General features: G+C 36.2%; 1 protein-coding gene across 1 annotated transcript; it reads right to left on the bottom strand.

Moving 5' to 3' along the window:
• Positions 1-19,559: 19,559 nt before the first annotated feature.
• Positions 19,560-43,253, bottom strand: LOC129880612 (probable protein S-acyltransferase 19). Its single transcript, XM_055954707.1, has 9 exons — positions 42,504-43,253; positions 41,324-41,437; positions 40,450-40,860; positions 39,126-39,194; positions 38,949-39,020; positions 38,745-38,873; positions 38,561-38,641; positions 38,131-38,331; positions 19,560-20,971 (listed from the first exon to the last, which is right to left on the bottom strand). Exons 1-9 carry the CDS (start codon positions 42,546-42,548, stop codon positions 19,931-19,933), a joined length of 2,163 nt encoding a protein of 720 aa, XP_055810682.1. The 5' UTR covers positions 42,549-43,253; the 3' UTR covers positions 19,560-19,930.
• Positions 43,254-72,089: the final 28,836 nt, after the last annotated feature.

Here is a 72,089-nt window from a genome sequence, read left to right as displayed (position 1 = left end):
CTACTTTTTTCACGTAGGCGCATCGTCTCTTTATTTTCCTTTCGTGGATTCGTAATCTCGTCTCACTTCAAGAGCCTATATATTCCTTGCTACTTAAGCTCTACGTGTACTCGAGTAGCTTAAGTACATAAGACATCCAAGTTGGTAGCTTACGTAAGTAAGTCGAGTCCGATGACTTGTTATTTTGCTCTCCCCCAACTCGTTTCAAATCTTTATTACCCTATTTCCAATCTTCTCTCTTATGGAGTATCTCCTTCTCCTTTTCTTAGGATTATTTGATAGCGTTATAGATTATTCGACACACATGACGACTTCTAAGAAATTTAAGAGCCTTCTTAGAAACTTAAGAAGCTTAAGAAGCATTCCAAGGTATAAAAGTACGGGGTGTAACATTCTTCCACCTACTTAGTGGCACCCACGATGGAATGGAAGGAAGCCTGCTCTTAAGAAGCTCGAAACTCCAATGTACGGATAGAATAAGCAGTTCTCACACAAATCTGCAAACTCGCTCTGTCTCATCAGGAAGGACGGCCATAACATGTCTCAACAACTCATAGAAATGGGTCTTATACACCGCAACTATGAGGCTATCCTACCTCAAATTCTCAAACCGTAATCGACTCTCCTCCCTCACACTCCAAGGGACAAATCAGTCATAGAAAGCACTAGAAAACTCATCCCAAGTAAAATGTTTTGACCCCACAGTCCTGGCACTCAAATACACCCTCCAGCACTCTCGAGCTGACCCACACAGCTGAAGTGTAGCATAGCTAACCCCATGTGTCTCATCTAATCCCATTGTCTCTAATAACTCCCTCCACGTAGTCAGAAACTTGTGTGCATCCTTAGTCTTCCCACCTTAAAACTGTGGTGGATCCATCTTCCGAAACCTCTCATATCGTTGTTGCTCGTTGTCTGTCATCATAACTACAGGTGCATCATGAGCTCTCTCTCGTTGTACTCCTTTCTTAACAACCGTAGGACCCTCGGGTGGCTGATCCACCGGACCCTGAACCATCAGAGCCTGATGCTGCTCCAGACTCTGTGGTCCATCTCTGGTTTGTGAACCCTGTGGCATACCTGCAACACCCTGAGTAAGGCCCTCTAGTACTCCCAATATCCTCAACAAAGTATCCTAAAATAATGGCGCTGCAACCTCGGGAAGGACCTGGTCCCTACCAATCTCAACATGTGGCTCTGGAGAAGCCTCTCTAGCCTGACCTTGGGCTGGTACCACTCCACGGGCAAGGCCTGTACCTGCAACCTATCCATTCCCACGCCCGCCCTTAGCTCGGCCTCTACCTCTACCCCTAGATGGGGTCCCGATGTTAACCTCAGGGACTGCCTTCCTTCTACCAACAACTATAGATCTAGTCCTCGACATCTGCCAAAACAATATATGACACTCAGTACTACGATAACAACCTCGCACGATAAGAAGAATAAATAACAGAAGTTTACTAACATTCTTCACAACCTCTCAAAAATAAGTACAAACGTCTCCTTACCGATCCTCGAGACTGTACTTGGATGTGGCTTGTACACATGAGACCTATAAACTTAGAATTTGATATTATTTGTCACGACCCGAAATTCGGATATGATGAAACTTATTCTTTTTCACCGAATAAGTCATCCTAACCCACTAAATGCGAAAGTCAAAACGGAAACAGTTTGAAAATAAGAAATTTAAATGACAAAAGTGAAAAATCTTAATCATTACAAAATCTCCCATGGACTAGTTGTCATATGTACAAGCCTTCTAATACAAGATACCAAAATAAATAAAAGTCTCAATCCTTGTATCTCGAATAGAACAAAGTAAAAGATAAAGAGCAAAAGGAAAGATGGCCGGCATCAACAGTTACCTCTCAAATCACCTCAGAAGCCTTAGATGGAAGATGAGAGATCTGGTCACTGTTCGGACTCAGAACCTACACAAGTGTAGATAGAAAGGGTGAGTACCACCGATATGGTACCCAATAAGCGAACGACTAAGACTAATCTAAGCTAATAAGATACACAAACTCCTGTCATACTATCCAACCCCCAGACTACAACCTGCATAGAAACCAGTCCAGTCTAACAGTTCTAACAACACAGTACAAATATACATATGAGTCTCCACAACAGTACAACTCAAGTAACAATAGGATCTCCTCTGTCAATAATACAGATTAAGAGAATATCAAGGGCAAAACAGTCCAAAATGACAAAAGAAGTATGATGCATGTCTATCCTAAATGATACACATCCGCTGACTAGCAGGATGGAACCCATGGGTCCACACATGGACAATGTATCCGTCGGAACCATTTTCCTTCGGCATTGCCGGAATCATATCCTTTCGGCATAAATCATCTCTCACCAGAACCATTTTCCTTTGGCATAATCCTCGAATCAAATCTCATCTTAAAGTATCTGAACTAATGCAAATAGGCAATGTCCATGTAAAATACAATGATGGAATGATAATATCAACAATTCACAACTCATATCACAACAACATATTCAATTATTCACAATAAGCCAAAGATCAACTCATATCAAACACTACATGTCAAATTATTTCATTTGCCATCTATTACCCCTTTATTTATTATCAAGTCCGATTGAACATCGATTAATCCCCAAAATCACTTCATATTACTTCCAAACACGTAAAACACGAATACATGATTCTACAAGCTTAATCAAAGGTTTATAAATTCACTTGCCTCGATTTCAATCTCGAACTACTCTAGAATCTGAGCTAACCCTTACGCCGACGTTCCGAATCAAGATAATCTATTCAAATAAGTAATTCCAATAAGAACACGAGTCTAATGATGCCCAATCAATACTTTTGAACACCGGCCCCAAATCTTACCCAAACAACCTGAAATACCCAATTTTGAAAAATGAACAGAAATTCGGAAATTTTTACTTGAAAAAGATCCTTGAAGTATTTAGAAACTAATTTTGAAAGCCAATTTGGATTTGAAAATAGCCCTCAAGCACTAATTTTACAAAATCAAACGTTCTTGGTGAAACCCCCACTTTTTGAAGCTTTAAAACCATGAATTCGAAGTGAAAATCACATCAAAATTACTCGGTAATGAAAGATTGAAGTCAACAACACTTACCCAGAGCAAAATTCTTGAAAAGCCCCTTCAAAATCGTCTAAGCCAAACTTCTAGGGTTCAACAATGGTGAAAATGGGATAAATCCCGATTTTTGGGAAATTTCAGGTCTGCCCAGTCATTACACTTTGTGATCGTGGCACCCCTCATCGTGATCGTGAAGAGTAAAAATGGTCAACTCATTAAAGCTGACGATCTCCATCGTGATGCCTAACCAAATAACACTTCGTGATCACGGCTAGGCCTACGCGATCCCAAAGAATAAAAATACCTGAATTAGATATCAGATGACACAGCAGTTTCAATAAGTCTCAAATTTCTGAATCAACCCTCGGGATTCGCTTGGAATCCCAAGCACGCAAATTTTATATGCTACCATACTAATTTCAATGTTCTAGACTCAATGAAATTATCGGAATGTGAATTTGAGGTCTCCTTGACCCGAAACTCAAACAGTCGCAACTAAACTAACTTAGACCTCCAAAATACCAAAACAAATTCGGAATCTCTAAAAACTCAACCAACACTTCTTCTAGACCAAAACCAACCCCTCGAATCCAACGTAGTCATCAAAATTCCATTCCGAGCATCAGAACTTCGAAAGCTGACCAAAGTAAAACCTTGACCTAAAATTCCTCAAATTCTCAACTCAAGACCTCAAATCTTCGTTACAACTCCAAAACTGATCTCGTAAACTCTTCTAGACTAATTTCTATATTTCAGAGCTGCTAGAATAGACGAAATTTCATTCGGAGATACATAGCTTCGGTTGGCACCGAATACCACTTTTGAACACTTAAAGCTATGAAAACTCAAAATTTCCAAAACCTAACCTTTTCATAGAATTTTCTCAAAACCATCACTCGGTACTAATCAGAAATAACTCAGGGCAACTAAAGGAAGGGGTAAAATGGTCATTTTAGAAAAATTCCAAAAATGACCTTCTGGGTCATTACACTTTTGCAAGATACATTCTTGTTGAATTATGTCAATATTTTTTCAATATTTTTTTTCAAAGTGTGATGACAATTCATTTAAAGATTGGCATGATCTAGTTAAAGAGCTTAATTTGATTCTATTTTCTAATTATGATTTTTTATTGGTATTTTAGGGGATGCTTATAGTGATTCTTGATATTAGGAAATTTAAGTTTGTTTTTTTATCCCGATGATGTTCCTTGTATCAGTATTACTTTGAGGAACTATGATAATTTTTGTCTAATTGTTATTTTCTCCTTTATTTTTTATTGAATTCGAGGACGAATTCTTTTCAAGAATGGAAGAATGATGGGATATGAATTAGTCATTATGAATATGAAGAGCGTTAAGTACATTCAAATATTTTGAAGACCTTAGAATATTAATTAAAGAAGCGTGAAAGGTCTACAATATACTAAGGAAATTTAATCAAGAGATAAATTTTAAATAATTAATAGGGTAGACAAATATTTTCATTGTTTTCCTTGTTTTTAGCTCAAGGTACTACTTTAACCAGCTTACATTAGTTTATATACTACTATAAATAGTAAAAAAAAATGGGTTTATTTTATAAGTTAGTTTTTGACAGAATATTTGATGTTTAGGCTCCTTTGTGAGTTTGAGGGAGACCTTCGTATTTCTGTAACTGAACCCTCTTGGTTACTTGGGTATTTCTTTCCTTATATGAGTTCAATTTTTATATCACCCTTGGAATTTTTTCGAGTAATTACATATCTTTTAGTTGTTGAACATATTAAAATTCTCACCCACACATTGACACAAGTTCTAGACATTAATCACCACTACAACAAAAACAACTTTTAGCGGTAATAAATATGCACATTAACAAAGAGTGCTAAAACATTTAGCGTCATTAGTTAATTGTCATTAGATCCAATGACGCTATAGGCTTTAGCGACATTTAAAAAGAATATTAATTGCCTCTAAAAAGACATTTTTAGTGACAATTAAGCTATTGTCATTAATTAATTGTCGCTAAAGATCATTTTTGGTGTAATGCGCATGCATCGAACATATCAAAATTCTCACCCACACATTAGTACAATATTCACTCGGGACATGATTTTCTAAATCTCTCCTCCAAAATAAAGTGAGACAATACAATTATTTCTACCACATATACGCAAGTTAAACATGAACCTATGCATCATAAACAAGGCACTTATTGTTCTCAAGGCATTAAATAATCAGGAAGCCTGTCACTAGACTCCTAAAACATATAAACTACACTCCGTTAAAACAAATCAATCTTCAGAAAAGAACCGCGGGCACAAAAATCCAAGTGCTTATTACCTAAACAAATTAGAACTCATATTAATATAAAAGGTCAAATCCATTGGTGATCCCCTAAAATTGACACCAACTTTCACTTAAACACCTTAATTAGAAATTTTTCATTCTAGACACCTCATGTCGGATCCACTGTGTTATTTTGACACTTTTTTTTACAATCAACAAAAATATATGATGTGTTTATGTTACACTGGCAAATGACGTGTAAGGTGACAAATTAAACGACGAAATTTGTCATTTGTATCAAAAAGAATTCTTAAATAATGAATTTTGAGTAAAAAAATGACCAATGAATCAATGACACATGCTATTTTTGAAGAAAAAAAAGATTTAAACCATTAAAAAGTTGCACAACCCCCACCCCCTTTTATTGTCTTCTCCACATACCCCTACCCCTTTGCAGAAACATCTACGCACACCCCCACACCCCACACCCCGATCTTCTGATTTTCTTCTCCAAATACCCCTATTCCTTTTTGCGGAAACATCTGCACACACATATATCATTACCTTTTGATTAATGTTTTCTTCAAATATCCTGTTTTGTTGAAATAACCCCTACCCTTTTGTCTTTTCCATCAAATACCAAGCTCTTAGTAGCTCTAGAATTCAACAAAAATATTTCATTCTTCTATAAATAATTCTTTTAATAAAGAATTTCATTAATATTTAATATTTAAATTTTGAAATGGGTCTATTCTTAAATTTTAAAAATATTTCCCATTAATTTTCACCATTTTGTTGTAACTACTTTCATTCACCATTGATGAAATTTAAGTTAGCAAAAATGATGGATGAAAATGGGGAAGAAGAAGCAAAAAACAATTAAAGATGAACTAAATCAGGTCTTTGATGTGCGGTCAATGAGTGTATCATACTCACTATGTCATGTAAGCAAAAAGTGTCAAAATGACACAACGAGATCCAACATGAGGTGTCTAAAATGAACAAAGTCTAGTTGAAGTGTCTAAGTGAAAGTTGATGCCAACTTTAGGAGGTCATCGATGGGTTTGGCTTAATACAAAATTAAAACTAATTAGCTACATATTCATTCCCTACCCACACTTAAATTTGTGTCATGTCTCCATGATACACAAATAAAATAAGAGGTAAGGAAAACTCCCTGAAGCTTTAACCCTAGTCGCAGATATCATCAGATAGTTCCGAACCACTTTACTCCACGTCAATATCGCAGAATGAGTACGCAGTTGACTCTTCCTTGGAGTCTCTCACCATTCTTTGTTATCTGGAATACCACTTTTTCATCTCTAACTCTAAGTGTGATTCGCGCTTCATAAACATCCAATATCACTCTAGAAGTGCATAGCAAAAGTCTCCCTAGTATTAGAGTTATCTTCTTATTTTCCTCCATATCCACCACAATGAAATCCGCAAAGAATATGATTTTTTTCCACTCTAACCTTCACATCCTCTACAATACCTTTAGGTATCAGCTATAATAGTGGTCTGATCAGCTAACTACAACAAGACAAATATGAACTTTAGTATTCCTAATTCGTTTTCCAACTTCTTGAGCATAGATAACGACATGAGATTGATGGAATCCCCTAAATCACATAAAATTTTATCAAAAATTGCACTTCCCACAAAATAAGGCACAATAAAAATTCTCAATTCTTTACATTTTTTGGGCATCTTATTTTGCAGTATGGCATTGCACTGGATATTTAACTTGAAGTCTCCTTGAAATTTCTTTTTTAGAAAAGATCTTCTTTAGAAATTTGCCATATAGGGATATTTGAGCGAGTACCTTCATTAAAGGTATAATTATGTACAATTCTCTAGCATCTCAAGGAAGAGGCTGAAACACATGTCTAATTACTCTCTTTTGACCTTCTAAGGGAATGGTAAGGGGGAAATGTGTTTGATCTCTTCACTTCTCGATTCTACCTTCTACATTCCTTTTCTCCTTGGTGATCCTTTGCATATTTCTTAGTCCCTTACTCCTCTCTCAGTTCAACTTGCTCTAGGACTACTCCATACATGGAATTTTTGCTTTGTTGAGGCAACAGCTTTCCACTTAGTGATATTGCATTGTAGTGTTCTTTGTAGTCTATTCAGAGCCACCTACGGGAGTTTTCTGAGCCCTCTCAGATAGTATAGTAGCAATATGACCTACTTGCTTCTCCAAGTTCCTTATAGTTACATCCTGATTAGCAAATTTCTTATCTACCTTGGTGATGACATCCTGATTAGCAAATTTCTCATCTTCCTTGGTGATGAAAGCCTTCAAATGCTCTACACTTAATTGATTCGGTTGCGTAGGCTAGTATGGTTGTATTTGCTAATGTTAGAATAACAATGATGCTTATTTATGTTGCCAAGAATTAGCACTACCGTATTGATGGATCCACAAAAAAATAGGGTGCCTCTATCCCATAGAATTGAAATTATCTACAACATTTACCTCTTTTGTTGTGACTAAACCCTATTGACACTCATGGGTTGGGTAACTCTATCCCCAAAAATCACACCTTGAAGAATGTGTTGCTAATGCCTGAGCTAGAGTTAGTTGTTTCACATCTTTGATGATTGACACTATTTGAGCCTGCAAATTATTATATGCCTCCGCCTGATGTACCCCAATTACCTTCCTTTTTCAGCATTGTCCCTTAAACATTGATTTGCATCCTCTGAAAGCTCATTCAGAGTGTTAATTACTTTTTTTGTTGTCTTATTCATGATAAATCCTCCAACTACATTATTTAGTAGCCTCTGTGATGCCAATGAAAAACCTTCCTAGAAATTTGTCAACTGCATCCACGGTTGTATCCCATTGTGAGGGTATCTTCTCAACAATTCATTGAACCTTTTCCAAGCTTCAAATAGTATTGTTGCTTCAAGTTGCCCAAAATTGTTAATGTCCTTTCTCATTCTGGTTGTTTTAGTGGGAGATAAGTATTTGTCTAGAAACTTTATTGTCATCTCCTCTCATGTGCGGATTGAACCTGATGACAGACTTCTCAACCAATTCTTTGCATCGTTCTTCATGGAAAAGGGGAATGCCCTTAAAAATATGGCATCATCAGACGCTCCGTTGTATTGAAATATGTTCATGAACTTTGTTGTCATCTCCTCTCATGTGCGGATTGAACCTGATGATAAAATTAAAAGAAATAATGATTCAAAGCCAACAAACTAGTGCAGAGATAGTCGCTAATTTATTCCTCTTCCGATTAAACAAACTAATTAACAAGTATGCAATTCAATTTAAACTCCATAAACTAATTCAGGCATAAAAATAAGAATCAAAATCCATAATGAATTATCAATACAACATATTTATCAAAAATCCGAATAAAAACTACTCTATGATAGAAGAAAAACACAGAAGAATATGAATTAGAACACATTACAATTGACGATTGATTCAAACTTTCGTATTGAATCTAATTGTGATGGAAAGTAGTGAATTCTGTTGATTGTTCTTCAAGATTTTGACCGCTCATAACCTAGATACTCTTATTTGGGATCAGTTTCAACCTTATATAACACAGGGTTATTATTGGTTGTTTTTAAAAGATGGGACACCACTCATCCTTAGCTTTAGTTACTGCATTTTAAAAATATTTCCTCCTCAATTTCTGCTTTAGTGGTTGCTAATTCTTTTGATTGTTTTTGAACTTGCAAAATTTCTTCTTCTTTCTTTTTCTTTTGGTTTTGTGCATAAAAACCACCATCAATGATCTTCTCTTGTTTGAAAGTACTTTCATTTGGAAATTGATAGGATTTGCAGAGAGTTGTTGTGATGATTTTTCTTCCATCGCAATATCACATAAAACATAAGTTTCAAAATACAATTTCATTTTCACTAACCTATTCTAATAGTTTTTGTTAGTGAAAATTTGTGGGCCATTGAAAGAGAGATTGTTGCTTGCCATTTTTTCAAGTTAAAAACTGGGTGAAAATTGCATGTGCATTGAAAAAAGCACGAGTTAAAAATATCCTTGATGGTTTAAAATGGATAGCCCTAATGGGGTTAAAAGGATAGCCCCTTACGGGTTGAAAAGGTAGCCCTTATGGGTTTAAAATGGTATGGTAGTTATTTAAAAAACTCACAGATCCCGTAAGATCAATAATGCTCTTGATACCGTTGGTTTTGTTGGAAAAAAATATGCATAGCAGAAGCATACTAGAATCATACTGCTGATATGAATAATAGACAACATATACGTTTATGCTAGAACACATACGATCATGCTAGAACACATAAACTTGTTGTAATTTAATTCGATAAATACATCTTGAAGCGTGAGCAGATATCTTCAAGCGAATCTACAAGTTAAACTGCAGTTCTGCGGTCTTCTACAGTGATCCCAAGTTCACAGCCGAACTCTCTCAATACTTGGGTGGGCAAGTATCTATAGAAAACCCTACTCCTCTTCTAGGTTAGGAAACCCCCTACTTATAGGGATTTCTTTCCAGTCCAAAAAGGAGAAGAAAACCATGCGTTATTCTTCCTTTACTAGAAAATAGAATTCTGAGTTCTAGTTAAATATGACACTGTAGGGACCACATAATTAATTACTGAGGCTCCTTATTATGGAAATAATTCAAAATTATTAATTTGAATTATTCTTACCATAATAAATTACAAATCATTCCACTAGAAATTCATAATTGTACTCCTTTATTTATATTTTGAAATTTCCCATTAAACACTTATGTAATTCTCCATGTTAAGATTACCGATACTAATCAATAAATTAAATTACTGACAAATTTAACTTAAAGATTAATTTCCTTTAGAACACTACTTAACTTATTTCATGTGTCGAATTCATAAATCCACTTGCAAGGTTTGACACGATGAAAGGTAATTAATCTTTCACCAATATAGTTGTCAGATTCCATCAACTAACTTATTATTTCACCAATATATATTATTATCATCCAATCTACTAGGCAAATTGACCCATCTTAGAATCTCACCTTTTGATAAATTAAAATGATAATTAATATATACAGATCATAATAGTTATATCAATATTAAGAATATAAGTACATTTAGCAGTTTAGAGAATATGTTTTTGTCTGTCAGTCTAAAACAACTATCTCTACTCGATCCCTATCAATACATACAAAATGCACTAGCACAAGAAGTTAAAACTACACCGCTCCCATAATTACGATAAATTATATATAATCTTGTGCTATAATCATACAGATAATTTTTTCAATTTTCATCTTAGATTGTCAACAAAAATATTTTATACTTATAAGAACCGATGATTTAATCCTCTGTGTATAAGCTAAAACTCTATACACTAAACCATCTATTATATAGGTAAATGGACACATAAACGAATATATGATCTATTAAAATTGAATAAACAATTATTCTATAATAAATACTATATACAAACTTATGGTTAATAGTATATATTCCATGGTTAATAGTGTATATCCCAACAATCTCCCACTTAGACTTTAAATCATCACAATTGTTATAATATACAATATCTAAATGCATGGTTAATAGTATATACCTTAACAATCTCTCACTAAGATGTTTAATCTTGAAAATTGTTAGAATACTATGTCTAAACCCATGATTAATAGAATATATCCTAACAATCTCCCACTTAGACTTTTAACTATGCATTTAGAACTTTCACGGGCATTCCTTTTATATGACTTATCAAAAGGATCTTACCAAGGTATTTTCTTATGCAACTTTATCTAGTAGTGCTTAGTCGTAACTAATCGATTTTGAACTAGATCTTCGGAGACTCTATCATGAAACTTTGTAAGAGTGTACTTTTTTTAGGAGTTCTATCATGAAAGTTCTTTCAAAAATACAGAACAAACCATTTTTCGTTACGATTCTTCACTACGACTAAGTACTACTACTATATTCACACTTTCATGTTCTTAAATCTTAATATTTTCCTCAAAACCTTTCGGCATTGAAATATTAACAACTTATTCATGTAATGTTCTTTAATTTACTCAACATCACTCCCACTACTTGAGAAAGTAATTTTTCTTATGTCAAGTAACGTTTCTCCCACTATATAAATGCAATGGAACGTCAAATCTGACATACCGATTAGATGTTCTTGAGCGTCTGAATTTACAACTGACTCGTTTATTATTTCTGTGTTCAGCTCTTGTAAAACTAATTTACTTCTAGGAACATGGTTTGTTAAATGGTCCTTTTCTAGAAATCTGACAATTTTGTTAACAATTGCCTTATTTTCTTTAGGACAATAAAATAAACCTTCTTTCATTCTCTTTGGATATCCAACTAACACACAAATTCATTCTTAATTCCAACTTGTTTGGTCACCCTTTCAGCACATATGCTAGACAATCTTATATCTGAACATGTCACAAATTAGACTTACGTCAAATCCACACTAATTCTATAGTTGTCAAAGGTACTGACATAAAAAGGAATTAAATTCAGAATGGGATATGCAGTACTTAGGACATATTCCAAAAGAAGCAAAACAACTTCGAATAAGTCAACCATTAATCTTATCATCTCTATAAGAGTCTATTTCTTTTCTCTTTTACACCAATCTATTATAGAGTGTCGAGTGTAGACAATTGAAATGCAATTACTCTATCAGATAAGCGATGAGTGAACTCTGGAGAGAGGTATACGTCACTACAATCAAATCGCAGAGACTTTATATATTTTTCGTGATGCTATTTTTGTTTTTGTCTTAAATATCTTGAGTTTATCAAGACATTTATAAATAATCAAAAAAAAAATATTCATATCATGAGTAATCTTCTGTGAATATTCCAGAATACTCAAAGTCACCTCCTGTCTGAATGTTCATTTACCACACAAATCATAACAGATTAATTCTAACTTATCACTACCTCCATTTTTTAAGAGGAAGGTCTCTTAGTCATTTTTTCATCTAAACAGGAATCACACGTTGGTAGTGACTCCACTTTCAATGAACAATTATGTTCATCCCTTAACCAACCTCAAAGTTCTATTCAGAATAAATAATTTAGACGCTAGTGTGAAGATAAGTTTCATTCAAATTGAAAATATTCTCTTTTATGTGACAGATTAATATTATTCAATTCATGAGATATAGTACTAATAGAAAAATCATGCACCAATATATTACAAGAGATAAAATATTTATCAAACTCAATAATAGAAGAGTTACAAGAAAAATATATTATGTATCCATCTCTGATCTAGTTAGAAACTAAAAATAAACTCCTTCTAACACAAGGTACATGTACAATGCATTCTTTGAATTAATATTTTATCTCTTCCAAAAAAATTCTTGAGTAGTACTAAGTGGGTGTGTGAAGTCTATAGAGAATTTGAGATATAAACATATCATAATATGTCGAATAATTTTGAATAGTAAAATTCAGGACTCATTTATACATATATATCCATGCATCTCGAATAGCCAATCAATGGAATTGGAGAACTACTCATGCAATACACATGTACAATGACCGATTATTCATTCCATAAACTTATACAAACCTAACTCAGATGGAGAGTCTACTGTTAGCTTAAGTCAAGTTAAAATCACCCTAGTTACATTGATCCAATCATATATTACTCAGTTATGGAGAGTTAATACAAATTATCAAAACTAGTGATTAAACACATAGTGACTTGTATTAATTTCATCTGATAGGGAGGAAGGTCTACAGCCAGCATATAAAATTAGTACTTCACTACTATTTAATCTTGGTAATTATGGAAATGACCCCTATCACCAAATATGACCAAAAACTCATATAACGATCTAAACAGTAAAATATATATTTCTTACTAGATCGTTCTAATGAATCTATCGAATTTCAGATCAACCAGAGTCCTCTTTTTTTTTTTGAATTCCAAAACTATGATCAATTAGGTTGGAAACGTTGTTTGGCCAAAATAGAATTTTAAAATTTTCCGTTCAGCAATTCTTATCACATACCATCATTTGCGTAATAGATACACGAATCAAGAACAAAGAATAAAATTTTAAAAAACTATTTACATTATCTGATACTATTTTTCAAAAATTGGTATGTTTATATATTCATTGAATATTAAAATTCAAAACACACCTCATAGATATTCATGCATCTTAAACGATAAATTTTGATGAAAAAATCTCTACTCATGCAATATATATATATATATGTGGTGTCAGATATTCACTCCAATAAATTTTGAACAAGAACTAACTCAGATGGAGAGTATACTGTTAATTTAAGCCAAGTGAATATCATTATCCCTAGATCCATTGATCCAATCATGTATTACTCAGCTAGGGAGAGTCAATATTGATTATCAAAACTAGAGATTAGATCTAGTGACTTGTATTAATTTCATCCGATATGAAGGAAGGCCTAAAGAAAACACATGAACTTAACACTTCACTAAAATTTAGACATGAAGACCACAGAGAACAATCTCTATTGCCACTGCATCATAGTCGAGTTATTTTCCATAAAATTAATTCTTAAGATACAAAATAAATCCTGAAAAATCATCTAAACGACCTCAAATTACCAAATCACTGCATATCAATGAGTTTTTAATTTGATCGTCTCTGATGAATCTATCGAATTTCAGATTAATCAGAGTTCAAAAATAATATTTATCTCTAAAGTTATGATCAATTCAACTTCAAACGATTTAAGAAAAAAATAACCAGATCTATATCCTTATCATATATCAATTAATGTTAAATCATCACGTGTAATCATGTACCAAATTTAACATAAATAAACCTGATAAATGATTATTTTCATACTAAATCACATTTTAATCCAAAAGAACAACTTAAAATCATCTTAATGACCTCAAGAACCATAACCGCATAGCAGTGAATATTTCTTGCTAGTCCATTTCAATGAACTTACCAAATTTTAGGTCAATTGGAGTTTATAAAAGATCTTTATTTTTAGAGCTTCGACCAAATTTCAATTCAAGTGATTTAAAGCATCTTTAGGAATTAAAAAAATATGACCTACATTCTTATCACATATCAATTCATGTTAAATCACCATGTGTAATCATGTTCCAAATTTAACATAAATATAACTGACATAAAGAGTGATCTTATCATATTTAAATCAAATTTTAATCCGACAAACTATCAAAAATACATCACTTATCGGGTCGTTTTCGATGGATCCATCAAATTTCAGGTTAATCAGAGGTCATAAAATCCATAACCTCCAAACTATGACCAAATTCGAAAATTAACCGTTTTAGGCATAGTTAAAGATTAAAATAACACGATTCAAATTTTCATTCTCTTTTTATAATTATTTCATGAGCATAAGACATACGTTGTGTCTTGTCTTTTGGCTAAGACACAACACATTCTTATAACTAATTGTCCTTCGATTAATGTATCTGAGAATTCTAGATATTACATTTCTCCCTTTTAGACTGATGAAATATTTTAATATCTCTTCTCATTAACTAATTAAGTGTTACTAGTATCTAAAAATAAATCTCCTTTCGAATAAATAAACCTTTACCAGTATATATACTTTTATGTAGGATAATTTATACATGATACATTGAGCATATTTTAATAACTCAAATAAATAAATCACGTCAGTGAATCCTATTTATTAATCATAATTCTCAATTTTATTCATGTATCTTAATCTCACATATACAAGTTTATATACTCATGTGAGAGAGAAAGACTATGCCCATATAAGTAAAGGTGGGACCAATCAAACTTGCCTTTTGTAATTAAAAGAATAGACCAAGAAATATAGCATAGCTGCTAAACCTAAAAGAGCCGCCATTGTCCAAAAACATAAAAAAAAAAAACTTTTAATTTAATTCCTTCTCGATCAAACTATTTACTAAACAAAAAAAAAATTATGACCTATCCGCCAACCACCAAAGGGAATTATACACTGCCGCCACTTTAATTCAATACTTGAATTAATCCAGAGGTACAAGCATTACATTATTCAAGGCAAGGCCATTTTGTTTACCGGAACAATGCAACTATATTCAAGTCATCAAACACAAATCAAGACCTCCCTCGGTGGAAAGAGTGATTACCACCCTAATTGAGGACATAAATCATATTAAACATGTTTTCCTTTCATACGTTAAAACGAAAGAAAAAAAACAAAGTCATATGCATAATCACACATGTATAACTAGACTAGGTTATCTATTTAGATGCAAGCGTGGCTCTTGATGTCAATTGCTGGAAAACTATATGCTAGGCGGAAGCATACTAGAGTTATACTGCTTACTAGACAACATATACATTTATGTTAGAACACATACGATCATGCAAGAACACATAAACTTGCTGAAATTTAATTCGATAAATACATCTTGAAGCATGAGCAGATATCTTCAAGTAAATCAACAAGTTAAATTGCAGTTCTGTGGTCTTCTATAGTGATCCCAAGTTCATAGCCGAACTCTCTCAATACTTGAGTGAGCAGGTATGTATAAAAAATCCTACTCCTCTTCTAAGTTAGGAAAACCCCCTACTTATAGAAATTTCTTCCCCGTCCAAAAAGACGAAGAAAATCATGTGTTATTCTTCCTTTTTTCTAGAAAATAGGATTCTGAGTTCTAGTTAAATATGACACTGTAGGGACAACGGAATTAATTACTGAGGCTCCTTTTTATGAAAATAATTTAAAATAATTAATTTGAATTATTCTTACCATAAGAAATTACAAATCATTCCACTAGAAATTCATAATTGCACTCCTTCATTTATATTTCGAAATTCCCCATTAAACACTTATGTAATTCTCCATGTTAAGATTACAGATACTAATCAATAAATTAAATCACTGACGAATTTAACTTAAAGATTAATTTTCTTTAGAGCACTGCTTAACTTATTTCATGTGTCGGCTTCATAAATCCACTTGCAAGGTTTGACACGATGAAAACTTATAAGCTTCTCAAAAAGGAATATCATCAATCTCTATATTGAGACATGAATTCCATCAACTAACTTATTATTTCACCAATATATATTATTATCATCCAATCTACTAGGCATATTGACCCATCTCAGAATCTCACCTTTTAATAAATCAAAACGATAATTAATATATACAGATCATAATAGTTATATCAAGATTGAGAATATAAGTACATTTAACAGTTTAGAGAATATGTATTTATCAATCAGTCTAAAACAACTATCTCTACTCGATCCCGTTCAATACATACAAAATGCATTAGCACACGAAGTTGGAACTACACCGCTCCCATAATCAAGATAAATTATATATAATCTTGTGCTACAATCATATAGATGACTTGTCCAATTTCCATCTTAGATTGTGAACAAAAATACTTTATACTTATAAGAACCGATAATTTAATCCTCTGTGTATAAGCTAAAACTCTATACACTAAATCGTCTACTATATAAGTAAATGGACACATAAACGAATGTAGGATCTATTAAAATTGAATATAAAATTGTTCTATAATAAATACTATATCCAAACTCATGGTTAATATTCCATGGTTAATAGTGTATATCCAATAGGGGAAAGTGTCTCTCAATATTTTTGAAACATAGAAAGGCTTTAAATAGCCAACTTAAAAATAAAAAATTGCATAATTTGAAATTTAAAACTAACTAAAATATCTCAACAAACTAATTTATCTAATAGAAATTTAAAATTCAAATTATCCTAAACTTAAGCAACTTATTAGAGTAAAAATTACAACAGTAACTAAAAGTAAATTTCAACAGTTATGTTCAATGAAATTTCAAAATTGACCTCAACTTAAATTTGTCTCGTAAACGCGTTGCACTGTCGCACAACTGATGCTCTAAACGTGCTACGATTGCACAACGACTTCAACTACTTCCCAGCTCAATGTGTCCCTCCATAATTGGCATTCCAGGTGCGCGGACACACTGTTGCTCACTTCTCCAAATTCATAGCTCATCACTTCGTTGCACTTTTTGAGGTACGTTTCTTTATTTCTCAACAATTGTTCGGTTGAGTCTTGTATTTAAATAGGGGGTACATGGGTCATAATTTGTCCTCCACACTTTTTTCCTTTTTTTTTCCATCTGGTTTTAATTCATTTTTGCGCTTAATTTCTTCATTTTCGCACCACTTTGTTTATGTCCAGTTGATCTTTGAACCCCGACTCGATCTTGATTACCTTTCTTGGACTTCTACAAGATCATACTTTGAATCTCAAGTCACTTTATTATGACTCCAAACTCATTCGTTATATCGGGAACACGTCCTACACAATAAAACACGCATAATGAGTATAATTCATCATATATTACCTCAAACTCAATTAACGTGTATTAAATAATAGGCAAAGAGTAGCTAAAAATCCGTATTTATAGTCTACCATCTGCTCGCTTTACAATGAAGTCTGAGTTCGTATCTATAGACAAAGTCGGTGATGAAGCTTAATGGCTCTAAAATTTCTTAGAAGACATTTCGTTTGGCTGAAACTATTGGCTCATATATGCATACATTATGATAACCAAGCGACAATAGGAAGGCAAAAGTAATTATTTCTTGTAAATAACCCATTACGGTACTTAGGGTTGGTTGATAACCCACAACGGAAGGCGGGCTGGAGAGTATGTATAACAAAAAGTCTTTTCACATATGACGAAGATATAATGTCGTTAGACAACTACTCTCTAGTGAAATTATCACAATTGACTATTAAAGTCAAGATATTATGTGTCAAATCCACTTACAAAAGGCCTAGCTAGAGAGGTGGTTAAAAGATCATCGAAGAAAATGAGACTATGGTAGAGGACAAGTCATCGTGGTGAAACTCTACCTCGAACACTAGAAATTTCAAGATATAGGTTCTAGGAGATCAAACAAAGGTATTGATGACAGTTCAATATTGTCAAATAACTATATTTTTGTCCATTATTGTGATGAGACAATGCTTAGTAACAAGAATTAAGTGTTTTAAAACTTTCTAATGGTCTCAAAATTTGATATGGGGTATATTGAACAGTACATTTAGAAAAGAAGGTGTATAGGCATCGAGAAAAGAACATGTTTGCAAAATCCAGGAGAACACATTTAAGAATCACTTATGTAAGAGAAAAGCGTAAGTCACTTCACAAAAAAATTTGTAAGGCTAATTTAATACGCACTTATGAACCAAACAATATCCATGGCTAAAACGAACAAAACAGTGAGAACCAAAGACGCTTAAAGAATAATTCTGTGGGTTATGTTGTCTAGGTATACACCAAAGTTCGATGCTTCAAAGATTTTCAATCTACCGATTGATTGAGTATATCCGATATACGTTCCCTACAAATAATTCAAACGAAAACCTACTTTATCCATATGCAATTAATTTTTACTTATGAATCACATAACTTTTTATGCATGTTTTCATCACATTCCCTATTCTAGTGGAAGATTGTTGGGTTTTAAGAGGCGTGAATAAAAAATGAAGTGTTTTCCCGATTAGACATTAGGAGAAAGGATGCAATTTGAGTAACATCTTTTCACATTAAATGAGTTGTGACTTTTCCGATTAGCCACAATAGTACATGCTCATGCTACTTTCATTGACTATAAATTCATAAGACTAGCCTTAGTGCCCGTTTGGATTGACGTATTTTAGGTGCTTTTACGCCAAATTAGCTTTTAAGCGGTTTTGAAGTATTCAGGTAAAATTTAAAAGTTCTTATAAGAACTTATTTTTAGCTAAAACAACAAAAATACGCCAAAAGTCATATTTAAAAATCCTAACTTATGACTTTTTGCTTATAAGTCATAAGTCAATCCAAATAGGTCCTTAGTTTTCTACATCGAATTTCTGAACTTCTTTTGCATGTTATCGTCTTTGAGGTCGATGAGGCTGTTGGCAATTGAGGTACCACTACTCCAACAACACATATTCATTTTCTCCTATGATGAGGTTATTCAAAACCTCGGACACAATGAGGAAATTAAATTATTAAATTCCTTAAGGACCTGAATTTTGCAGCTGTGGATTCATTTTAAAAGGTTTCTGTTTTCTGCTCAGTTTTTATCGAAAAAATCTTTTTTACTGTTTCTATTTTCTGTTTTCAATTTATTTCGAAAAAATCTTGTTTACTGATTTTGAACACAGACAAATATGTCACTTGCATTACCTTAGAAGGAGACTATTTTTGCAAGATAGTCTTAAAACGGGGACGGCCCTGCACAATTTTTTCTAAAAAATAAGAAACAAAATGCACCCATGCATGTAGGTAATTCTCATTGCAAAATTGCTAGACAAACCCACCCTACTGTTCAAGCTTCAATTGTACAGAAAAAAAGGTTCAAAGAGGGATTCAAGGAATGTATCTACTCCACTACATTCATTTTCTGCCGTATTAAGTTAGACAATCCGTCACGAAGAAACCACTGGAACCTCGGAGTGTATGTAACAGACTGCAAGGTTCCTGGAAGACCAAAACTAGTTATAGCTCGAGGGGTTTCTTCTGTTGAAGCCTTGCTATGCAGGGGCAAATGATAAATGAACATTCATTGCTAGTCCTGTAAGCTTTACTTATTTGACTCGAAATCACCAGGAACAAACACGGGAAGTTGATGGGAGGCAGCATCCCTTCTGAACCTGGATTCGCGAGGCAAATTAAATGGCAGCCTTTCTTGGCTCTCTCTGGAACCAGAGCCTCTCTCATTTCTCAGTCCATCCTTAATTGGACCACGCAAAAGTGGACCACCAAAGAATATGGACTCTCCAGTATACATTAGCTTTTCTGACTGCTCGACTGGAGGCTTTGCCGGAGGCTGTGAAGGTTCTCGAGGGACAGGGGCTGGCCTCTTGTCATTGCTAGAAGATGCAGTATTTGGATTTGATGATCCTCCTTGCATAGGCGGCCTTGTACGAGCATCTGAAGCTGATACTGGAACAGACACATACCTTCCAGCTTCTTGGTCCCAAACAACAGATGTTCGTTTAACGTCTCTGAGCAGAGAAGCTGCAGGGGCAGCAGCTGAAAGCAATAACGGATCGGTGGTACTATTCCTCTGCATGATTTTCTCATCAAATTCTGAAGAATGTAAGAGGTGATGGTTATTATTAGGGGGTGCAGCCCGAACATTTCGGGCCCTCTCTGGGGCAATGCCGCCATTGAGATGACCTAAACTGTGAGCCTGTGGGAGAGGGCTTAGAGTAACTGACTCATGCACATGGCTGGGACTGCTAAAGCTACTGACACTGTGAGTTCCAGTTTCATATTCATCTCGGCTACCTTGACTTGGAGCAAGTGAATTCCTTAATTCATTTCTCATATCTCTATTTCCTCCGGTATCAGCACTGATACTGCTTCTGACACTCATATTCTCACTGGAACTTAATTCAGGATCAAAACGACGGTTATCAACAGGACGTAGAACAGATGAGGATGCTCTAGCTTTTGCTGCAGCTCTCATTGCTTCACTGGAATCCAATTTTGCAAGTTTCCATGCACTGATCTTAACAGGCCGCTTAGGTCCCTTGTTTCCCTTTTCAACAAACCCAGCTGCATCTGGATCAACAGTTGATGGGATCATTCCAGGCTCTAATTGAGGTGCAACTTCTTCCTGGTCATCAATTCAAATGCAGGGTGACAATTCAGAGCATCAGAGTTTAATTGGAGATTACAGTTAAATATTTAAATGACTGGCAGCTGCAGAAACAAGGGAAAATTTTCTAGATTAGAACAACACAAACATGGAGTAATTGCGAGCAGTTTGTCCAATGAGGTACTTATCCAACTCTGCTAAAAAAAAAATCAACTTCAAACTAGAAACAGAATCTGAGTTATAGCATAGTCATATGATAATGATTAGCAGCTCTGAGAAATACATGACTCAAGGTGAACACATTTCTTCATTGTTGTCTCTCTCTCTCTCTCTCTCTCTCTCTCTCTCTCGCATTGCACTTAGCACCTTGATCAAACTGGAATCAACTATATTTTTCTAAGTTTTCTTGGTCCACCAGCACATTCTAAGGTTCGACTCTTTTGCTTTACTACCTCATGCATCGACGTCTCCCTTTGGTCATATGCACTTTAGTTTTGACTACCGCTTCTGATTGTTTTGACTTTTCCATAATTTTCCAATATGTTTATACGTATGATGTTTCTATTACCCAGAATAAATTTGGTTTCTTTTCATGAGGATATCAAATTTGAGAAGCATAAACCCTGAGCATTGGGGCTTCCAAGTACCATCTTGACTCAAGATTGAAGAGCTTCACAGCACTCAATTCATTAGATGATGTGAGGAATAAGAGCATCATTCGGAGAATGCACAAGACAAATATCTTGTGACTACATCATTTCACAAGCACCCTTTACAATGTATATATCAATATTTACCCGATGTGGGGACACCAAACTGCATTACATCAGGTATAACTATATAGGCTTAACCATTTAACTTAGATATCTATCATATGCATTAGCAGTATACTTTGAATAACCAACAACACATGTTCTTTTTTCTTCCTGGATAAGGTTAACGATACGTCTTCTTTTTTTTTTGAGAAGCTAACAATTTGTATTATAAACCAATACTTAGGTAGTACTGAGAACCCCTTTACAAAAAAGTATGAAAATGTAAGAACAAAAACAGCAAGCCTAGCATGATTCTAATACTTCTAGGATTGCTTTAGCATCTATAGGGGAGCTCTGTGTACACCAAAAACATAATAACAGAATACAATCTGTTTTTATCATTTATAGGGATCTGCTTCTACCCTCAAAGCTTCTAGCATTCCTTTCTCTCCAAATGGTCCACCAGATGCATGCTGGAATGGTCCTGCAATAACTTCTGTTCTTTGCTCCAATTCCTGCTTCCTCCCAACTTGAGAGGGTGTCAACAATCTGCCTAGGCATTGTCCATCGAATGTCTCTGAGATTGATGAAAATCTTTCACAGTTGATCAGCGATTTTACAATGTAAGAACAGATGTCCAACTGTCTCAGTTGGTTCCCCACATAAACAACAGTGTGTCACCAGAATGTTGTCTCTTTTCCTTAGATTCTCATGTGTTAGTACTGCCTCCTTTGCTAGAAGCCAAGTGAAACATACCACCTTGAGTGGAACTGTCTTTCCAATTTTGTCTCCAGGGCCAGTTGAGGGTTAGTGGAGCCGTGTTAATGACCTTGTAACCTGAATTCAGTTTATATCTTCCTTTGTTGTGCTCTGTCCACCATAGGCAATCCTCCCCTTCCTTCAAGCCTTGAAATGAATCCAACATTTTAAAGAACTCAGCTAATCTACAGACTTCCCAGTCATTTAAATTCCTTCTGAGATAGATCCCATCCTTGAGGAGACCACATTTCAGCCACTGTCCTGTCTTTATGTAGTGCTAAGTCAAAGATGTCTGGGGAGATCTCTAACAAACTACTATTACCAAGCCATCTATCTTTCCGGAAACCTGTCCTGATACCATTGTGTATGTACTCTTATAGTAGTAATGATTCCTTAGGATAAGCTACCAGTTCCTAATTGATCTCCAAACGGTAACACCATAGGAGTTGGTTGCTTCCTTGGTGACCCATGAATCCATCTCTCCATACGTCACTTTAATCACCCTGCTCCACATTGAGTCTGGTTCATGAGCATATCTCCACAAACATTTCAGCTTTAGAGCCTTGCTTTGGTTCTTCAAGTTTTTGATGCCTAATCCTCCTCGTTTTTTTCCTGTGATCAAAACTTTTCATTCCATTTTACCAGATGGTATCCCTTTCTTTTCTTGTTTCCTTGCCAAAAAATCCCTTCTTAGTTTATCCAATCTCTGTACTACTCCTACAGGTATAGGGAACAAAGTTAGCATGGAAGTAGGAAGGGCATCCAGGACTGCATTGATCAAAGTGAGACTGCCCCCAATTGATAAATATTGGGTTTTCAATCTGATCAACTTCTTCTCACATTTCTCCAAGACAGAATTTCAAATTTTCTTTTGACTTTGATTTTGCCCCCAGTGGCATCCCAGGTAGACAGCAGCGTGCTCCCACCTCACCTCCTAGCACGGAGGCCAGAAGCTCCATATTAGAGACCAAGTTTATGGGATATAAATGACTCTTTCCCTCGTTGATGTGAAAACCTGACCTGACTTCAAAAAGCACCAGAATGACCCTAAGGCACCTTAGTTGTTCCTCATCTGGATCACAAAAAATCAAAGTGTCATTTGCATATTGGAGATGTGTTACCTCCAGAATCCTCCCATTGTTTGTAGACACCTCAAATCCTGTGATCGACCTATTTGTTTTAGTTGTCTTGATCAGGTTGTTAAGTCCCTCCATGGCAAGAATAAAGAGGAATGGAGATAAGGGATCCCCTTGTTTGATTCCTCTTTGAGCTTCAAAAAAACCTTCAGGAGCACCATAAATGAGAACAGAAAACTTTACCGTTGAAATGCAAAACCAGATCCATCTAATCCACTTTTCTCCAAATCCCACTTTCCTGAGTATATTGAGAAGGAACCCCTAGTTAACACGATCATAGGTTTTCTAAATGTCCAGTTTGCATGGGATGCTTGGTTTCTTTTGACCCTGTCTAGAGTCTATTGCTTCATTTGATATTAACACCACATCTATGATTTGTCTTCCTTTAATGAAAGCCATATGTTGGGAGTCTACCAGCTTGTACATCACCCTTTTAATTCTTTCAATTAAAACTTTAGACAACAACTTATAGAAACTGCCTATCAAGCTTATTGTCTAAAGTCTTTTAAGTTTCTTTGCTCCTTTCTTTTTTGGGAACATGGCAATATAAGTGGCATTGAATCTCTTCTAAAACATTTCCTGCTCATAGAAATTATGGAAGGCCTCCATGATGTTCTGTTTCAGAATTTTCCAACATTTGAAAACCCATAGTGTAACCATCAGGTCCCGGGGCCTTGTCAATGGCACACAACTTCAAGCATTTATAAACTTCATGCTCATCAAATCTGGCCTGTAGTGGTGTCCTTTCTTCCTTTGATATTGAAAGACAATTCACTAAATTTCCACCAGATCTCCATCGTTCTGTTTCAGAATCTCATGAAACTGTATGCTTTCCTACCTTACTCTGTCTGGTTCCTTGATAATCTTTCCCTGTACTTCCAACTAGTCAATATGATTGCTTCTTTTATGGAGTATCAGCAGAATTATGGAAGAACTTTGTATTGTTGTCTCCTTCCTTCAACCACAAGATTCTAGACCTTTGTCTCCAAGCACATTCCTCATTTTTGATCAGTTCTTCATACTCCATAAAGATCTCTGCCTGCAAAGTAGCCTCTCCCTCTATCAATGCTCTGTTGTTCAGCAAAGAATCCAAATCTGCCATTTTTTTAATCAAGTTGGACCTCTGAGTCTGTAGATTCCCTTTTTCAATTTTACTCCACTCCTTGAACTTTTCTTTCAATGCTTTCATTTTACAAGCTAGGATGTAGTCTGGCGTCCCATGGAAGGAGAATGAGTTCCACCCGTTACTGATTTTTTCAATAAAACCTCCTGTGTTCAACCACTAGGTCTCAAACTTGAAATACGATTTACTATGTTCCCAAGGTCCAAAAAAAAAAGCTATTGGGACATGTTCTTAGTAACATATTTTGAAACAAGTCGTGAAAAAGTCTCGACGTCAAGAGTAATAACTAATAAGTAACACATATTTGTTAAATGTATGGCACGCAGAAAGTCTAATAGGATTGATTTTCAGATTGTTACAGAATCACTACATATATGTCTATGATTGTGTATATGACAGCATAGCTGATTTATAGGAATTTGACTATCTAGTTACTATAGTTAGCTTAGTCTCCTTTTGTATTTATATCATCGTATTCTTTGAGTAAAAAGACAAGTTATTCTTCATTCCTTATGAGTTACATGATAGGTAATCCTAATTTTTTTTCTAGCTTTTGATCACACAAAATACAATCTCCCGTTGCTATAGCTAATGGATCAACCTCTAACAATGTTGGATATGGGACTATTAAACCAACCTCCTTTATTAACCTGTCATCTATGCTAAGTCTACCAATGTTGGCTTTTAGTTTGATTTCTGTAAGCAAAGTTACTAGAGATCTTAGTTGTTAGATTTAGTTCTTTTCCTACCATTGTTTGTTTCGTGATATTAAGACAAATCAGGTTATTGGTAAAGGACATGAATCTGACAAACTCTAAATCCTTGATGAATGGGAGCCTTGATTTGTTGCCTACTCTAGTGTTGTGTCTCCATTTGAAGCACATTGTTGATTGGGATATCTTTCTCTCCTCAGTTCCATAATATTTCATTGGAATGCGAGTCATGTCTATTTGAAAAACATCATTGCAGCTCATTAAGTCCAAGGGTTTATAAGCGGGTTGAGTCAGCCATTGAGTTAGTGCATTCTGATGTTTGGGGACTGTGTTTGTCGTTTCCAAAACTGGGCATAAGTATTTTCTCAATTTTGTGGATGATTTCTCACAAATGACTTGAATTTATTTTATGAAGAGTCGCTATGAAGTGTTTACTCACTTTTGTGCCTTCTATATTGAAGTTAAGACTCAGTTCAATGCTTCAATATGCATTCTAAGAAGTGACAATGCTAAAGAATATATGTCAGAATTGTTTCAGACATACATGAGACAACACGGTATTCTCCACCAGTCTTCATGTGTTGATACATCCTCTAAAAATGGAGTAGCTGCGAGGAAGCATAGGCATCTACTTGAGACAACTTGAGCACTTTTGTTCCAAATGAAGGATCCTAAACAATTTTGGGTAGATGCGGTCTCCCTGACTTGTTTTTTGATAAATCGCATGCCATCTACTCTGCTTGTTGGTAATATTCCTTAAAATGTTCTTTTTCCAAACAAGTAACTATTCCGGTGAAACCTAAGGTATTTGGAAGCACATGCTATCTTCGAGATGTTCGATCATTTGTTACCAAGTTAGATCCTAAGGCATTGAAGTGCATTTTTCTAGGCTATTCTCGCCTTCAACAAGAGTATCGATGTTATTCTACTAAACTTGGAAAATATCTTGTGTCAAGTTTTGTGGTATTTTCAGAAACTACACCATTTTTCTATGCACCTCCCATTTCTACAAGTCAGGGGAGGAAGAAGAGTGGTTAGTCTATCAAGTCACCCGTGTTTTGACAGACAATCAGATTTTGTTCCTCCAACTCTCAATTCTTCCATTGATCATAACTCGACTGTTGTACGTTTAAGTGCCTGCCCCATTTGCACTAGCAAGATCACCAATTGTTCGAGTTTACTCTAGGAGGCAAGAGACCAATGATTCTTTTCATGCACCAGTTTTGTCTTCATTCAATCCTCCTTCGTCTGATCCTACAGAAAACCTTGATCTCTCTATTGCTCTTCGAAAAGGTACACTTACCTTCAAATCCACATATTCCATTGATAATTTTGTTTCCTATGATTGCTTATCCATATCCCTACGTCTAGATCTTTGATTGCTTTTAGACTCTGTCTTTGTACCCAAAACAGTGAAGGAGGCTATGAATTATCACGGATGGTCTGATGCAATGCTTGATGAACTACATGCGTTATAAGAGAACCGCACGTGGGATTTGGTGGATTTACCCAAAGGAAAGAAACTTGTGGGATGTGAGTAAGTCTTCACAGTTAAAGTTAAGCAGATGGTTCCATAGCAAGACTTAAGGCTAGACTTGTGGCTAAAGGGTATGCTCAGACATATGGGGTAGATTATTCACACATTCTCCCCAATTGCCAAACTCAGTTCTGTTCAGTTGTTCATTTCTCTAGCTGCTTCTGAGAATTGGTCTTTGCATCAGTTGGATATCAGGAATGCGTTTCTACATGGTGATCCTCAAGAGGAAGTGTAAATGGAGCAATCACCCAATTTTGTTGCTCAAGGGGAGCATGAAAAAGTCTGTCATTTGAAGAAGTCTTTGTATGGCTTGAAGCTACGTCCCCGGGCTTAGTTAGGCAAGTTCAGTGAGGTTGTTCAGGATTTTGGGTTGAAAATGAGCAAATGTGATCACTCTGTGTTCTACTAGCAATTAACAACTGACACTATTCTCGTTATTGTATATGTTGGTGATATTATCATCAGATGAAGTTATTATGTAGGGATTTCTTCCCTCAAGCCTTTCGTGCATACTAGGTTTCATCAGTGTTGTGAAAAAACGCAGAAGCGCTCGCTTTAAGCGTGAAGCGAAGCGAGGCGAGGCACTAGCTCTTCAACATCGTGAAGCGAAGAGATTTCAGAAAAGCGTGCGTTTCATGGGAGAAGCGAGAAGTACGCTTCATCTAGAAGCGAGAAAAAAGCTCGCTTTTTTGGAAAAAGCGACACTAGGGTTTTTTTTTAAAAAAAATTGTAAAACTTACCATTAATTGTTCCAAGCTGCTGTGACTTCTTCTTCAACTTCGACAGTTCAACGTCAACCAGGTTAGTTTTTCTTCTTCTCTTCTTCTCTTCTTCTCTTTCTATTTCTATTTTTATTTCCATTCAACAGTGTTGCGGTCTGCTCTCAACTACTGCGATGTTCTTCTCTTCTTCTTTTTCCATTTCTGCGCAACTACTGTCTGCCAAGAATTATTTTTTTTCAAGTTTTATTCAGCAGTTTGGCCAATTTTGTTTTTGAAGATAAAGCATATGCTCTGGGTTTTTTTTCACAGTCTGGCTGCTTTATTATTTTTTTTTTTAATTTTGATGCAGCTGCTCTGTTATTGTTTTGACAATTTGACTTGTGTGACTGAATTATTATTCTATTTTTTCTTTGTAGTAAGTTGTATTTTCTTAATAGCACAAAAAAGGGATCCAGCTTGGGCATATAGAATTGCCATAGGAAGTAACACAAAAATCAAATGTGTTTTTTGTGATATGACATATAATGGCAGAATATTTCGTCACAAGAAGCATCTTATTGGTGTTTATAAGGATGTTAAAGTGTGTCCAAAGGTCCCGAATAGTGTGAAGGAAGAAATAAAAGAGTATTTTACGAAAAAAATGAATTTAAAACTCAAATGAATCCTGAAGCATCCATGGTTAATCTTGTTGATGATGATGAAATAAATGATGAAGTTGAAGTAAATATGCCAATGAGGCCTCCCTCAAAAACAAAAAAGAAACCTTCAACTAGTGAAAGTGGGTCATCCACCGCTAGCAATGTCAAAGGTCCTCTTAATCTCTATTTCTCGCAAAAACCAAATGAAAAGAGAAAAGGTGGACCTATTGATCTAGAGGTTTCTAGTAAGATTTTACGGGATCGTGCTGTATCTGCTTTTGCTAGGTGGATGTATGATGCAGGATTGCCTTTCAATTATGTTAACTACACCGAAAGTTTTGGAGAATTCATTGAGGCAGTAGGCCAATACGGCCCTGGAATGAAGCCCCCCACCTATCATGAGGTAAGAGTTCCTTGTTTAAAAAAAGAGGTGGAAAAGACGAACAAAATTGTAGAAGATCATAAGGTTTAATGGAAAACGTATGGTTGTTCCATTATGATGGATAAATGGACAGCAAGAAATGGGAAAATGATCATCAATATTTTGGTGAATTCTCCAAAAGGGAGTGTGTTCCTTGAATCTCATAATGCTAGTGACTCTTCTACTGACTCTAATAAGATGTTTAACTTGTTTGAGAAGACTATCTTGAAAATAGGCAAGGAAAATGTGGTACAAGTTGTAACTGATAATGCAAGTGAGAACAAAAAAGCGGGTGACATGTTGAAGGGAGTGTTCCCGCATATTTTCTGGACTCTTTGTGCTGCTCACTGTATCAACTTGATGTTTGGTGACATTTTCAAAGAGGCCCCGTATTTTACATGTGAACTTGAGTCTTGATATTTAATATTCTTTTTTAATCTTCATGTTAGTTTTCTTACTTATTAACTATTAAATTTTTTTGAATAGTTTTTGGTAAGGCTGTTAAGATACATTCTTATATTAGTCAAAGGGCACTGTTGTTGAATATGATGAGGAGATACACAAAGCAAAGAAACTTGGTAAAACCTGCTAAGACAAGATTCGCAACAGCTTTTTTGACATTGCATAGTTTTTATATGCAAAAGAAAAATCTGAGAACCTTGTTTTTGTCCACTGAATGGAATGAAAGTGTTTATGCAAAGGAAACTCTTGGGAAAGAAGTTGCGAGACACGTCATTAGTCCATATTTTTGGAATGACACTGTTCAAGCACTTAAAGTTGGTGGTCCTTTAGTTAATGTACTTCGTATGGTGGATGGGGAGAAAAAACCACTAATGGGCTACATTTATGAAGCCATGGATAGGGAAAAAGAAAGTATTGAAAAGGCATTCAATTATGATGAAAGGAAATATATGAATGTTTCAAAATCATTGATGCAAGGTGGATGGATCAACTTCATCAACCTTCGGGGCTCTATTATAAAAATAATGAGATGAAGACTTTAATTGAAGAAGTGTGGTTGGGATACATGCATGTGTTGAGAGGATGATCCTAGATAAAACTTTGCAAGACAAAATAGGGGATGAGCTTGGTGTGTACATGAAAGTTGATGGGCTACTTAGAATTGAGTCGGCCATTAAAGCTAGAACCTTAAGGTCACCAGGTGAGCATTTCAACATTTAACTGTTAGAGCTTTAACTTTTAAGTTATTACGCATTTCCACAGCGCATCTTACGCAGAGGCACCCTTAACCTCTTCGACCATAATACTCCTGCAACACCAAAAATCGTGACGCCTCGCTGTACGTTCCAAATCTCCCAACACAATCTCTCTATCACCTTGTTCATTCAAGAGTTTATGGAAGTATGTCTGTCATCTTTGTTTAATGAGAGTCTCATCTACCAAGACTTTTCCATGTTCGTCCTTAATGCACTTCACTTGATCCACATCGCGTGCCCTCCTCTCCCGCGCCCTGGCTAGCCTGAACAATTTCCTATCCCCACCTTTCTCTTCTAGTTCAGCGTAAAGGCGTTCAAAAGTTGCCGTTTTTGCAGTCGAAACCGTTGACTTCGCCTCCTTCCTCGCTATCTTATAAAGTTCGTTATTCGTCCACTTCTCCACCTTATCCGTGCTTTCTATCAATTTCGTGTACGCTATTTTCTTTGCTTCCACCTTCCCTTGCACTTCTCCATTCCACCACCAGTCCCCTCGATGCCGACTACGACTACCTGTCGATACTCCCAACACTTCCCTTGTTACAACCCTAATACAACTAACCGTCCTATCCCACATACTGGTCGCATCCCCACTACTATCCCAGGCCCCCATGTCCTTCAATTTCTCTCCTATCTCCAGGGCACTAACCGTGGTCAAACTTCCTCATCTGATCCTAGGTCGATCATCCTCTACCCTCTTCTTCTTCGTCATCCTGATCCCTAAATCCATCACCAAGAGCTTATGTCGGGTTGTAAGGTTGTCTATCGGAAAGACCTTACAGTCTTTGCACAGACCTTTATCATCCTTCCTAAGGAATAAAAAGTCTATCTGAGTCTTAGCCACCGAACTACGGAAGGTTACCAAGTGGTCCTCTTTCTTTGGGAAACTCGAGTTGGCTATCACCAACCCAAAAGCTCTTGCGAATTCCAAAAGTGAAACTCCTCCTCTATTTCTGTCCCCGAAGCCAAATCCTCTATGCACATCATCATACCCCCCCGAGATAGACCCGATGTGCCCATTGAAATCCCCTCCCACGAACAGCTTCTCAGTAGGCGGTATGCTCACCAACTAACTCATCCAAATCCTCCCAAAAGCGTCTCTTCTCCTACTCGCCTAAGCCCGCTTACGGCGCATAAGCACTAATAGTTCAAAGTCATCTCTTTAATGACCATATTTATCGACATCATCCTATCAGTGATTCTCCTAACCTCCACCACCTGGTCCCGTAAATCACTGTCTACTAAAATGCCTACCCCATTCTTATACTTCGATCTACCGGCGAACCAAAGCTTATACCCGTCCACCTCCTTAGCTTTAGAACCTACCCATTTGGTCTTTTGGACACAAGCTATATTAATATTTCTCTTCTTAAGAATCTTAACTAGCTCTATGGACTTTCCCGTTAGCGTGCCAATGTTCCACGAACCTACTCTCAATCTAGACGTTCCTTTAATCTACTTACCCCTCCTTACCCTCGTCTCCGTCCCCGAGCGAGAACATGACCCTAGTCTACCATCCCTATCCAAAGCCACGAAAACACGTACGGATTAATAATCTATTCAGAGGTCTAAAGTTCTAAAGTTAGCAAAAATGCAGCAACAAGTGTATGAACAAAGAATGTATGGAAACCGGAGGTACCAACTCCAGTCGAAATGAACCTGGTTGCCGTCGAAAAACACTGTTCACACTGGAGAGTACTGTTCACGCCGGAAAACAATAGTCACGCCGAAAAACAATAGATCTAGGCCAGATCTAGGGGAGATACACGATTTGTATCTCGAATTTGCTGATTTTACTCCAAAAGAATGGAGAGAGGCGACAGTGACCGTCGACAAAGTGACCGTTGACAAACGCGTAGAAGACAAACCAAGCAAAAACTGAAAGCTCTGTTTTTTGAGTGTATCATAAAAGAACTAAATATTTGAGGTTGCCTGTCATTTTATTCGTGAGAAGATTCAGAAAAATCTTGTTTTCATTGGCTACGTGAGGACATGAGAGCAACTAACTAATTTGTTAACAAAAACATTGACTAGAACTCAAGTTGATTATCTTTGTAACCAGTTGGGCATGATCAATATCTATCCTCCAGCTTGAGTGGGAGTGTTACAGAATTACTATATATATCTATATATATATATGATTGTGTATATGATAGCATAGTTGATTTATAGGGATTTGACTATCTAGTTACTATAGTTAGTTTATTCTCCTTATTTATATCATTGCATTCTTGAGTAATAAGACAAGTTATTCTTCATGCCTTATTAGTTACACAAATCAACAAAATCCATCACCCATCTAAAATGGATAGTTAAATGGCAATCAAGCACCAACTATTGCACTTGTGTCTCAAGCTGAGTAGAGGCGTTGAAAGCCAAATGATTGGCTATTTATGTTTGGTGTGGCAACGCAACCCACCCAGCAAACTAATGTGAACACTGGGTCATCATCAGATGTGTAGGGTTTTTTTTACAGTGGTAAAAGTCATGAGATGTGTAGGTTTTTTAAAAGAGATAATACATCGAAACCCCCCTGAACTTGACAACATAACTTACTTTAGTACTTTAACTATACGGGAGTTTAAATGCCCTCCTTAACAACTTTGAAATGAATTAAATATCACTCTGAGATCATAAAACCACTTTCACCAGCCACATCATCGCCATGTAAGCACCACATCACTGTCATGTCAGCACCACGTCATTAATTTTATTTATTTCTTATTATTTATTCTTTAACACTTTTTAAATTAATTTATCCTAATTAATTAATTAAAAATATATTCTTTTTAAAATCAAAATATAAAAATGGCCCATTTTTATTTTCCCCCCAAACCCACCCCCACCTACCCCTCACTTCTTTCTTCTTCCTTTTTCACCATTTTTATTCCTTCATTGTTCCATTATTTTCCTCTTCAGATTTTTGGCTCGTTTTTTCCCCTTCTTTCTTCAATTACTCAAATTTGCCATTGATGAACATCTTGGTGAGAAATTAAGATACATTAATGGTGCTTTATTTTTAGAGGAAAAAAGGCTCCATTCTTATTTGCTTATCTCATTTTGAGGAGAAAAAAAGGAAGAGGATAAGGAAAAAAGGGGGGAAAACGAGCCAAAAATCTAAAGAGGAAAAAAAATGGAATAGTGGAGGAATAAAAATGATGAAAAAGGAAGAAGAAAGAAGTGAGGGGTAGGGGGGGCGGGGTTTCGGGGAAAAAAATAGGTCATATTTTATATTTTGATTTTAAAAAATATATATTTTTAATTAATCGATTAGGATAAATTAATTTAAGAAGTGTTAAAGAATAAATAAAAAGAAATAAATAAAATTAATGAAAGAATAAAGAAAGAAAAAGATTTTTACAAAATTGTGGCCAATAAGAAAATTTACATATTTTAATAAAAGTTAATATATCAAGAAAATAATATTTAAAATATTAATTATATATTGACCTATAAAAAAATGTCATGTGTATGATTTTATAATTTTTTTTTAAAAAACTGTCTTCACTCGCTTTAAGGAGAGTGCAAGTCACTCTCTCTGCCACGTCACCCTTTAGGGGGGTATTTAATTCACTTGAAGTTATTAAGGAGAGTATTTAAACGCATGTGAAGTTAAAGTACTAAAGTAAGTTTTGTTGTCAAGTTCAGGGGTTTTTTGATGTATTACCCCTCTTTTTAAAATATGATGAAGCAACAAAAATATTAAAAGTGATTGAAATTGTCTATCAATATTTTTATTAAGCATAGGAGGTCTTTAAATTGTCAACTTAAAAACATAACATGCAAAAATCAGCATAACAAGAATTCAAAAGAACTAAAATATCACAACAGGCTAATCCATCCCATAGGAATTTAAAAATTCAAAAAAGTAGATTCATTCTAATCCTAAGCAACTTATTATGCTAAAAAAGTATTACTATAGTAACTGGAAGCAAATTTCAACACTCCTTTTTGCTTCAGTTACTGCATTTTTGAAAAATTGCAACTCCTAAATTACTGCTTTGGCGGTTAGGGACTTGGTGCTGAATTTTTTTCACAGTTTTTGAACTTGCACATTCTTTTCAATATTGATCTTTCTTTTCTTCTTTTGTTTTCTTCTTTTTGTTTTGTGCTTAGAAAACACCCTCAATAGCCTTGTCTTGTCTGAAAACTTTTTTTAAAATATTTTAATGTGGACAATGATAGGATTTGCAAGGAGAGTTTGTAAGGATCGTTCTTTCATTACAACATTCAGTAAATCATAGGTTTCAAAATATGATTTCATTCTCACTGATCAAATTTGATAGTTATCATCGTCGGTGAAAATTTGTGGGGTAGTCAAAGAGAAATTGTTGTTCGTGATGGTTGATAGGTTTAAAAGTAGTACTCCATCTATCCCAGTTCATGTAGCACACTTTCCTTTTAAATTTGCCCCAAAAAAGTGTCACCTTTTTTATAATTAGAAAAATTTAACTTTAAAATTCCCCTTTTACCCTTAATGAAATGATTTATAGCCAAAATAAATAAACATCTATAGGCACACAAATATCTAAAATTTGTTTTAGACTAAAATTTCAAGTCTTCATTTCTTTCTAAAATTGTGGTAAGTGAAACAATGCCACATAAATTGGGATGAAGAAAGTATAAATTAAAAGTTGGTTAAAATAGGTATTGGTTGATAATAACCCTGTGTTAAAAACAACACAAGTTAAATAATGGATTGAAAATGTCTCCTTTTGGAACTACTTCTTTTCCTTTCTCGCTCTGCTATTCCATCCACGGAACTGTCAGTATCGAGACAAGTTCGGAATGTTGGCTGAGCGTAGACTAGTCTGTTTAGGCAGTCACAGGCTTGCTAAAGCTAAAAACAGAACTTAGCTTCTCACTGACTACATCAGAAGCGAAATCCTCAACTTCAAATACAATGCAAGCTAGAACAGGGTTGCCTTAGCTACATTAGCTGCAGTGGTGATAGGTATGGTTAAAAGTGGTTGAAAGTACTTCAATGAACAGACAAGTCCATTAAGATCAATGAAAGCTTTGATACAATTGTTGGTTTTTTAAAAGATGGAGACATTGAAATTGTATCACAATATTTTAATTAAGCATAAGACTATAGGAGGGCTTTAATAGACAACTTAAGAACATAATATGCAGAAAAAATGCAGGACAAGAATTCAAAAGGACTAAAATATCTCAACAAACTAATCTATCCATTAGAAATGTAAAATCCAAAAAATAGATGCATTCTTATCCTAATCAACTTATTATGCTAAAAAACATTACTGCAGTAACTAAAAGCAAATTCCAACAAGATTCTCACTATTGATATTCTTGAAACTTTGGAGTTTCAAAAACTAAAAAGTAATACTTAATTTCTCAAGGTATAATAATGATAAATGAAAGTTTGGGGTAGTAGCAATGAAAGTTGTGAGACAGCGAAGCGACAAGCAACTTTTTATATATCATAGTATCATACACTGTTATCAAAGGCGAAAAGCGCAGAAAAGCTCTAAGGTCTGTTGGGGCTTTAAGCGCAAAGCACAAATAAAGCATGGGCTTTAATGAAAAAAGCCACAAAGGGAGAAAAACATACAAATATATATGTTTAGTCCAAGACTAATAATTATAAACATGATTGACAAATATATGACCAAAGAAATTGAAAACAATTATGATAAAGTGAAATATCAATTGTTTAGTGTCACTTCTTCAAAAGAGACTCATTGGCAAGGAGAAGTTTCCCTTAGAACCTTGATGACAACACCGAAGCACACATAAAGCGAGGCGAAGCGCTCAACACGTTTTGAGCCTTGCTTCATGGCTTAAGCGCGCCTTTGACTACACTGGTATCATACCAACAAGAAAATGCAGTGGAAAGCTTTTGGATAAACAAAGCATACTTTCAGCATGATGTAATTTTGATCAAAATAACTAAATTAAAACCTTCCGTTTACATAAGCCTCAATTTGTTTTATCACACATTCAGGTCCAGGCAGGGTAACTCCTAATTTAAAACAGAAATGGCAGTCCTATTTCCATAAACTATTGAATGAGGAAGGGGACAGAGACTTTGTGTTGGGAGATTTAGAACATACAGGGAGGCGTCGCGATTTTGGGTATTGCAGGAGTATTAAGGTCGAGGAGGTTAAGAGTGTTGTTCGTAGGATGCACTGGGGAAGAGCAACCGGACCTGACGAGATTCCTGGGGAATTTTGGAAGAGCACGAACTAGGTAGGTTTGGAGTGGTTGACTAGGTTATTTAATGTCATCTTTAAAACGGCAACGATGCCCGAAGAATGGAGGTCGAGCGTAATGATCCCTCTATACAAAAACAAAGGGGATATCCAGAGTTGCAACAACTATAGAGGTATTAAGCTACTAAGCCATACTATGAAACTGTGGAAAAGAGTGGTAGAGATGAGGGTGAGGAGAGACGTGTCTATTTTAGAGAACCAGTTTGAATTTATGCCGGAACGCTCAACTACAGAAGCCATCCATCTTATGAGGAGACTGGTGGAGCAGCATAGGGAGAGGAAGAGGGACTTGCATATGGTATTCATCGACCTAGAAAAGGCTTATGATAAAGTCCCAAGAGAAATACTATGGACATGTTTGGAGGCTAAAGGTGTACCTGTGGAATACATTAGGGTGATCAAGGACATGTACGAGGGAGCCAAAACCAGGGTAAGGACAGTAGGAGGGGACTCAGAGCACTTTCCAGTGGTGATGGGGTTGCATCAAGGATCAGCTCTTAGTCCTTTTTTATTTGCCTTAGTGATAGATGGATTGACGCGACAAATTCAAGATGTGGTGCCATGGTGTATGCTTTTCGCGGATGACATAGTCCTGATCGATGAGACTCGCCGCGGAGTTAACGCTAAGCTGGAGGATTGGAGACATACCTTGGAGTCTAAAGGGTTTAAGTTGAGTAGGACAAAGACAGAGTACTTAGAGTGCAAGTTCAGTGAGACACCTCAGGAGGTTGGCGTTGAAGTTAGGCTTGGTGCTCAGGCCATCCAAAAGAGAAGTAGTTGCAAGTATCTTGGGTCTATCATGCAAGGCAGCGGGGAGATTGACGATGATGTCATACATCGTATTGGGGTAGGGTGGATGAAATGGAGGCTCGCTTCCGGAGTGCTATGTGACAAGAATGTGCCACCAAAACTTAAGGGCAAGTTCTACAAAGTGGTGGTTAGACCGGCTATGTTGTATGGGGCGGAGTGTTGGCCAGTTAAGACTTCTCACATTCAAAAGATGAAAGTTGCTGAGATGAGAATGCTGAGATGGACGTGTGGGCACACCAGGAGCGACAGGATTAGAAATGAGGCTATTCGGGACAAGATAGGAGTGGCCTCAGTGGAAGACAAGATGCGGGAAATGCGACTGAGATGGTATGGACATGTGAAGAGGAGAGACATAGATGCCCCAGTGCGGAGGTGTGAGAGGCTGGCCATGGATGGTTACAGAAGAGGTAGGGGTAGGCCCAAGAAGTATTGGGGAGAGGTGATTAGACAGGACATGGCACAGTTACAGCTTACGGAGGACATGACCTTAAATAGGAGGGTGTGGAGGACCCACATTAGGGTAGAATGCTAGTTCATAGTCTCGTTATTCTTCTCTATTCATAGGCGTAGTAGTGCATTACGATCTCTTGCGCTGTGACTTCTGATTTCTGTTATTATTTATTACTTTCTATGCTTTGATTACTCAATTTTACCTGTGACGCTATCATTATTTATTTAATCGTTATTTGTTATTTGTATTTATTTATTTGTATTTATTTGTTATCTATTCGTTATTTGTTTGTTGTTTTTCTCATAAAGCTTTTAATTTCCTACTCTTATCTAACATTTTTTATGCATTTATGCTTTTACTGAGCCGAGGGTCTCCAGGAAACAGCCGTCCTACCTTGGTAGGAGTAAGGTCTGCGTACATTCTACCCTCTCCAGACCCCATGTTGTGGGATTTCACTGGGTTGTTGTTGTTGTTGTTGTATATTTTATCTTACGGGCATACTTATCATTCTTCTGTCCCAAGGTTCACTGTTAGATATCATTGTAGAAGAGTGGAGTAAAGGTTTCAAAACGGAAAACATAAGAAGGATAAGGCATCCTCTCTGCCTACCAACAGAGACTTGGAAGTTTTCAGTACTTAACTTCTCTAGTTGTAACTAATACCTGATAATCAACAAACACCCTTGGAGGGGTGCACCATGCTCCTTTGTATTGCAGTCCCAAAGAACTTCCACCACTGAAGCCAGTTGTAGCTGATCCGGATGGAGAGTATACAATGTTAGGCTGTTCTTCATCTACAGATTCTCCCCCAGGTGCCTCGCTCATGGCTCTCATAGCAACTACGTACTCATACGTTGTAATGCCCTGACAGGAAGGCAATTTTGAGAAATAATCAGAATAAGTTTTCAGGTAGCTTCTAGTTATGAATCACCCAACTGCCGGTCTTCCAAACTCAGTTTCCTCTTTTATAGATGCACCAGTTATGGTAAAAACTCTAGGCATTTTTAAAGCAAAATCTCAAACTTGACAATTGTTTCAGAAACTTCCAGTTCCAACTCATAATAGAAAGAGAAAACCATAGCAATCTATCTACCTTTCTTATCAGTATCATGTGGAAAAAGAAAAGCTCTCCTAAGGGCACACAAGCCAGCAATGAAACGGCAGTACATACAGCCTGCATAAAAGTCAATATGCATCACAATTATGAACAGCATTCTATTTCATTAACCAGTCAGAATAGTAAGCTCAGTGCAAGTTATAGCTCAACTAAAAATTACCACAACAGTTGCAAATGGGGCCAACGAGAAACCATTCCCTAGTCTATCAACTATTTCAGCCTCCATGTTCTTTTTGTTCACAAAGCATCGTACCAGAACAGCGATTCCAACTCCAGCTTCAATAACAAGCTGCAAAAGAGTGTGAATGATTCATTGGTAAAAACAATCATTTCATTGCTAACCAAACATTTCCCTCAAACGTACCCAGACCAAGCTGGTAGCCATCAGTGATATAAAGGTAACATAGTTCTTCCTTCCAACACAGTTGTTGAGCCACTGCCAGTTTGATAAACGTGGTTAGTTTACTGGTAATAATTTGAAATAGTGGGCTCCATACCAGATATCAGAACAAGATGTACCATAGATGACTGAGATGTATACCCGACAATGATGATCAAATCCATCAACACATTTATCACAGCTTCGACAATGTTTACTGAACTTGCGCACCTGCAGCACACCAAGCAGTCAGAGTATATAGATGGCCATGTCTATGTACATAGGAACAAATGTAAGGTGGTCATAATGATTATACATGTCCCATGATGAGGAATCTGCACTAAGTCACACGTCTAAGCAACAAAAGTAGGACAGAAACAGGAGCATAAAATGACTATGTGATGTTGATTTATCTACATACACGTGGACGTACATACCCCATCCATTTTTATAAACTACCAAATCTCTCAATTTGAACATTATTGAGCAATTTGTTCAGTGGATCATGTTGTCAAAATAGTGTATGAAGAGTTGAAAGTCAAGAGAATGGATGAAATTATACATTAAAATGTGTAGTTCAAAACACGTAGGATATATAATATAATGTACTTAATTGTGCAAAATAATCACTTCCCTTACTATGCATAGAGAATAATTGATTACAATAAAGTAGAATAAGACTCCTACCAGAGGGGCCCCTCTTGCATATTGTCAATAATTAAAGACAAATTCCCCTTTATTTTCTCTATTTTCACAGTTCAATTCTAGAAAGACAGTTCCCAGTCCAAATTCTGACTTGAAATCCTCATAAATGTCTTTATTTTATTGGTGAAGGCATACTATTAAGTATTTACAGAGAGATAGCCACATTACAACAGTGTAATGACCTCAAAAAAATCTTTTATCGCACTTGTGTCATTTGAATTGCCATGTTACACCAAGAAAAGAAAATAAAAACAGTAAGGAAACTAATGACTGATTCCTTTTTGCTTTCAAAAATTCTTGTGCTCCTTTCTTTCCAGATGATCCAACATATGACTGAGGACAGTGAATTCTAAGTTTTCAGCTTTTCCTTTCCCAGTACTTTCATGTGCCAGCTTTGCAGTAGTTCCTTAGTTGTCTTAGGCATTTGCCAGGCCTCATTTAATATCATTGTCAATAATATATTAAGTTGTGCCATAAATTTTGTTTTCCCATGGATTACATTGATATCAAAATATCTCCATAGCATTGCATCAACATATTTGGTCCGCAATATAAAGTTTGTTTTCAAACTTATGTTGTTATTCATGGGAATTGCTAAACTGTGCATCCAAGCCTTTATGGGCAGAAGGAAATGTCTGCTCTTTTGGCTTATGAAACACCTCATGACACTAAGAGAACTTTCCAAGCATAACTTTTGCAACTTGGGTATAATGCAAGCTTCAAACAAATGGTCAAAGGCACATGATAAAAATTGTCAAAAACAAAATGATAGATTAGCTACCTCAGCATTGCACAATGTGCAAAACAGAGCATCTTCACCTGTCCCTTCCTCCTCAGCAGCTCCATCCTTTTTGCGGCAATCCTCGTGTACAAATAAAAAGCAAAAGACTCCTCCAATTTTAAAACAAGAGGACTTTCTAGTCAAAGAAACCACTTCATTATCTAGTCTCCCTGCTTCTTGTTGACCTTTATTGATGGAGTTAGCAGCAGCAATGGAAGTTCTTGAAGCTGACGACAGAGAAGACCGTGCATCATTACTAAGTTCATCAAATTTTCCAGACTGACTTCTCGCAGACAATCCATGCTTTGAGTTGGTATCATTTATTCTTCCAGAATCAAATTTAGACATTATGCCTGGATCGGCAGGATTGATTGCAGTACTCCGAACATAAAGAACAAAAACAAGCAATGCCTGCAATATGACATAAGGAGGCACTTCAACTTTAATTAACCTTCGTTAGATAAATTTACAAAATTATAGTCCCTCAGTTCCAACTTTTAATCGTTATTTGACGGGATATGGAGATAAAGAAGCTAATTTGATTTATAATATGGTAGTAATAGAATTTATTTATTTTATCAGAGTTCCTTCATTTTCCTTTTAAAAGATTATTTGATTTTAAAAATACCATACGATGAGTCATTTGAATTTGTCCAATAATAAAATAATTTTTACCCACTTTTAGGATTACACTGGGTATTTTGTTGTTGTTGTAGTCAAAATATTTTGGGGATGTCAAAAAACAGAGAGTTCGTCACATAGATTAGGACAAAGATAGCATGCAAAAATAATGAATCAAGCTCGAGAGACATGTAATAGAATCATAGCAGTTTCTCCACAGCACATACAGATAAAATTACTCGAATTCACATACCACTGGAGAATAAACTGCGATAGAAGCATACTCCCAAAAGTGTCCTCCGAGGAAAGGTGAGAAGAAAGCATAAAATGCAACCGCTAACAAGCAAAATACAGTTATAGCAACAACCTACACAAAGAGTCCAAGATTTAGTCCACATATTGAATAGGCACAACCGAAATATTTTACACAAAAAAGACCAAGTTCGTCTAAAATAGACTTAGAAAGGGTAATGCCCCCACCACCCATCCACCTACCTACAGAACGGACATATCCAATACATTCTGATAGCAAATCATTGAACATGTAGAGTGGTTGCAAAAGAAATAAAAACTGAGTTCAGTAAAATAAATTACCAAGCAATGTCAGGATTATATGGCTAAGAACTAATTTTCCATTATTGTCACAAGTTTGGTCAATGACTAGAAACATGATGCATTTCTTTTTCTACTTGAAGAACTTAAAGTACCTAAAGGTTGTCCATAAATAATATCGACCATTTCCCTTCATTTCAGTATTCTTTTAATTGATATTCCTTCGACCATCATTTAAGTTTTCCCAACTCAAGTTTTTAAATTTTTAACTGCTGGGAATGGGGATTAACCAATCAAAAAAAATTTGAAAATCATCGTAGCTAAGGTATCACCAAATTTGATAAGCTATTATTCCCTCTCTTCTTTATGGGGAAACTTTGCAATCGTTTGAAAAGGGAACCAAGTTTCATAATACGAATCCCTAGTTGTTATCAAGTTGAACTGCAATAACTTCTTTGATCCATACAAACTCATCTAGGATTCGCATTTATCTTTAATGATATCATTGTCCATTGCAAAGTGTGGAAACTTGAAAGTTTGAAATACATATATCGATGCAAGGTATTAACCAGTGACAACTTAGTTGCCTTAACCTACCCTAGTTTTTTATCCCTTCTTGATTAGCTCAATTTCATTAATGTACAAAACACCTGAAACAGAAGCCACCTTAGAATAATAGATCATCTAGCAATTGGTAATCCTAATAGCTGAGCACAACAAGTCTTAAAAACTAAACTCCTTCACTTTCACAAGCCACTTACCAATTTCAAGAATGAACCATAAGTGTAAACCACTACAATATCAGATTCTAGTAGAGCAATCAGAAGGACAACAATGATCAAATGGGAAAGCAACTGTCAACAGAAATCAACAGTACAGACCTGAAAGGTATGTGCCGGTAGCTGCCATCCATGTTTCCTCACCATAATTCACACCCCAGAACCTCTTTTTTCACACTTCCACTTCCACTCAACGCAAAAGAGTGAGATAATTTTTCACCAATTCACTTACTTCTTTCCCGAAATATTAACAAGGAAAAACAAATAAACAAATATCAAATCTTCACCTCTTCAGTAGTCGTTCTTCATAAGCCCTGACACTCCAGATTTACAAGGAAAACGGTTCTTTCATAAAAAGGCAACAATGCTTTAAAGATGGGAAAGAGAAGAAAAGAAAACAAGAAATTTCTCCCCCTTTTTCCACAACACCCAGTAAATACAACCCACTTTTTTTTTCTCCAAATAACAGTTTCTTTTCACAAGAGAAAAAAAGGGTAAAATGTTGAAATTGAAAAAAAACTTTGCTACCCTTTTGGTTCAAATTTGCAATAGTTGTTCTTCATTAGCTCTAAAAAAATCAAGAATCTACAAGACTAAACGTTTCTTTTCACAAGAGAAAAAATGGAAAAAAAAAAAGAAAAAAAAAGGGGGGGGGGGGAGGGGGGAGAATGTTAGGGGAATTCTACTAAAACATAGGAAAGAAAAGTAGGATTAGTGAGACAAAAGGGTACAAATCAAGGGACAGAAGAGTTGACTGTAAAGAGCCGGTTTTTGGGTTCAAGAAAAAGAGTGGTTGTGGAGTGATGAAGGGAAGGTGGCTTTTCTTGGTGGAAAGATAGTGCAAGTATTAATTGAGACTGCCCCCACAGCCCTTATTCTTCTCTTTTGGTTTTTTCCTTTCAGCTGACCTGACATTCTTTCAAAATTAATTCTTCCAAAAAACAACATTAGGTCAATATACGTCAATTTGTCGATTGATTCTAAATAAATACTCTATGGTTTACTAAAACGATAAAAGAAATATCTTAGTGAGGGGAAGAAAGAAGTTTTTATCATGGGATTTGAAAAAAATTATATGTGTTAATCGAATTAATGTTGAAAAAGGCATTTTCTAGAGGAGTCTCAAAACAAGAGCCATCAAAAACGCATGGAGACATATGAGTGGTGACGTAAATTTCAATGTCTTGAGCATTCATTTTAATGTAGGTCCATCATTTTGAATGTAAGTCTTAAAAACTTATTTAAATTTACCAAAAAAAATTCCTTAATAAGTTTTTTTAATACTTGAATATTCAAAAATTAACTTATAATATAAAAGTCAAAGATCTTCTCTAATTATTCACTCTAATTTCATAATCATTTCTCTTTAACGTTTACTGAATAACAATACAGTTTGGACCTTTGTCTGCAAAATGCAAACTTATAAAGCAAGAGTTTAGTCCAACAACCCTTAGCTTACTCTACTTCCACACTTTTAATTTGCTTTTTGCTTCATTTTCTTGGAGAATTTTTTGCATTCTTCAATTTATACTTTTCAAGTTAGATTTATAATTTAAAGTTTTCTTTTCTATTTAGATATTATTATGAAGACTCTGTTCCGATAATTCGTATTATAATGAGTATTTGTGATTTATTTTCTAGTTTTAGTTTTCATATCATTACATTATACTATTTCATTATTATTCTTTGAATTATTAAGAACTAAAGTATCATTTTAGAAGGTCACTAGCTATTAAATCGAAGGCCTACGAGGCTATTTTTCAATCCATTCAATTGTTCGCTCATATGACTTCAGAATAGAGATATATTCGCATTTTCTACAAGATTGTGCAAGAAGACACGTGAAGTAGGCATATACACAAATCGATTCAGTTCAATTTCGGCCATCGCTAGTTTGAAATTTTAAAATTTGATTTTCTAAAATTCACATCAAAACTCGATCCATTCTAGGTCCAATTCAATATTTTTTTACTGTTTGTTTTCGATTACTCTAATTGATTTGTTCGATTTCAAAATTTAAACAAACAACTATTTTCATTTCAATTTTAGAGCAAACATAACTAAAAGCAACAAAGGCTTAGACTTGCAGCTTTGAATAACCAAAGCACTAACCAAAAAAAATTCATAAATTGCAAGCATATAGCATGTAAATGGCAAAGTAAGAGCTTGAAAACTTGTACAAGCATACAAATCCAGCAGCTAGTAGCCAACAAGAGAGTTAGAAACACAATAAGTCTAGACGTCCAGGAAATATCTAAGGGTAGGGAATATTGGGATTGAGATGTGGATCTGGATATAGAGTCTTAGATTTTAGTGGTGGATGCACAATTCAATTTTTTCCTTCTGTTTGATTTATAAATGTCATGATCCAAGTCTAGGACCTACACATGATACGGCAAATGAGACACCTGGAGATAGCTCATCCAAGCCTCTTAGCATTCCTTTAATTTTTCATAGGTAATGACACTCAATAACATCAAACGCAAATAGAGGGGGCAGTGGGACTAAGGGAATCAACATAGTATAAGAGTCAAAAGTCAAAAATTTACATCATACTTTTATGTCCAAGCATACCTCTATTAAAAGACTTGGCGGGGACATGTCCTTAGCTCACCTTTGAATATAGGGTCAATTTACCAAAAGATCACCATAAGTCTATACATGTCATAAGCAAGAAAAGGAAATGGGATGTTGTTACCGAAACATGGGAATTCACCAACTATGTAGCCTTCAACGATCGAACTAGCCATGTGTGGGATAGTGTGGAGAAACGTTGGTCCCTACATGGTGATATCATGTAGGCAAAAGAGTATATGTTAGTACTTTGAATGTACTAAGTATGTAGGAATGCATGAACATTTGAGAAACATTAGAACATTTGTGTAATATGAAACATAGTGCAATGCATGCATAATCATTCATGTGAAATAATCTTTCAGCATTCATTTGTGGAAAGATGACCGTAGCCGACATTTAAGATCATGCGAGCTATTATATGGAATCTAACATAATCCCCTACGTTGGCACGGAGAGACTACTTGCCAGGTAGAACTCCGTCAACTTTAATCATTTCTTGAAACTTTAACTTTAAGGGCTATTTGTGGATCCACTTGCCTAAATAGCCTACAAGGGGTCCTATGTTGGCGCAGAGTTAATGCAACATGAGACTTTACTTAAGGACCCCTTAGATCGAGTCCTTATCTACATGCTACATTCGGTGTTAGGTCAAATTCCATGGAATAACGTGTAAATATCATAATAACATAAGCATTCATATAACTTTAGACATTAAATCATCATTCGGTAGAATAACTCATTAAAACCTTTCATTTGATTCAACTATGTAAGAATTGTCCTAATCACATAGAATCCATTCTTTGGCTAAGATGCCTTTCATCATCATTCACTCATTCTTTCATTCCATAAGACTCCCTTTAATCATAAACATTGCTTTCATAAACTTTCATTTTGGAGTCGCAACTTTCAATTAAACTTCATTTCAACGTAATGAAACTAGGTGGGTTCATTTCATGCAACATTCAAATACATTTAAAAAATGCTAGCATGCATGAGAGTAATGAAATATATCAACTAAAAACATCTTACAACAACCCACCAATATACTTAAATGCTACTTTCATGCCTTTACATAAGGACCTTTAATAAAATAATCAATTTCATAAAATCAAGAGTCAATATAGACTAAGATAGATAAATAAACTTTAGATAAGCAATAATCTATGCATTTAGAATCATACTAAAAAAACCCATAAGATTTCACCATTTGAAAATTGGACTATTAGGTTGTGAAAAATATTTGGGCTCCGCGGGTGAAAGAACTCATGGATGAGACCCACATACCTTGGGGAAACAATTTACTAAAGCAAGCTTTGAGAGTGGAGACTTGAATAACCTTGAAATGAAAGCCCTAACTTTTCTTGAAACCCTTGGGAGAACTTTGAGAGGAAAGAAATTTTGTGTTTTGAGTTTAAGTGTAAGAATGAAGTGTTTGAAAGAGTTTTAGGGCGTTAGACAGGGTCAATTCAGTCTCCAAAATGAACCACACTTTAATATTAAAATACAGGAAAAGACTAAAATGCCCTTTTAAAATCTGACCAGACTAGGCTTCAAGATGACTCTTCACGGTCCGTGGTGCTCACCACAGCCCGTGGTGGTGTCCCGTAGTAAAGGACTTGGGGAAAAGATTTCAAAAGTCTGTAGGGAGAGTCTCTGAACTTCATTCACAGTCCGTGGAGGACATCACGGCCCGTGAACCTCGGCCGTGGTGTAGGTCTTGCAAGATGGCCTATAGAAGTGACCACAACAGATCACACCATGATCCGTGAAGAGCTCCACGACCAGTGGTGGTCCTCCGTGGTCCTTGCCTTAGAAAGCTTCTTGAGGCTTTGGAGAGGGGTCACCATAGAGGGTTTCACGGCCCGTAGTACTCACAACGGCCTGTGGTCTCTTCCCTACAAGTCTGAGTCTATGAATCACCACCACAGTGGCTCATCATGAGGCAGGGTGAGTACCACGGCCTGTGATGGCCTTCCATGGTCAGTACCTGGTGCCAGTTTTCTTCATTCCTCTGCACTTTCATTCTTTGTTCCTCATTTTAGGACTTTTCAAATTTTCTGGGCCTTACAATATCTCCTCCTTAGGAATATTAGTCCTCGAATGAGAATCATTGGCATAGAAAAGGATATGGCACGAGATCTAACAACCCAACATGAATATAATGACACATGAAATGCATAAAACATAAGATCTTTAAACTTAGCATAAAATAACTTTAAAATTAAACTTCATGAATATGCACCATATGAAGACTTAGGAAAACTGAAACATAGGAGTCTTAAACATCAGAGCATGAATAACTTAGTATCTTAGGCTTGAATAGGGTGAAAGAGATGAGGGTAACATTTTATCATATCTTCTTCTGCTTCCCATTGTAGTACCCCCTAAAAAAACGTTGTATATGGTGTTCCAATTCTTAATGAAAATGATATTACTTCTATATTTTGGGCATAACTATTTATTAGATGGTCTAAATTAGGTGATTAAAATTTTTAAATAACTATAACATCATTACCTACAACTTTTATGAAGATCATAGCTTAAGATTCGAAGGCTAAGTAGGATAAATAAATTAATATTTGCAAGACCTGGTGCTGTGACGAAATGAAGTATTTGTAGAAGAAAAATCATATCTCACCGTAGGACACTCCAAATCAGTTAATTTTTAAACGACATGAAAGAATACATCTAGAGAAACAATTCATATGAAGAAATTAAATCCTAATTAGGAAGTTATCGTATTCAAACATAGCTTTGAAAAAGGGTATTCCGTAAAAAAAGATTCATCTCACCAACCATAGAAGATCTAGATCCATTTGACATCACCATGACATCAATATTCCTCTATTTGACATCACTCATGACATCACAATCCTCCATTAAATTTTTAGATTTTTCTTTATAATTATTTTAATTATTATTAGGTCCCTCCTTCACACCTATAAATACCCACCTTATTTCATCATTTTGTTCATTAAGCTTTTTTAAGTAGCTTTTCTCTCTATACACTTATTTACTCATTCTTAAAATATAGTTTTAGTTCTTAGTAGTGTAGAAATACTAGTTAGGTGATTCATATATTCCGGGTAGTACACAAAATGCTCCGGTGAGGAGAAAAGGCTAGGATTCAAGAATGTTCATTAAGTCCTTCGATTCTGAGTAAAATTTTGGATTTCAGGTATGTACGACTTTAATGAGAGTATTCCTTCTACTCTCATGCCTAAAGTATTTTGATTATATGATAAATTATATTTATTCACCCAATTCTCTTCAAGCTTTACTCTAAGGTATGTGGGTATTTATCCATGAGTTCTTCCACCCATGTAGTCTAAAACTCTTTCAACTAAATCTCTTGATTTTAAGTAAGATTTTCTTATAGGTAATTCTTATTTCTACTTAATAGCATGAATCAAGGTTAAACTAATGATTATTGGTCTATTTTGATGCAAAGTGATTTAATATGTATGAATTAATGGTTTGCAAGTATTTTCTCTATTTAGCTCTTTAAAGGTTCTTGAAATTCATGATGGGCTGTTTAAAACATGATTTTTTAATTGATGGATTTTGAAGTATTTATGTGTAATTTCATTTACATTCATATTTGAACGTTGAAGTGATTTGAACCCACCTAGTTTTACTATATTTTCAATGAAGTTTGACTTGAAAGCTTTGACTCCAAATAAATATTTATGAAAGCAATGTCTATGATCAAAAGAGAGTATTATGAAATAAAAAAATGATAAAATGCTATAAATGATGGATTCTTTATGCAATAAGGAAAATGCTTGCATATTTGAATCACTAAATGTTTTGATGAGCTATTCCACCGAATAAGATGTTTTGAATTCTCAATCTATATGCTATGAATATTTTGAAGTATTAAACTATTCCATGGGATTGACTTAGAATCGAATAGGGCATTGGGGTGGGATTTGGTAAGGAAATCCTAGTAGCAACCCCTTGTCTCATTAACTATGTGCCAACATAGGAGCCCTTGTAGGCTTAGGCTAATTGATCAATGAAAGCCCTTAAGTTAAAGTTAAAATGTAAAGTTGACAGAGTTCTACCCTAGGTAAGTAGACTCCCTGGCCAACGTAGGGGGCTATGTTGGATTCCATGTAATAGCTCACATGGTCTTAATGTCAGTTATAGTCAACTATCCACAAATGAATATTTCAAATGCTATTTACATGATTACTCATACATGTATATATCCACATATGTATGATTTAAATAGTATCTACTTGATTACTCATGCATGCACTCATTTATGTACTTAATCTTATAAATGTCATAAATGTTTTACTTTGTAATGCATTCCTACATACTTAATACATTAAAAGTACTAATGCATACTGTTTTACCTACATAATATCACTATATTGGGACCGATGCTCCTCATCATTCTCCTCCACGTGGCTAGTTGAGATTTCGTTTGAAGGCTACTTTTGGTGAGTTCTCATGTTTCGAGAACAATACTCATTTATCTTTCTAGCTTATGATATGTTGACACTTACTATGACATTTCTTTCTATTATGATTGAGCGTGAGCTAGGGACTTGTCGTAGCCTCGTTAAATCTAAAAGTTAGAGGTATTGTTGGACATATGTAAGTTGAAGATTTACTATTATAATTTCTGCTTGTTTATTTATTGTCATTACCTATGAAAGGCTAAATGAATGCTAAGAGGCTTGTTTGAGGTAATTTTAGATTCCTCATTCGCTATGTCACATCTAGGCCCTAGGCTTGGGTCTGACACCCATGTAGCACTTTCAACTTGTTGATTCCTCCAAAGGACTTTGATGGATGCAACTTCTTTTTTTCTCAATCTCTTAACTTGTCGGTCCAAAATTTCAACCGGACCTTTTCACAGATCAAGTTTTCTTCAACATTCACTACTTCTAGAGGCACAATGGAATTTGGATCACCACATATTTTCTCAACATTGACACATGAAAATACCGGATGAACCATAGCTATTTCCCAAGGTAATTCCAACTCATAAGCAATCTTACCAACATGTTTCAAGATTCTATAAGGCCCTACATACCTAGGGCTTAATTTCCCTTTCTTACCAAATCGAATTACACCCTTCATAGGTGAAACCTTCAAATATACCCAATCATCCACATTAAACTCAAGATCCCTTTTTCTGGTATCGAAATAGGACTTTTGATGACTTTGAACCGTCTTCAACCTTTCTCTAATGACTCTTACCTTCTCCATAGAATCAAGTACCAAATCAGGACCCAACAAGGTCATCTCAACTACTTTGAACCAACCAATCGGAGATCTACATTGTCTTCCATATAAATCTTCATACGATGGCATCTCAATGCTTGAGTAGTAGCTATTGTTGTAAGAGAACTAAATAAGCAATAAATGATCATCCTAACTTCATTTGAATTAAATGATCATCCTAACTTCATTTGAATTCCAACACACAAGTCTATAACATATCCTCTAGCGTTTGAATTATCTGTTCGGCTTACCCATCGATTTGAGGATGGAGTGCGGTGCTTAGCTTCATATTGGTACCAAGACCCCTTTGAAAAGACCACCAAAAGTGGGAATTGAATTGGGTACCACGATCTGAAATAATCTACAATGGCAGACCATGCAACCTCACCAACTCCCGAATATACAACTTTGCATAGTCCTCGACACTATAAGATGTCTTGGCCTCTAGGAAGTGAGCTGACTTTGTTCTTCTATCAATAATCATCTAAATAGAGTCATGACGTTTTCGAGTATGAGGCAAACCCACTACAAAATCCATATTCACATCTGTGTACTTTCAAGAGAGAATTCTGATGTCTTAGGATAGGCTATCCGACCTTTGATGTTCGGCCTTAACTTGTTGGCAGTTTGAACACTCGGCTATAAACCTTGCTATGTCCATCTTCATGACATTCCACCAATAGAGCTCCTTTAAGTCTTGGTACATTTTTGTTAAACCGGGATGAATGGAGTATGAAGAATTATAAGCCTCCTTCAAAATCAAACTCCTTAGGCCATCCACATCCGGAACACATAATTGCCCTTGGTAGTGAAGTACCTCATTTCTCCCTTATGAAAAGACTTCTACTTTCTTTTCTATCACCAACTTCTTTAACTCTACTAATGCCGAGTCAAGGTCTTAGTTTGACTTAATATCCTCCATCAAAGATGATTTCGACCCGTTATGAACAAACATACCACCATCATTGGGACCACTCAACTTCACTCCCAACCTAGCTAACCAATGAACATTTTTACCAACTCCCTCTTTTCTTCTTCCATATGAGCCACAATTCCCATAGACACCCTACTAATTGTATCGACAATAATATTAGCCTTACCCGGATGGTAATGCACACTCATGTCATAGTCCTTGAGGAGTTCAAGTCATCTTCTTTGCCTTAGATTGAGGTCCTTTTGGGTGAACACATATTGGAGACTCTTGTGATCGGTGGACACACTCACATGTACTCCATAAAGGTAATGTTGCGAAATCTTTAGAGAAAATACATAGCCGCTAACTCAAGATCATGGGTAGGATAATTACGTTCATGCACCTTCAATTGTCTAGAAGGATAGGCTATAACTTTGCCGTTTTTCATCAAGACACAACCCAAACCAATCTTTGAAGCATTGTAATAAACCACAAACCCTTCTAACCCTTCTGATAAAGTCAAGATAGGAGCGGATGTAAGTCGATCTTTCAAAGATTAGAAGCTCTTTTCACACTCATCCGTCCATATTAATTTTGCCTTCTTTTGGATCAATTTGGTCATAGGAGATGAGAAGGAAGAGAGTCCTTCGACAAATCTTCTATAGTACCTAGCTAGACCCAAAAAGCTCCTAATGTCCGAAGGAGACAATGGTCTAGGCCAATTCTTGACTGCCTTCATTTTCCTAGGATCAATTTTAATCCCATCACCGGATACTATGTGACCAAGAAACGCCACCTCTTTCAACCAAAATTCGCACTTACTAAATTTGGCAAATAGTTTCCTTTCCCTTAAAGTTTGAAGCACAACTCTCAAGTGATTCTTATGTTCTTCCTAACCCCGAGAGTAAATTAAGATGTCATCAATAAAAACCACAAAAAATATATCAAGGTAAGGTTTGAATGCCTTATTAATTAGGTCCATGAACACCATCGGCGCATTCGTTAATCCAAATGGCATCACTACAAACTTAAAGTATCAATACCTTGTTCGAAAAGCCATCTTAGGAATGTCACACTCCATCACCCTTAGTTGATAATACCTGGACCGAAGATTGATCTTGGAGAAATGACTTGCCCCTTGCAATTGATCGAATAAATCATCTATCTTAGGGATTAGGTACTTGTTCTTAATAGTTACCTTGTTCAATTGTCAGTAGTCTATGCACATCCGAAGTGACCCATCCTTCTTTCTTACAAATAACACGGGGGCACCCGATGGTGAAAAACTTGGCCTTATGAACCCTTTCTCCAATAAGTCTTTCAATTGATCCTTCAATTCCTTTAATTTTATTAGGGACATTCGGTAGGGAGGAATAAATATAGCTAGAGTATCGGGGAGAAGATCGATACCAAAGTCAACTTCCCTTTCGGGAGGAACACTGAGAAGATCATCAGGAAACTCATCGACTATGGGGACCGACTCAAGAGAAGGACTTTTAGAGTTGATATTCCTAACCCTCACTATGTGATAGATGAAAGCCTTAGAAATCAACTTTCGGGCATTAAGATAAGAAATGAACCTACCTTTCACTACCAAATCATGACCCTTCCATTCAAGAATAGAATTATTTGGGAATTGGAACTTAACTCGATGAGTCCTATAATCGATGGAAGCATAAGATGCATGAAACCAATCCATCCTAAGTATAACATCAAAATCTACCATATCAAGATCTATGAGATCACAAGGAACAACTTTATGCAAGATAGACATGGGACAACCTTTATAGACTTTTCTAGCAACAATTGACTCACCAACGGGGGTAGACACTAAGTAAGGCTTTACTAACATCTCGGGTAACACATCAAACCTATTAGATAGGAATGGAGTAACAAACGACAAGTTTGCGCCCGAATCTAGCATACACATCAAAAGCAAAGACCTTTAATGTACTGGTAACAATATTGGATGCTTCCTCAACTTCTTATCTCTCATGCAAAGCATAAAAGCGGTTGGTGCATTGGCTAATTCCTTGAGATTGTTGACCATAAGCAACTTGTCCTTGAGGTCTACCACCATTACTACCTCTATAATCTCTAGCATGGTGGCCCCACTTGCCATACTTGAAACATGCATTGGAGTCGACCAAACATTTCTCTTTATGAGTTCTCCCACACTTCTTGCAAGTGGGGAAGCTTGAGCACCAATATTCTCTCTTGAAACCAATGGGTTAGCACCTTTGTCCTTGTTGAACCTTGGAGGAGGAGTGTTGGTGGAACCTTTCCTTATGAATCGTTGCCCACCTTGGCCCATTCCACTACCGCTGTAATCGAACCTTTGAGGATTGAATCCTCCACCATCAACTCTAGCTTTCTTAAACCTTCTTGACCTCTCCCTCAACTTCTCATCCTCGATTTGTTCTACATATGTCATAAGTCGGGAGATGTCTATCTCTTTGACCAAAATGGTTGTTTTGCACTCTTTGGATACCAAGCTAGAAATGTTGGAAATGAACTTGCTTATCCTTGCCATGGATCAGAGACCATGAAGGGATCATACTTAGATAATTTGGTGAATTTGAGGGCATACTCCCTCACACTCATACTCCCTTGGCGAAGATTTATGAACTCTTGGATCTTTGCCTCTGTTAGCTCCAAAGAAAAGCAGCGGTCTAGAAAGACACCTTTGAACTCTTCCCATTTGATAGGCTTCATATCTTCACCCCTCTTACTGACCCTTTGTTCATACCAAACCCTTGCCACGCCCTTGGGTTTATAGGCCACTAGCTCGGCCTTCTTATGTGGAGGCATACCCATGATAGCCACTATATGATAGACCTCTTCAATGAAATCCATAGGGTCCTCATCTACTTTGGAACCATCAAAACTCGGGTAGATTCATTCTCTTGAAGTCTCAAATCCTAGAAGTCAGAGTAGGCACTTGAGGAGGAGGAGGAATAACTCCCTGGTTGTTTTGATTGGCTACGGCTTAAGCAAATAATGTGATAATGGTTTAGAATTCTGCATGTGTTACTACCTCCTTATGGTGTGGAGCTTCAGGAACCGAAGGGGCTTGGTCCTTATAAACAACCCACTCTCAGGGTAGAGGTACTCTTCTTAGAGGCAAGATCTAGAAGACATAAAATGAGGCATTAGTTATAGGAAGTCTTAAGGCACTCTAGGGCACGAAATGAATTTGAAAGAAGTGAAAACTTTTCTAAATGTCCCATATCCTCCTATTCATAGTTGTGGTGCGCTTCACAATCATGAATAATACCCTATTCGACACAATATGTTAGATTTTAAGAACCATTCAACACCTCAAGCTCTGATACCAAGTTTGTCACGATACAAGCCTAGGTCCTAGACGTGACACGACGAATGACTCACACTAAAAGGTACCTCACCCAAGCCTCTTAGCATTCCTTTAGCTTTTCATAGGTAATAAAATTCAATAACAACAAGTGGAAATAGAGAGGGTAGTGGTACTAAGGGAATCAACTTAGTATAGGAGTCAAAAGTCAAAATTTTATGACATACATTTATGTCAAAGCTATACAGGGAGCTCAAGATCCTCCGGAAGCTAGGAGGACTCAGCACGTAGCTGGAAATGCGTAGATAATCAATGGTGCGCTGGTTGATGATTTCTGGTACCTGTCTCTGCATCATGAAACGATGCAGGCCAAATGACGTTAGTACATGAAATATACGAGTATGTAAAATGGCCGGATGAAACAAACATCAAGGAAACATCAACATCAACTCGTCTCAACTCATACATACATGACAACTCACTCAAGTGTCCTAAGTCTAACAAAAATAGTTTTAGATGGGACTAACTCATAAGCCACTCAACTCAACTGACTCGGAGCACTATCAAGACCTAAATGGGAGTTTCTCTTATCCGACAACCATCACCTATGAGCCAGTGATAGTACAACAATCAGATGTTGTTGCCACGTCCGTCCATACCTTACCAGGGCATGAATGCCTCCCTAATCATGGATACCATCAATTAGTCAAGTCCTATCATCTCAGGATAAATAAATAGGAAACATCCGACTTTAACGGTTCGATCCCATGGGAAGCATCCGACTTTAACGGTTCCATCACTACCTACGTTGGCGGCATAGTTTCTGGGGTTCAAGTACAGACTATACTCTCGCCCGCCTCGGTGCTCGATACTCCTCCCATGACTCTATGCTCATAAGACTCCCTCCAATCATCTCAAACAAGCCCTCATGGCTAGTTTCATGTGGGACATTGCCAACTCATCAACTCTATTCTCATTTCAACTCAATTAAGTCATAATGGCAAGTTCCATTTAGGACCTCGTCCACTCGTCAATTCTATCCTCCAATTTACTCAATCAAGCCTCATTTAGGTAAGCATTTATGATATCTCCTCAAGACTCATCACAACTCTATGACTTTAGCTCAACAACACAAGTAGAATAGCACATTTAAGGAAATTGACTTAAGCAACATAGTTACATGGCTAAAGAGATCAACAAAACATAATAACAAGTCATCTCCATCAACTCATACTAACATGAAGGTTTTAGGAACTTCTTAGCTCAACAACATCAACACATATAACATCCAATAAATAGGGGACAAAACTTATTCAAACATAGACCATACCAAGAAACTCCATTTTTATGGACATCTAACCTCAACGCAAGAGTAGGGCACATAGGTGGACTCAAATCATGTTTTGGATAGCCTTACATACCTTAGTGAAGACTTGAAGAAAACCTTGATGTTGGGTCTTCAATGGAGAACTCAAAATCTTGAAGCTCTTGGAACTCTTCTTGTTGGGAATGGGGAAGAAGAAGAAGAGAGAGAGAGAGAAGCTCCTAGGGCTTTTAGAGAGAGAGTGAGGCTGTAAAAATGTGTTCCCAAAAGACCAAGGGTAATACATATATAATTTGGGTAAGTTCCCAAATTGCCCCTCCTCAAAACTTCTGAAAATAGGCTAAAATGCCCCTGGCGCAATAGTGGCGCGTCGCGCCATTGCAGCGCCAGGCTGATTTTGCCTAAAAACCTGCACACCTCGTAGTGGTGCGTCGCACCAAGGACCAAACTACTAAGGCATATTCTTGGTGCGATAGTGGCGCGTCGCTCCCTTACAGCGCCAAGGCCATTGCTCCTGGGTCCTGGAAATTTGGCTTGAAAAACCCTGCACAACTTTTAGTGGCGCGCCGCGCCAGAGCCCAAACTACTGAGGCATGTTTCTGGCGCGATAGTGGTGCATCGCGCCACTGCGGCGCCAAGCCCAGTTTTCCAGCAATTGCAACCCAGGCCTGAAAAACTCTGCTGTGCTAGTTCATCTTAGGATCGTCGTATCTTTTAACTCCAAACTCCAAAATGTATATTCTTGGTGGCGTTGGAAAGAAGACTCGACGATCTTTAATTCGGTGGGTCGTGAGCCACCTAGATTGTTGTCTTTCAAAAGATAGGGTCGTTAGAAGTCGACCCCATATACCGACTCATCCTAAAACTTAGCCACGATGAATCTTTTGGACTTAGCTTGGTCCTAGGGGTCCTCTGTGACCCCACATCACCTCCAACACTCCTCAATTTTCAAGGACTAGTCTTAACTCATGCAAATACTCTACAATACTCGAGTTTGACCCTACTCGAATACAAGAAGGGTCCGAATCTTAGGGAAATTTTTTTAGTGGTGTTACAGTTATACTATCCAAATTTGGATTTGGTGAAATGCTTTGACGGGGGCTCGAGATTTCTTTGGAACCCCATGCATGGAAATAAACTATGCTACCCCACTAAATCTAATATTTCAAACTCAATGAAGATATCGAAACTTCCAATGAAAGGTATCTTGATAAAAAGTGGGCCCATGCTTGAGGCTCTATTTTAGACACAAGCCACAAAATTGCTTAAAATGAGTCTAGAAGCCCCGTGATCCAAATTAAAGGACATTCTAGACTAAACTCGATGTTCCAAAGTTAACGAAACCATCAGAATTACATTCTGAGGCAGTTTACCTGAAGTAGTGATCGAAATCAACCATTCAAATTTCAAAAGCTATAAAACACAAAAACTCGCATAAAAACAAAATGAACAACCAAGTGACTAAACTATCAGTCTTAACAAGTCATAAATAACTTAGGATCGCTATAGGAAAGCTTTAAACATAACAAATAACTCAATATAGAGAAAATTACCTAGAGGGTCATTACAACATCCCCTATTAAAAGGAATTTTGTCCTAAAAAATAAAGAGTCAACAAGTAAATAAAGGCTTAAATAGGCGGGACACTGAACTCGCATATTATGCTCGAATTCCAAAGTAGCCTCTTCGATGAGTAAATGCCTCTACATGTGCTTAACAATAAGAATGTCTCTTGAATGCAATCGCCTCAAATCTCTAGCCAAAATAACAACTAGCTCCTCCATGAAGGTCAAATGATCATCCAACTAAACTGAGTCATACCAAAGCATATGTGACTCATTAGGAACATACCAACATAGTGTAGATATATGGAAAATTAGATGAATAGCTGAATATACGGGAGGTAAGGACAACTAATTAGAGACATCACCAATATTTTAAAGAATCTCAAATAGCCCTATAAATTTGGTGCTAAGCTTTTCCCACCTCCCAAATCTTATCACGCCCTTCATTGGTGATACTCGAAGGAATACCTGGTCAACAACTCCAAATATCAAAGGCCAACACCTATTATCAGCATAACTCTTATGCCTACTCTAAGTTGCTCTAAGCCTATCCTGAATCACCTGAACTCTTTCCAAAGCCTCTCCAAGAAGATTAGTACCATGCAACCTAGGCTTCAAAGCTTCAAAACCAACTAATCGGAGAGTGACAATGCCTACCATATAAGGCCTTGAATGGAGCCATTTGAATACCTTAAATGGTAGGTGTTATTATATGTTAAATCCACTAAGGCTAAGAACTGGTCCCACTGACCTCCAAAGTTCAATGCACAAGCTCCCATCATATCCTCCAAAACTTGAATAGTATGCTTTGACTAGCCATTGGTCTGTGGGTGAAAAGTTATGCTAAGGTCGACTTAAGTAGCCAACTCCTCCTAAAAGGTCCTCTAGAAGCTAGAAGTGAACTGAGAACCCTTATTTGAAATAATGAACACAAACACCATGAAGATGAACCACCTTTCGAATATAGACACAAGATAACCTCTCGACATTGGAGAAAAACTAAATGGGAAGAAAGTGTGCTGACTTGGCCAATCAATCCATAATGACCTAAATACTATCAACACCTCTAGAAGTATAAGGCAACTCCGCAATGAAGTCCATGGTGATGCACTCCCACTTCCACTCCCAAATAGGAAATCTATGAAACTCACCACCAGGCCTCAAATGCTTGGCCTTCCCTTACTAACATTAGAAGCAATAGGACACATAGTCCACAATATCCCTCCTCATACCACTCTACTAGTAGTGCTACCTCAGATCATGATACATTTTTTCGATGCTCGAATGAATAAAATATCTAAAATCATGGGCCTTGCAAAAAATCAATTGTATCAAGTCTCTAAATCTATGTGCACAGATACGATCATCAAACCTCAGAACACCATCTGCATGCAAGGAGTCCTGCCCGATGTTACCTCACAAAACCCAATTTCAAAGATCTACCAAGGCATTATCCTCAAACTATCAACCATGAATCCTCTCCAGAAGAGACAACTGAACTCCAACATAGGCTAGAACCCGCCTAGAATCTAAAATATTAAGGCGAATCATCCTACTGGCTAAGGACTGGATATCCAAAGCTAAAGGTCACTCTGAAGCTAAAACAAAGTCTAGACTACCCATACTCACTGCCTTCCGACTCAACACGTCTGCTACTACATTTGCCTTGCCTAAATGGTATAAAATATAGAGGTCATAGTCCTTCAAGAGATTAATCCACCTACTCTACATTAAATTGAGGTCCTTTTGGCTCCTAATGTGCATACAACTCCAGTGATCAGTAAAGATCTCACATCGGACCCTATATAGGTAATTCCTTTAAATCTTAAGTGTAGAAACTACCATCGCCAACTCCAAGTCATGAGTGAGGTATTTGTGCTTGTACACCTTAAGATGCCTTGATGCATTTTCAATCATAGGGCTCCGCTATATCAATACACAATCCAAACCAATGACGGATGCATCACAATACACAGTGAACCCCTCGCCCTTAATCAGAAGTGTTAGAATAGGAGTGGTAGTAACTAACTCTTTAAGTTTTCAAAAGGTCAACTCACACTTATCTGACCACTCAAAAGGAACATCAAGATGTGTCAACTGACTCAAAGTTTCTACAATTGAAGAGGTTCTCTCGATAAACCATCTATAGTAGCCAGCCAACCTGACGAAGCTCCAAGTCACAAAAACTGAAGTAGGCCTAGCCTAATCATGAATAGCTTCAATCTTTGTTGGACCAACCATAATATTGTACTTGGATACCATGTGCCCTAATAATGCTATATAATCAATCCAAAATTCATACTTTGAGTACTTGAAATAAAGCCGCTGGTTTCTTAAAGTCTGAATCATAGTCCTCAAATATTGTTCGTGTTCCTTCCTGCTGCGCAAGTATACAAGAATATCATTAATGAACATAATTATGAGAGTTGATATATGTCCTAAACACATGTGTCATCAAGTCTATGAATGTCATTGGTCATTGGTCAGCCCAAAAGAAATCACTATGAACTCATAATGGCCATAAAGAGTCCCAAACATAGTCTTAGGGATGTCTACCGCCCTACCTAATCCTCAATTGGTGGTTACCAAATCTCATATCAATCTAAGAAAACACTTCAACACTTTGAAGCTGATCAAACAAATCATTGATATAAGTTATTGGGTACCTATTCTTTATTTTTACCTTATTCAGGTGTTTGTAATTGATACATATCCACATAAACCCATCCTTCTTCTTCATAAATAGAATCGGAGTGCCCCAATGTAAAATAATAGGTTTAATGAATCCTTTACCCAAGAGATCCTGAAGCTGAACACTGCAATTCTTGAGCTTGGCAGGGGTCATACAATAAGACAAAATAGAGATAAGATGAGTGTTTGGCTCAAGGTCAATAGAAAAATCATTATTACACTCAGGAGGTAGGCAAGGTATATTAGTTGGAAAGACATTCACAAACTTACATACAATGGGCACTGAATACTATGTTCGTACCTCCCTTCTAACATCCTACACATGTGCTAAGTAGCTAAACACCTGCTAAATGTTAGACTCTTACACTTGAAAATAAGTGATAACCCAGTCGGCGTATGTCTAAAAGAGACCTTCCATATAACTAGAGGGATACAGGTCTGGTTATAGTAACGGTTTTAGCATGGTAATCCAAGATCACACAATAGGGGGATAAGCAGTCTATTCCCAAAATAACATCAAAATTAATTATATCCAACAAAATAAGGTCACCTCGAGTGTCACACCCCTAGATAGTCACTCAGCTTGATATGTACACCTGATCCACTATTAAAGACTTACCCACGAGGGTCAAAATATGCAACGACACTGAAAGAGCCTTAGAAGATAAACTCAACCAGAAGCATAGTACATAAATACATAAAATTAAGTAGAACCAAGATCAAATAAAGTTGAGGGGGGATGATATCATATAAGAATCGTACCTATGATGACAACGTCTTATGCCTCTTCCCTTTTTTGAGCTGCATAGAAATGGCTCTGTCTACCTCTGATTTCAGAATCTGATCTACCTTGTAACCTATCTCCCTGGGGTCCTCCTCGAGCCTCCTGGTGACCACCCCTGCAATCCTGACCCTAGGCACCACATCTAGCTGGAGGTGCTAATGATGAAACTAATTGATCTATCTATGGAGTATGCACAATCATCCCACTCTACGGACATTCTCTAGACTAGTGATTAATGAGTTGAGGATTTTAGACTCATATATATCTTTTTCTTAAGATTTGGTGTTATTAATATGAAGATTGAGGCTAATTATCCTTTGAATGATGTTTGTTTTAGGTGTTTGTCGCTTACAAGGAGTTTTGACAAAAAGCAAAAAGAATTGTGAAGAAAAGAGTTGAGAGGAGCTGAAGTAGAGGAAAAACAACCCTCTAATGGTGAAAAGAAACCCAAGGATCGCTTAAGAAAAATTCAACAACACTGTCAACTATCGCTTTAGCAGCTACTTCGACCTCTTTAGTGAGAGGGCCAAAAGAGTCAACTGCCACTTTATTGAAGGGGTCAGCAATGTTCAACTGCCGCTTTAACGACGATATTGATCGCTTTAGTGAGAGGTTTAACTAAGTCAACATCCACTTTAACGACGATATTGATCACTTTAGTGAGAGGGTCAACTAAGTCAACATCCACTTTAGCATAAACATTAATCCCTTTAGCAGAGGGCGAGCCGAGTCTGTAGCCACTTTAGCATGAACTTTGACCGCTTTAGTGGAAGTTGTGACACTATTCAGGGGCAAAGTTGGGAATTTATATTTTGACCCTAAATTCACACAAAAGCTTATTCTTAGCTCATTTTAAAGGAGGCTTGGATAATTGTGATCTTGGACATATCTTTAAGAGTAAGTTTCCACAATTCACACAAAAGCTTATTCTTAGCTTATTTTTCACTCTTTCTTCAACTCTATGATTTGTATTGCTTATTTCTAGGTGTAGTTGTTAATTGTTGATTTAGAATGTTGTGTTAGAGATAAACAATCGTTGGGTTGTTGATTTTCAAATTGTGCTTTTGTTAGTTCTTATATATGATATGGGTCTTTGATTATCTAATCCATTTCATGCTTTAATCGCTTTCCAAAGAAATTGATCAATCCTAAAACTTGCCTATTTACTTTGATTTGGTTTGAAAGAGTGAATTAAAGTTGGGAAAGATTGATTGGGGCTAATTTGAGAATTAATTTCTCATTTATTGGATTTGAGCTAGAAATAGTAAAATTCTTGCATTGCCTATAATTGGATTGTCTTAGTTGATCCTTAACTTGGTTCGAAAGAGATAGTTGAGAAATATTTGCCTATGATCGAAAGATATAGGTGGATAACTGAGATTCTGAGGTATATTTTATTTGATCATGATTAATTGAGATTGTATGAAACTAATTTGCAATGGATCGTATAGATATTGATTGATTTCCCATTTTCAAATCTCCTTGGTATTCTTGCTTGAAAAAGTTAATGTTCTTACCACCCTTTGTCTTATATCTATAACTTGTTACCCCCTCCCCCCCCAAAAAAGTAAAATAATACTTGTATCTTTGTTTTAGATTCAACTAGTAGCTTGTAATCCTTTATTTCGTCAATCACCTAGATATTATTCCTTGTGGATTCAAGCCCGACCTCATACGTTGTGTTATATATTGCTAGCAACCACATACACTTTGATTTATAAGAGTGTAGTTGACCATTATCAATAATATGCCATGCCATGACATGAATTGTGGATGCACATAGTAGGCTATAATAAGAAATTAACCAATCTTTGATCCTTCGTACTCTTATTCTTATAATCTTGTAATCACTTTCGTATAACATGTAAATGCCTCGTAGAAGCTCATATGAATTTAGAATGAACCCGAATACTTAACTTGACTTTAAAAAGATAACTTAAACCTAAGGATGTTCACAAAGATTATAAGGCACTTAATGAATCTCCTCATGACTTCATTTCATTTTCATACGTGACACCTATAAAACTCATAATAGACTCGAAGCTCTTAACTCAACTTCAACTTAGTAAATTATTCATTTAAGAACTCAAAAGGAGACTGACATGCTTAACTTGATTTATTTGAACAACTCTAGATTGGTAATAGTATGATCCTTTTTAGAAACAAGGTTGTTTGACAAATATATAACCAAAAGAATAGAGTACAAGATTGGGTATTAATATCTTTTTCAAAAATTATTTTTGTAAAAGCTTATGATAAGAAAAAATGTCTAAATAACCCCTCCTTTGATGCAACAAGTAATATCTAGACTTTCACCCTCACTATAAGGACAAAAGCTCACTAATAGACATAAGAAATAAGAAAATCGATGGAAAATAACTTTAACTGTCAAACATACTTCACAATGCTACAAGTGAGATAATGTATGATAAAGTCAAGGAATAAAATCAGCTGACGCCCCAATGCTCTTCATAGAGGGTCTTCCTAGCCATAAAATAGTAAAATGACTCATTTAATGATTTGAATTTCTTATGATTCATGCGGTATGAAAAAGAGAGGTTCGCCTTATCATACCTTAAATATGAGCTTGAATAACTTAATGTACATAATTAATTTTTCCGATGATCGAATAGATCAACAAAAATATTATTTTCCTAAAAACAAATGCAATGATTTGTCACTTTATTTCTTAAAAAAGATGCAACACTTGTTTTCTCTTTTCAATTTCCCAAGAGAATAACATATGCATATATGTAGAGAGTAGACAAAAATGGATATTGTGAATTGTTTCTCATATATTTGGGCAAGAGATGATAAATGGTAAGTAGTAATTTCTGGAGCTATATATATATATATATATATATATATATATATATATATATATATATATATATATATATCTATATGTAGAGAGAGAGATAGAGATAGATAGAGAGAGAGAGAGAGAGAAAGAGAGATGAACATGTATGTAAGTGGCCAATAAGAAGGAACAATTATTAACTACTAATTAATAACTAAAATATACATAGTGATGCGATAAAACTAATACCAATCTAGTGGTACACTCTCTCCAATTCCACATGGAAGTGGAGGTACCAAAGCCAAAATTTGATCTCATTATATATGTACTTGATATTGCATAGGTTTGTGGCAAAATAAATATAACTTTTTTAATATATCACAATTAATAGAAAATTATTTTGAACAAAGCCTACCTCATATAATAATAATAATAATAGTTTCTTGACATAATTAGACTTACTATCTCCGTTAAAATCATAATAATTTGTAATCTGAAAAGTTTTCTGATTTAATTGGCAAGCACCATGTCTTCACACTAAGAAAGGGTCCTCTAGTAGGAGCCTCAAACGGTCTCGTCAGGGACAATCTTCACAGGTTGACACCTTAATAGTTTTTCCTCATACCACTACACTCTAATTCGACATATGTTGGATTGTAAAAGTAGAGGGAAGGTAGTAGTTTAGGGAAATTAAGGAGGCCAGACATCATACTGACGAAAGGGTGAATAGGGCAGCTTAGCAGCTAAATTCCCCCACATACTAGAGAGACGCATACCATTAGTGTGAATTTTATATTCAATGGCGAAGGTTAATGCAATCTCAATCTTATAAAGAAATTCTATGCTATTTGAATCCCTAGAAGCTGCAGCAATATGGTGTCTATTCGAGGCCAGAGAATTGACTTCACGGCCACTACTCTTAACAGGTATTTTCACGCTTCATCAATTGACCCTTTGTATTTGCTGGAATTATGTGCATGGACACCTTATCAAGATATCTACCATACTCTCTACTTCTTATGGTCTGGAGCTCACTGGACACATCATCAGTTAACAAAGAGGTACCAGACTTTCCATTTTATACCCCTGAACAGAGAAGCCAAGATATGGCTCAAAATTGTGTGTAGCTATATTGTTATACCCCACACTTTTGTACATTAGAGCTTTATTTTTTTTCCTAAATGATTGCTATGTGATGCAGGTTATCTATGAAGTTCTACGTAAGTAGTGATGGATGGGAAATAGGGTTATAAGAATCTAGAAGGAGTTGCAGGCCGAGTAATGAGTCGTAGGACTCGATTTACTTGCGTAATCTGCCAAATTGGATGTCTTACATAACTAAGCTACTTGAGTACATGTCAATCTTGAGTAACAAGGAATATATAGGTTCTTAAAATAAGACGAGATTATGAACCCACGAGGAGGAGGATAGAGTGACACGTGGCAGAAAAGGAGAGTGACACGTGGCAGCAAGAGAGAGTGACACATGGCAGCAAAAAGAGAGTGACATATGGCAGAAGGTGATGCACCTGCTTAGGGTCAAGTAGGTGACCCACCTTCTTTGGGTGGACCCCCACCTGCCACATGGTAGCCCTAGATTGGCTGCATAGATACGTGGCCCAATAAGGGCTAGACATGTGTCACCCTAAGGGGATGACACGTGTTACCTCCTAAGGAAGAATATATATACATGTTTTATGACTCTTAAGTTCATTTCCAGCCAAAAATATTCAAGAGAAAAGAAAAGAAAAGAAACCCTAAGCTAAGAGAGAGTAGCATTGACCAAGAGAGAGAAAAAGGTGAGTTCTTTAATTTCATTCCATGAATTAATTATATAGGGTATACCATGATGAAATGAAGGTGTTAGTACTGTAAATTTATAGTTTGGAGAAGCACCCAAAGAACAATGAACAACCACGAAGTTTCAGCCGCGTTAAGAAGACTTCTGAGACAAATTTTGGCAAATTTCGGACAAGGTAAGGTCTTCCTTTTAGAGTGGAGTTAATAATGTTGTTATGGAGTGTATTACATGTCTTAAATGAATCTGGAAGTAAGAAAATAGCATAGGTATGCTTTGTGTTAGCAACAAACTAAAATAAAATCATTTTAGTTAAATTGAAGTCGAGTAGTGTGTTGTGATAGTGGTGCTGCAGATTGGAGGTGTTTGGTTGCGTGTTGCAGGGATTGAAAGTGTTAAAAAAGGGGTGTGGGTGCTTCTGGTTGTATCCACACAACCCTCCATTACGTGTGGTCAAAGATTTTATGAAATAAAGACTAAAAACCTTATTTTGGTATTATGATTTTGGGCGAGTTGTTGGAAACTTGTATTGCGTTGTATTGTAGTAGTTCAATGTTATATAGCTACAGGTTTTTATGGTTAATGTGTCTTCTAAGTTTTTGAGGTTAAAACGGAAGTTTGGATAGGGTAAGTTATAAGGGAAATGCTGTCCGATTTCCGTTAACTCCTTAACTAATTAAAGGGGCTAGTCGAGAAAGGCGAGCGTGGAAGTGATTCTATGCATGCTCGAATGTAAATTAAGATGATGGAAAGTCAAGGGTTGTTGATATTCATATTTACTTTTTTGTTAAATAGGTTAAAGGAGTAACAAAGTAAGTTGGGATGGGATTAACCCATAACAGGTATGTAAAGCTACCCCTTCTCTCTTTTGGCATGTCTTAGTCTTAAGTATGATGTGTACATGAAATATGGGGACAAATCTACTCATAAAGCTCCAAATATGATTCATGACCCTTACCTACTGCTTGAAGTGAGAGATCCTATGCTAATTATGTTAGTGGCTCCCACTGTCTCGTAGATGATGAAAAGTAGAGGGTATGTAAACCTACCCTTCTCTTCTCTTGATATGTCCTTGACATGAATATGATGTTATGATGAGATGGTTATGGTACCGAGTCCCTTGATGGGGAGGGTATGATATATGTATATAAGGATCATGCCGAATGTCCCTCGGCACATATTTTACTATATAAGAATTGGGCCGAACGTTCCTCGGAACATATGTATATGATAACTACAAGAGGGAAAGTAGGGAATATGTAAAGATTATCCCTTTTTTTCTTTTGGCATGTCTTAGAAATAAGTGCTGAATGATATGTATATAAGCTTGGGGTGATTCCATTCATAAATTCCAAGCATGAACCATGAGTCTCATTCACTTCGTGATGTTAAAACTCCTATAATAGTTGAGTTATTGCCTTTTTAGGCTTCGATATGATGAAAGGTAGTATATGTAAGGCCTGTCTCTTCTTTCTTTTGGAATGTCTTAAATGTAAGTGAAATGAAATATGGTATGAGTGTGGAGGTAGTTCCCATTGTAAGTTCCGAATATAACTCATGACTCGTGTTTACTTCTAAATGCTACGGCTAATAAGGTAGTTGAGTCATCACCTTCGAGCCTTCTATATGTAAAGACATGATCCATGACTCTTTAGTCACGTCTGAATGTAAAGTTCTTAAAGTAGTTGAACTACGACCCTCGAGCCTTCTACATATTGAATAATGATTGGATGTGTAAGCTCCTAGACCTAGAGGCTCTTGGATATACTTTATGATAATATGTTGAGGGATGTTTGATATGTTACCAAGTTTTATGTGCACGTATATGCATTATAATATAAATGGATCAGGCCAAACATTCTTCGACATATTTTACTATATAGGGATCAGGCTATACGTTCCTCGACATATTTTACTATATAAGGATCGGGCCGTACGTTCCTTGCCATTATTATATTATATATGGATCGGGCCGTACGTTCCTTGGCATTATTATACTATATATAGATCGGGCCGAACTCTCCTCGGTATTAACCCGTTAGATATATGGATCAAGTTGTACGTTCCACAACGCTAATAGTATGCATATGCCTATGATGATAAAATGATATATTTGTAACACCGAGTCCCCGAGAGGGCTGGACACGGTATGTGATAATGGTATACATGACCTTATTTTGTAAGGTGCAGGTACAGTACTCTATTAAATGTTATACTTTTCCCCTGTATCCCTATGGCAACTGTAATTTCCTTATGATGTTTTGTACTTTACATACTCAGTACATATATCATACTGACCCCTTTTCTTCGGGGGGGATGCATTTCATGCCCACAGGTACAGATATACACTTCGGGGATCCACCAGCATAGGAATCCCACTCAGCAGTCCAGGAGCGCTCCATTGTGCTAGAGCCTAGATTTTGGTACTAAGCCTGGATATATATATTTAGTTGTTCATGGGTACGGCGGGGGCCCTGTCCCGCCTTATGTTACTGTTCTTATTCTTAGGGTTCTGTGGACATGTATATGGGTTGTATATGTATGTATGTATAGTTGTGCCTATATGACTTATGTTTTGGGATGCTCTCTTTATCGTGGCAGCCTTGTCGGCTCGCGCATGTGTTTTATGGAATAACCCTACATGTTATGATAGCCTCATCGTCTTATGTATTATGTTGTCTGTTAACATGTTATAATATAAGCAGGAGGTGAGTTTCCTTATAGTTAGCAGGGGTGTATGCGAGTGTCCAGTTCGGGCACCGTCATGGCCCGTGGGGTTGGGTCGTGACATATATGATTCTGGGGAAGCACATAACACATATCACTCGGGATGAGGTGAGTGTAGTGTTTGCTCTAATGACTAGGATAGAGGTAAATACAAGTACAATTAATCCCACATGCTTGACTCTTAACACTCGGGTGATTACTCATTACTTTACCTATATGAATACCCGAATCATCCCCCACTACTCCCAATCACGAAACACATTCAACAAAGCTTAACACACTTTGTAAAGGAGTCAAAGAGGTATGCTTGCCTTAAAGTGAAGAAATCAAATTGGGACTTGGGCCTTTCCTTTATGTTGAGCCTCCGAATCCACACAATCTAAATAAATATAGATAACCCATAAGAAAACATGAATAATAATACACATATATATTGTTGTTTCTAGAAAATTAGGTCCAAATTGGCCCAAAAGGTCAAACTCAAGGGCTAAGAGTAAATCTGAAAATTTTCTTTGAAAACATGTTACCCATGAAATCAGGATCTGATACGCGAAATCACATAAAAATGAGTTAGAAATCACCCCAAATTCCCAAAATACAAGAATCAAAATTCATGAGAAAACCCTCAATTTTGGATTTGAAATAGTGCCTTTTAATGTTAAAATCACAAAATAATAGATGGGTAATGACGGATTAAAGTTAAAACCACATACCCAATAGCTAAATCTCAAAAATCCTCTTTGAAATCGCCTATCCCGAGCTATTAGAATTCAAAAATGGAAAATGGGTAAGAAATCACTTTTTGGGGAATTATTAATCTGTCCAGGTAATTTTTTCTACACGATCGTGACACACTTCTTGCGATCTCAGGTCAACCCTATTATTGACTTACGCGATCACGACACACGATCGTGATGGCCAGGTTTAGGAGACCTACACAGTGGCGAAGAAGTCCACATGGTCGCAATGAAGAAAGATCATAAGCTATGCGATTGTACCTAAACACTCACAATCATAATAAAGAAAGCCACCAGGAATTAGACTCAACAGTGAAAGTAAACATGAAATTCAAAATAGTTTTGAATGGACCTTCGAGATTTATAAGGAATCCCATGCACAAAAAAAAGTATGCTACTCTGCTAAATTCGATATTTCAAATTCATTGGAATGATCAAAATACGGATCTGAGGTCTCCTAGTGTAACACCCCAGAAATTTTTTCACAAAGACTTGAACATTTCTTCACATGTGCGTAGACAAAACCGAAGGAATTGTAATTTTATCTATGAGTTAGGTTTAATTCCTAAGTATTTGAAGGGTATTAGATGTGTTTTAGGGTCATAAGACATCTCTAACACCAAGTCGAGTCCAAAGAATTAGTCTCAACTAAGTTTACGAATGAGTTCGTATAAGGGTCAACGCCCAATGACCATATATCCTTGAATATAACTAAATGGGTAGCCCACGACCTACCAAATTAAAGGTCTTTGAGTCTTTTTTCCAACGCCGCCAAGATTGTAATTTTTAGAGTTCAGAGTCAAAAGTTATGACCCTTTTTCTACAGACTAGTACTGCAGGAATTTCACGCATGGACTCTAAACCCAGAAAATTTAAGCTTGGAGCTGCAAGGGCGCGATGCGCCACTATAGCGCCAGAAACAAGCCTCAGTAGTTTGGTCCTTGGCGCGACGCGCCACTATTAGATGTGTAGGGTTTTTAAGCTTATTTTTCAAAACCCAGAAAATTTAGGCTTGGCGCTGCAAGGGCGCGACGCGCCACTATAGCGCCTGAAAACAGCCTCAGTAGTTTGGTCCTTGGCGCGATGCACCACTATTAGGTGTGTAGGGTTTTAAGCCTATTTTGGCTTGGCGCTGCAGTGGCGCGGCGCGCCACTATAGCATCAGCAAGATTTTTGCCCAGTTTTCCAGATTTTTGAAGAGGGGCAACTTGGACTTTTTTCCTAATTATATATACCCTCACTTGGAATATTTTGGGATTATTTTCATTCCACTCACCTTCCAAAACCCTAATCTTCATCCCCTCTTCTCTTCCAAATCATCTCCAACAAAGTCCTCTCAAAAACTCAAGGATTCAAGCATCCCATTGAAGACCCAACAACAAGGTTTCCTCAAACTCTACTTTAAGGTATGTAAGGCTAACCTTAAATATGGATTGAGTTCGTCCATATGACCATAGATGTGTTAGGTAGAAGTTGTGAAAGATTTGAACCTTTTATGAATATTTTTATTGAAATTTTCCTAAACTCTAGAATATTTTTATGTACTAGAAATTGATTGGCGATTTTCATGACTTAAATTCTTGAATAGTTATCTTTCATATTATTGACTACAAATGAATCTCGGTTTATGAATTTATATTTATTGATGGTGTTCTTGAGTTGATTTTTGTTGAGAGTATGGATTCATGTATTCTTTCACATGAACCCAAGATGATATTTTTTTGTCATAATTGTCTTGAGGTTGTGATTGTTGGTTTGGTGTGTATACATTGGTTGGGATGAAAAGAATGAATTAGGTAGTTATGAATGTGAAAGGCATAAAAAGCGAATGAAACCTTGGTAGAGTTAGAATGTCCTTTTGTCTCTATAAATTAAACATAGAATTAAATAAAGATTTAAGAGTAGATATTTGATGATGATGTTATGATGATGTGATGATGATGCTTGATAATAATGTGAATGATGATGCTTGATAATGATGTGAATGATGATGCTTGATAAAGGTGTGAATAATGATGTGAATGGTGATATTTAACCTATGTAGAATGATTGATGAAGAGGTTATGTTGATGAGGGTGTTGCGTGATGAAGTGGATTGGAGTCTAATGTGATTATGTGATATGTGATTTGCATAATTTGATTTGATTGGAGTCTTATGAACATTTTGAAAATAAATGATCTTTTGAGAAGGAGTTTTAAATAAATGACTGTGAACATTTTGCATAAACTATTTATACACTATTTTTGAGTTCAAGAATGATTATTTTCATCTATGATTTAAAAAGAGTTTAAGCATGAGTTGAGTTTGAGAAGTCTTTTAATTATTTTTGAACATGAATATTTTGAGTATAAACGAGTTGAGTATTTTTACATAAAAATGAGTATTTTGAGTTTGATTTGAAGAGTTGAAATTATATTTTAAATGCATCTAATATTTACTGTATTCATTGAGTTGAGATGGTATCAAATTCAGAAAGAAGAGTTTGATGAAATAAATGAGTTGATTGTGAAAGAAGGTCTAATGAGACTAGATGGATTGAGTTTTGAAAAGAGTCCAATGAGACTAAATGAGTTGATTTGGAACTAAGTCCTAAGAGACTAAATGAGTATTTTGAATATTTTACTCACTTGATAGATATGTGCATATTGAGTCTTAGGAGGAGTATCGAACACCGAATTGGGTAAGAGTATAGTCCATATTCGAATCCCATAAACTATGCCACCAACATAGGAAGGGATTGAACCATTAAAGTCAGATGTTTCCCATGGGATTGAACCGTTAAAGTCAGATGTTTTCCATTTTATTATCCTGAAATGATAGGACTTGACTGATCGATGGAACCCATGATTGGTTGATTCGTTAATGCCCTAAAAAGGTATGGATGGACATGGTAATGACGTGGCTCATTGTGCATAACCTACTTATAGGTGGCGGGATTGTTGTCTGTTAGAGAAACTCCCAATTTGAGTGGATTGTGCATGATTTGATTAGTTTGATTAAGCTTGTTGATATTTGAGTTGAAGTGTAAAACATTGCATAATTTAATTTGCATATCTATTGAGTTGATTCCTTTGACTTTATGGTGGAGTTGATTGCATATGACTGGATTGGAGGATATATGATTGGATTGTGCATGATTGGATTGGATTAGGTGATATATGATGGATTGAATAGAATGATATGTGATTGGGTTGAATAGAGTGGTACATGATTGGAT

This window comes from Solanum dulcamara, chromosome 2 (genome assembly GCF_947179165.1).
Source record: "Solanum dulcamara chromosome 2, daSolDulc1.2, whole genome shotgun sequence".
Classification (NCBI taxonomy): domain Eukaryota; kingdom Viridiplantae; phylum Streptophyta; class Magnoliopsida; order Solanales; family Solanaceae; genus Solanum; species Solanum dulcamara.
This window is presented reverse-complemented; position numbering and strand designations above follow the sequence as displayed.

Bases quoted from the DNA above. Each gene is read 5' to 3' on its own strand.
- LOC129880612 (XM_055954707.1), bottom strand. From the start codon at position 42,548: ATGGTGAGGAAACATGGATGGCAGCTACCGGCACATACCTTTCAG. The intron at 41,438-42,503 runs GTCTGTACTGTT...CTCTTTGTGTAG, and splicing joins TACCGGCACATACCTTTCAG to GTTGTTGCTATAACTGTATT. The intron at 20,972-38,130 runs GTATTAGTTACA...ATTGATGACCAG, and splicing joins GGGTGTTTGTTGATTATCAG to GAAGAAGTTGCACCTCAATT.